A 72,089-nucleotide genomic window follows, 5' to 3' on the forward strand; every position below is an offset into this window, starting at 1 on the left:
TTCTTGACTTGATAAAATGATTAATCAACCCCCAGAGATGTGATATTTACTTTGGTCGTTTGTCTTGGTGAATATCACAGTTCTGGGGTTGATAAATCATTTTCCCTTATTCTGACCCGATTTATACTTTTCCCAATCGATTGATTATATAAAGATTCTACCACTGCGTCAAGTGTGATGCAAAATTTATCTACTCGAGACAGTTACATTTTCATATTTAAAACGAGAGGCTTGTCCTTAATAAAAAAAAATTGAACGTTGTACATATTGTGCAATATTCCAGATTGCGTGTTTTACAATTTATTCGTGCATTCCTGCATTAACTTTGAATGTCTCACCATATTAAATGTCACATTGTCCTCTTTGTCAATTTATATACACATCTCCGCATCTCTGTACCCCCGCATAGACACAAAATAAATTGTCGCTACGCTACCACATATTAATGTTCAAAAACTGTCTGAAGAACAGATAAGAAACTTACAAAACTGTCAATGGGAAGGCTCCAGTGTATTTGAGTTACTAAGTCAATCTAAAGGACTCAAAATATAATTTTATGTATAGTAATATCCTGGACATACCAAAGGCTGAACTATTACTTACGGAAAGAAATCATTTAGATGTGCAGCTGCTTCACTCTTGAATAGATTTCCAAACCATTTCCGGACTGTTTCGACAGGCAGTAGGATAGTAAGAAGTTAACCTTTTTATAGAAAAAAATGAACGTGGATGTGTCTTTATACATCCCGTTTGAAAAGAATACAAATTAAGTTATGTTTCAATTTGTTTATTATATTTAAAGTGCCTCATACTTTTATTTTTTTAGTGCTAAGTAATGAATTTCTTTGTTTATTGATATCAAATTTTAATCATGTTTTTTTTTAATCTATATTTAATTTTCTTAGTGCTTATTTCAATTTTTGTAGTAGATAAATTTATCCTTAAAAGTAAAATTTTGCTTTTCAACAATTTTGTTTTTTGTTTTGTTGGCCATCTTATTCACTTTGGAGAAGAATGCTCAAAAAGAGGTATAACATGTATAACAAGAATTATTTTTGACTGCTAAAATTAATCCAAAAAAAATACCAAACAACTCAATCACTTGGTAGATGTATATGGTTACTTGATTTTTATCAAAATAACATGATTTAGGTAATTTGTCAAAATAAAATGATTGAGTTAATACAATGTGTCGCTTCGTTACTTTGTCTCAATTGAATAATCAGGGAATTACTTATTTTTCAAAGAATAAATTTTTTTTGTAAACACTTCTGAATCATTTGTTTTTCTACTAAATGCTTTTGAAAGTTTATAATGTTGTTTGTAAAGCTTTAAAAAAAATATTTTGAAGTGTGTACTTCACAATTATTTTAGCGACGCACCTGCTTTAACATAGTTTTATTATATATGTTTTCTACTTTAACTTTTAACAATGAAGCAGAAACATGCAATTTTGAAGTGAAAATAAAAAACACTTTCAAAATTAAGAAAAAAACTTTGATTTTATCCAGAGCCATGCCAGTAGACTGGTAATATCGTTAAATAGTTGAAGACGAATATTGACCTGCTGATGTTAAAGATACAAATCAGATCATTAGCCCTCCAGAATCTATAAAAAGGGTCAATAAGAAAGTTTTAAAGCTTGAAGAATGTAATTTTTACAGTATCCATAATTGCAAAAAAAAACCAAAAATGATTGAACGTGTTCAACATTTCCAAATTTTGGTTACGAAATAGAGATTTGGAATTCATAAATAAATATAACATGTTACGTAAGATGCCAGAAGTTTGTGACAGGGGCGGATCTAGGACTTTTGAAAAAGGTAGTAATTCCCGATATTTTAAGATATGGAGATGAGTTTAGAAAGGCGATAATTTCGTAAATGATTTTATACTACAAATTCTTATATATTATGATAACATGATATTTTGATTTTTTGGCGACCCCCTGGATTCCGTACTGCAAGAGATAACGACGATGCAATTTAGTGTCTTTTAAGAAGTGAAAATAAATTGGCGAAAACAAATTGAAAGTGGTGAACAAGAATATGTTTTGGGGGAAGGGATGGCAAAAAAAAAAATTGACCCAGTGGAAACCCTTTTACAGCTGAAAACAATATTAAGCGTTTCTTTCTACAGGTATATAAATATACTGACACAATAACTTTGGACTTTGAAAATGTTGGAGAAGTTATATGTGGATCAGAAAAGTATATGTATAACTATGAAAGACCGATGTAGTATTTTTTTTATCTACAAATATAGATATCGAACATGCATTTGTTTATTTGTTGTATTTCAAACTGTACATGATTTCCAAATGAAGGAATCGGAAGAGAAAGCACTGAAATTCATTCTTAAGAAAGGACGAGGATGCTGCTTGGAATCATTCAATTTCCTACATTTATCTGCGGAATGCCTTTAACTAATTGTACAATCTGATAAACTACTTTGCGAAGAAGAAAATGTCTTTGCAATGATGATCTTATGGGCCGAACAGAGGTGGGGAAAACAAAATATATTGACAACAGATCACAACGTAAGACAATCTCTAGGTGACTTATTATATTTTATACGATTCCCCTAAATGGAGCAAAAGTTTGTCATGGACAAAGTTTCATCAAAGAGCATTCTAACCCTTGAGGAAATAGACATGGTCAATCAACATTTCAATGATAAACGGACTGAAATTTTCTCTTCGAAGTGTCGACTATCCAAGATTGTTCGTGTTCAAAGGTGTAAAGTAGATAAAAGTACTGTTTTGAGGTCTAGATGATCATTGTGTCGATTTCCAAACGTCGAATGACGGGGAATTGACTTCCGTTCTTCTGTTTGGATCTGAAACTTTTTCAGGCTCCAGTGAAAAAACAATTAACATCTTACATGCTTGTTCTGTTCTTAGAACCAAACAGACAAAAATAAACTCTATCTTCGGTAAAAAAAATCTAAGAAGTATGGTTAGAACATTCAGTGTTTATAGTTGCACACGATCAATACACTTTACACTTACATATGAAAGGGCCAGCTACTTTTAGGGAAAAGGAATATGTTCAGAAAGTTACGAAGCGAGGTGATTTTGTTGTTACATTTTTACGTTCTTTGTAAACTTCAGGTCAAAATACAAATGGAGCTCGGGGACTAGTTTTTCAAGTGTAGTTTAACAGTATTGTAATTTGGTTTCTTAACACTCTATTTTATTATTTCGTAACTTTACGTATCCTGTATACATGTAAGCATGTTATGTATTTGTCTCTCTCTCTGTCCTTAAAGGCATAAAATATGTTTCTTCTTCAATATATTGATATTGTTATTATTCAAAATTACCTTTTGCAATGTTTTATGTTTAGTTTTCTGAGACGTGTTTGAAAAGGTTGTGTGTTTCCTTTTTATTCCGTTGATATGTTACTTTATCCATACTAGTCTTATTACCAATGAATTCTTAAGTTATTCAAATCAAATAAATTGTGTAAACAAGTTTGTATTTCTTTTATAAGCAATGGCATTTCAGTGTGTGTATGTGTGTGTGGGGGAGGGGGTGGTGCACTGACTGCCTAAGAGGCGGCCCGCTCCAGTAATGCTTCAATGATTTCATACCTAATCAACCAAATCATTCCAACAAAGGAGGGGGTAACCCCCTGCCTTTCCCCCTAAATCCGCCTCTGCATTTTACGTAATACATATCTGCACACTTAAACCATACTGTAAATTCAATTATTTAGGTGATTTTTTTATCCAATAATGAAAAAAAAAATGCAATCAGATGTCAGAGTAATCAGAATATGCATTTAAAATTAATCTGCCAAAAAGGTTCGTTATTGTCTGGTTCACACTAAATTATTCTTGTTATTGTAACCGAAACTTAAGACCAATATAAATAATATTAAGCATAAAGAAACCTCTGCCCCCTTTTCTAGGTACCACATTGTATTTTACTCTCTTCTCTTTATTCGCTGCTACCTGGAAATAAATAATGAATTTAGCCTTAGTAGTCGTATTTTGCTATATTCAAACTCTTTTTTTGCTATATTCAAACATTCAGATCAATATGTTTCACTGTAAAAATTGAAAAAGAACTTTTCTTTGTTTTACAAAATAATTATTTTTTAAATGAAATATGTTTTGCTTTGTCATTCATGGGAGCTGTTGATATATCTCTTAATCTCACTTGGGTTTATGCATCACTCCTACAATTCATGTTTACCATAACCATACTTGAATGATGCACAGATTCAATAAACATATAAGTTAAGGTATCGAAATGGAACAAGCACACATGTCTAATACGGAATTCTGCATCCAAGAATAAAAATCATTCAGCCCGAGGTGAATCACTGTTTACAGTAACATATGGTTACAACTCCGAGTTAACCGCAGTTTAGAAGCTAAACATTGCGAGTTTACAGTGCTATCGTCTACTAGCTATGAGAAAGTTCATTCGTTTTACAGAACTTTTCCAAGGAGGAATGGATGCCTTCGTTCAACATTTAAATGGGATCAAGCACTTTAGTAAACACAATTGAGAACGGAAATGGGAAATGTGTCAAAAAGATGACAACTCGACCAAAGAAATGAAAACAACCAAAGGTCACCAATGGGTCTTCAACATAGCAAGCAAATCCCGCAGCCGTAGGCGGGTGTCAGCTGGCCCATAAACAAAAAAGTGTACTTATGCAGTGAAAGTGAACATCACTAAAAACGCCGAAACATATAAAGTATATATGCCGTACCCGACACCTCTAATGAAATCAAATGTATTAAAAAGTCGGCATATGTTAATATGGTGGGTTCAAACGAGCTTTAACATGTTTAATGATGATGTGTAAGAATTTTACATCATTTACAAAATGTATTGGTATGGCATGTTATGCATATACTTGTTAAAAAAACCTTGGATTGAAAAAAGCACACTAGTGTGATAAGATTTATTATTTTTGCCAAACAATTTATTGTTTTGCGGTTGACTTACTTGCTTTTTACACCCATATTCGACAAACGTATGGTTGCCTGGCACATTAACTACAATAAGTGCAAACTATGTTAATTTATGGTTGGCACACTGTTACTGCTGGTTGAAAATATTTTCAATTATCTCAAATACCTCTCATCATTTTCCAAAGGAAATACTAGCTTTGTGATTAGCCAGAAGTTGAAAATAAGTATATAAGGTATCTTTTGTGTCTTGCTTCATCTTTGATTTTGATATATCAGATCACAAACGGTCTGATCTTTAATGAAATGTGCAAAATTCAAGAGTAGTATGTAACTCATGTGAAAGTCTGTTCATGTTGATATAGAAACTCATGTGTTCGATTATATTGACGGCTGTATTTCACTAAAAAAAAACAGATCATTTTTGCTTCATTCATTGTTTTTCAACTTTGCCAAATAAGGGGAGATAATTCAGATATAAGGGAAGATAAATTAGATCAAGTACTATTTATAATAGAATGTGTCGTGAATCTACCTATTTTGTTATGTAGCAAGAAAATGAGTCCGTGACCCCATTTGGTCTTGTTCTTATATTGTTATTATCTGAAAGCATATAATTAGAGCTATATTCTCATACTTTATCTTAACTTTCTATGGTGTAGTTTCCTTTTATCACACAAAACTGGATTTTCCATGCATAATCTATACAAAATCTGACAATTGTTATACACAACCTGTAGCGTTAAAAAAAGCCTGGGGACCAAAATTTTATATCATATTTCTAAAAAAGCATGACATAAACTACCTTTGGACAAATTATTAGAAAAAGATATAGTCTTTAATTCAGACCCCTCATCTCTCCGAATTAAACAAACAATGCTGGAATTGTTTTTTAATGAATGTGAGTAAATGTCAATGGGTAAGGGAACGGACCATTTGTCTAAATGAAGATGGTGTTAACATGTAAAATGGAATCGACACTATCAGACAAAGTTATCTTTTTTCCTGCGTTTATAATTTTTTTTATTTAGGTTTGCACTACTAATTCTTTATTTTTGTTTGATAATGGTTTGCGCATTTTTTCGTTCGATATTTTTCTTTTGGTCATATTATTGCTTGTTCTCTATGACTTGTGATGTTTGATTACGCGCCTTCCTTGGTCCTTTTTTTCTTTTTAATTGATGGCTTCCACTCACTAAATTTTGAAATCAGCTCAACTTAATAAATTATGTAAAGTGTTCTCTGGCAACCGAAGGAGATTTAGCACCAGTATTCCTGATGTCAGCCTTTTTCTAGGCGAAAATGGAATCTAGGTGTTGACATTGAAGTCATAGTTCATAGTACAAGATAAAAGAATAGACATCTTACATTTTCCAATTATGGGTTGTTTGCGTGTGAGAAAGCTTTCACATGTTTGACTTGGATGGATGTTGTCTCAATGGCATTCATACAACAACTTCGTATATCTACCGGTAATGCTTGCTTATTAACCTGATATTCAGGAATAAAAACCAAGGGAAAGAGAATTGCCTTGCTTTCAAAGATGATATAGGACCCTCGTTTCAGAAAGCAGGCGAGGATTACTCTGGCTCAAACTAAATACAGATTTATAAAGCAGTAACAATAATTCTCAGCGACATGTTTATTGTTACATTTGGGTTTGACGTTAGTTTTTCCGTGCACTGTGAGGAGAATTCTGTTCCAAGATCTCTCGTTACTCTTGTTAGCATGTTGTTGTGTGGACAAGTAATAACAACCGGGTACTTATTAGCAGGAAACACTAACGATTGCGTATATGTTAATATTCAACAACTACAAACGAATCCTTAACATTAACTCTCCAAAGATCCGTCATCATCCATCTAAAGAAATCCCTGAAGGTTTCAAAGAAATGATACATTATTTCAAACTTGAATATATATAATATAATATTGTCTACAAAGCAAACTATGGCTACCAGTTGTGAGAATTAAATAACCATTAATCAGTTATCAAATTCATGTCCGCCATTTTGATGATTAAACCGGAAGTGGATAAAATTAAGCTTGCCTCCATATCTAATTTTGTTTAGAATGATCCAAACTAGGTTTCTACCAAATTTTATGCTTTTAACACAAAGTGCACAATTATTCACCTATCTGCTGGACTATAAAGGTTGTTGTGAAAGTATACACATTTTGAACATATCTGTATGCGAAGGTAAACGAAAAAGTCCTTTTTAATCCTTCAGTTAACAGAAAGGAAAGATCCGAGATTGATTTGATGGATAGTTTTGTCCTATCACCACAACAAAGATCGAGCGCTGTAAAAATACTTAGTGTACATATTATTAATATAATTAGTATTAGTAGTAGAAGTTATTGAAGAGAAGATAACATACTTTACTCTTACTATTTCAATATGCAGGTCGAAGGCACAAAAATTCCAGTTGAAGATATAAAGCAATTGAAATCTGGACTTCATGTCGTCTACGAAAGAGGGTGTGGAAAGTCCAATATATATGGTCATCATGCTATCGTCGGTGACGTTGACCAAGGAAAAGGCAAATACACAGCTTATGAGCAATCACCAAATATGAATGGGTCACAGACAGGGAAGGCTTCAATCAAAGAAAATGAGAAAATATTTCATAAAAATTCATTTATGGATATTTTAGACCATGGAAATACAGGAATATCGCATGTTGAAGCAAAGAAAATGGCTCATTACATTTGTTACCGTGCTAGAGATGGATTCCTAAATAAAGCGTACAACTTAATTTTTAATAATTGCGAACACTTTGCCAATTATTTTGTGCAACAGGGAAACACATAAGTCATCAAATACGACATATTTCTAATATTGTGGTAGATAAACTAGTTAAGCTCGGTATTGCATGGGGGTTGCTATTTTATTTTACATAACTGTTAACTATAATGAAAAATAACGATTTTTGTTCATAAAGTAAAACATTATGACAAAGTTTTAAAGTGTATCTAAAGTACGTCTAATATATAATCATATCACTTGAAAAGTATGTTAACACTCCATAAGACATGCGAATCTTCAGAATTGCATTGCTGTTTAGCATGTAAAGGTACATTAACTTTAAATTAAGACGATACAAAAACTAGAGATACAGGATACAACAGATACTGTTAAGTCTGCCTCATATGCCTACATATAGAAATTGACAAAGATTGTCGGTTGAAAACAAAACTTTACGACAAAAGAGATGATTTCAGCTTCCCAATTTTCCATTTCTATGTAGCAACATTCCAGCAGCACCTGCATACGGAGTATATATCTCCCAGTTAATACGATATTCCCGGGATTGTATTTCCTATCATGAATTCCTTGATATAGGGTTGCTGCTCACATGAAAGCTAATAAACCAATAGTTCCAAATGGTGAAGTTGAAATTATCCCTTTGTAAATTTTACGGATTCCATCATGGGTTGGTTGACTTTTATGGAATATTTAATTCACAGATGATATCAGATATGTTCCTTATGTCGTAACTACAATCCCGTTCCTTTTTCACGAATGTGACCTACCGAATTATACTATTTACCGGGTTTGTAATAACATGAGCAACACGAAGGGTGCATCATGTGGAGAAGGATCTGATTACCCTTCCAGAGCACCTTATATCACCCCCAGTTTCTGGTGGGGTTCTTGTTGCTTAGTCTTTAGTTTTCCATGTGGTGTCTTGTGTACTTTTTAATGTCTGTTTGTCGTTTTCTTTTTTAGCCCACATGGCATGGTCAGTTAAATCTATGAGTTTGAATGTCACTCTGGTATTTTTCACCTCTCTCTAAAAATTAAGACGATAAAAAAAAAGTCACAGCGAAAATGTACCGTTTGTCCTGCTATTTTCAAAACATAATAAGTATTCTTCCCCAAGCCAGTCTTTGATCTAGGTTTTTGCAAAATAAACAGACGTGGTATACAATATATCACTTTTGTGTAAAAAGAAGGCAAATGAATGTCAAAATAAATGATGATAGATCTTATAATGTGTTTTCAGAAAATAAATTAGTAAAAAAAGGGAAAAAGTGCGGTAGTAGAAATCATGTTGTCATGCTACAAAACAACATTAGTAAATTACTAAACCTATTAATGAAAGCACTATGAGTGCTGTCGGTCAGTTTATTGAAAAACAAGAATATAGTGAATGGAGTGTCCTGAATCTCTGACACAGATTGTTAACAATAAAATAATATTTAGATGAATAATATGAGAACATATATACTTTTTATCTCAAAATGTTAATCACCAGTAGTAAAATTATTTTTGGGTTAACGGTTACTGATTTCTTAAAACTTAACATTTTCAAAAAGACAATGAAATAAACTTTACAATGAAACAAAGAAGTGCTTGTAAATTTAATACTTAACTTTACAATTCAAATTTCGGTTAATTTCATGAAAATTTAAGACACATCAAACTCCAGTCTTAAGAAGTCAAGACCCAAGGGACTCGCGCTATATTTCATTTGCCAAAGTTTTATTGTCCCAAACAAGAATATATATGGTTTAAATAGGGGTGGGGATCACAACCATTTACAAGATATTAAGAACATTCTCAAATTACAAGTGGTGGGGGGTTACCCAGGGGACTCACCCTCATTTAAATAGTTTAATGGTACTGTGATCATAACTGAAGACCAGGTGTGTTTATCACTTGCTGTTTTCAAGTTATACAGTAAGTGGACAAGAGTAAATTCCAACTCAAAATAATGCTCTATCATTTCAACTTAAATCAATATTTTCCCTAAAAAATATTGCCTAGATACAACATCACATATTTCAAATAAATATACCAATAAAGTTAATAAAAATCACTTCTTTGCTATATATATATATATATATGCAGTTTTTAGTTTAAGTTTTATAGAGTTTTAAAAATGTATAAAAAAATAACTTTCCTGTTTTTAGACCTGCCAATCAGGTTCTGGTTTTTACCCATTCAAATGGAATCTACCATTTACGATTTGTTAACAATGAAGTGTCAGGGTCTTTAAACACAAAGTGGCGACTTATGTCACATTTTTTTCACAGGAAAATGTGAGCAGTTGCATTAAAAATCATCTTGATTGAAGATATCCTCGTTTTGCAAGAGTGCCTTAAGTAGGAAAACATATGTTCATCAATCTTTTGACCTGAAACTTTTATTTACTACTGCAGACATAGACAACAACACTTGAAGAAGATCCAAAATAAAGTATTGTTCTTTGATTGGTAAAGAAGATGTTGATTAGGCAGGAAAAAGAAGATCAATGGTGTACATTAAGTTTTTGTCTAAATGAGAAATTTCACCAAGGTTCTAACTTATTGATATCTTTGACTTTTTCTGCAGGTTCATCTTCTATTGGCTTTCCTAACCATGTCCAGGTATTATCCTCCTTTGAATAGTGCTTACCACATGGCATATTAACATTCATATACAGATTTAATTTTTCATCAACTTGTTCAAAGAAGCCTGCTTTGTAACTGGAGTTATTCATGCCCTTGGTTATACCAGAACAAAAGTAGTTGAAATTCAATGCTAACCACAAAGCAACTATGGTCGGAATACACAGTTTTTCATCTTGAATGTAAGGCATCTGAGAACTTTCAATAAGTACATCATTTTTACAATCATAGTAGTATATAACTAACATCTCTTTTGATATACCAATGCTTGGAATTAAATGGTTTACAAACTCAGGATGCAGTTTTTGTTGCAGAAATGAAAATACAATGGACTGTGCTATCATTTGCTCCTTATTAGATTTCAAATCTGTATTTTCAATTTTTACTTCTATTAAAGAACGGTTTCCTGACCCACCAGGTGAATCTGGTTCAATGGTTGCTATATTTATGCCAATCATGCCAATCATGAGATCAACAAAACCATGCCAAACTTCAGGACAACCTGTAAAACAAAACTTGAAAAGCAATCTATAACAAACACCACCTATACTAACTTCCTTTAAGGTAGCACAATACAAAGATTTCATAACTCCAACAACTCCCAAGTTTTAAAATGCTGTAACTTTCTTAATATTGCTTGAAAATTTATAAATGTGGTAGTTATGGATAGCTAACAGATTACTCTCTCAAATTAATGCAATGTTAGTAGTATGCTACAATTATGTAATCAATTATAATGTTAACTGTGCCTTAAATATTTTTCATGAAATTTCCACTTTCAATTGAAATTAGCTTCTGCATAGGTATCCCTAGAGGGCTGATTTTGTTATATGTTGTTCCTATGGCCATTATCTACAAAAGGTGTCTCAGATTTCAGATAGAATGTATAGAACAAATTTTACACATATTCAAACATTATCTTCTTTTATGTGGTTAGGATGTTTACACTAATTAGTGATTAATGAGAGAATGGCATACCATAGGGACATTTTGAGACACCCTTTTGAAGCCCATAATGTGTTGATTAAGATTACGTTACAATTTTCAGTATAGTTAAAGAGATGACAGAGCTAAATTCATTCAAGTGAACTGACCGATAATTTGCCACTAATTACATAATAATTGCATAATAAAAATATTGCATTCATTTAAAAGATTAATCTTTTATCTATCTATATATACCTCTTTTATTAATGTTTATGCATTCTAAAGAAAGTTACAGCATTTTAAAGGTTAGTGATTGTAGGGAAAAAATCTTTGTATTGTGACACCTTAAATTCTCCTATTTGTTTAACTAGTAGCATTTTTAAAAGCATTATGTTGTAATGCAAAACATTGCATATAAATAGTAAGCAAATCATATAAAAAGTTAACTTGCAGAAACATCATCAACTGCTTGAGGAATGTTTGTTGTCATTTGGTGAAGGTATAATTCCTTGGCTTGGAAATAAAACCATTTTTTTACAGTTTACATATACATATGTATCTATATATTTTGTGAAAAAAAACCAAGAACTTCAGTACACGTTTAAAAAGAATATATATATGTGCATGAATGCAGCAAAAAAATTGTGATGTAAATTTGACCAGGATATCAATGAGCATATGGGGGAATCATCATTAGTTTCATAAATGAAATGCAAAGGGGTTCGAAAGTTGAAGAGAAGAAATTCTTTTCTTCATAAGCACATGACAAGCCTCCAGGTAGCAGAAAATACAAAAATATTCTAAATATTTCAAAAGTAATAGCAATGCACAGGAACCATTTTGTCTCAAATAATTATACTACTTTCTGACTAATAGTTCTACACATGAAGCAACAAGGTTGTCTACCTTCTGAAATTTCTTAGGTAATGAGCTAAAGCTGCTGCCTCATTATCCATATAGGCTCACTTTCTGCAACAGAAGTCACAGATGAAAAAAAAACAATGAAACATGTGTGCACTCTATATCAGGTAATCAACATCGGGTTAACAAAATGTTAGTTACACCATGACATAAATGCACTGCTTTAAAAATGTGCTCTGCCGAGTTAGCTGGATACGAAAAAAATATTGAACTTTGTGGTAAAATTTCAGAGCATTCAAAAAATTATTTCACAAGTTATTGTCCAAAAACTAGAAAAATGTTTGATTTGGGCCCCTTATTGCTATAAACAGTTGGAACCATCACCTCCAAAAGCAATCACAACCTTCCTTCTGTGGTATTGAACCTTTTGGTTAAATTTCATAGGGATCCATAAGAAACCAATATGTCTTCCGACCACAATATGATAGCAATATACAAACGCATTTTTAAAAAAAATATTATTGAGGTATTACATTGTACATGTAAATGTATCACTTAACTCTAAATAAAATATACGGTTACTAGAATAATCTCCAATACCTATGCTTGTGTCCCCATAGTCCCCGGTTAAAATTCCGTCACAACCACATGGACATCTTGCATATTTGCTGTACCCCTTGTCAATAAGATAATATGATGAAACAGACAGTTTTGAAAACAGGTGATGAGCTAAAACAACTGCCCATTCTGCCTCTGTCAACTTCCGGTCTTCCTCTGCAATAGCCTTTTCAGCAGCTGAAAATAAAAGAAATGAATTTCAGTGTACATTAGTATGCATCACACAGTTCTTTCTAAAATTAATATTGCAAATGAATCAGCTGAATGCTAGTTATTGTACAATCTTGTCATATTCTATAATATTTTAAAAGATATCTCAGAAGTAATCACCTAAGGGAGCAATCATTAAACCCCCTGAAGTTAATTGGTTTTCCCTTATGACTAAAATAACAACAGGAAATGGCTTTTCAAGATGCCCACAAAGAGTACACTTTCAGACGCAGGTAAACATATTTTCAGGGTCTTAAACCAAGAATTGGTGTAAACTAGGAACTCATAATTGTTTTGCTTTCGGTAGAAAACAAATGTGATAGCTATTCAAAATATTCACAATTTAAGTCTTCTTCAAAAAAAAGGAGCAATAAATGTAAATAATGTTATGTATTTGTCTTGTAAATTATATCTAATATTAAATTCAGTATGTTTATAATAATATTCTATAGAAAACTCAGTCTATTGTTACATCATTCTATTAATAACTTTATATAAATACAAGTTTGTTGTAGACAAACCTGTGAATCATTTATTTTTTATACTTTGTAGTAAATTTTATATGAACAAATAGTTGTGGTCATGCATGACGCTCAAACCCTATACAAGGCTGACGGCCTGAGTTTACTGTATCTTTCATGTAATGGATTAATTGGGATACTAAGGATTCATCATTGGATGTTTGGAAATTTTTGGATATATACATATTTAGTGATATCACTTCTTGGACTTATAAACACAAGCTTAATTGAAAATAAAAGTACATCTTGGAATATAGCATCTTGGAAGAAAGGAATATTAATTATTCAAGTACATTCTTTTGATATTCAGGCCAGTCCTTACAATGTACATTATTCATAACTTGATAAATATTTGTTGTAAATTGTTTCGTTTTAAAATAAATATTAGAAATTAATCAGATTGTCTTTCTGTAGTATATTATTATAAAAACTTCACATACATGTAGCAGAAATTGGGGGCTTGTCTGGGATCACAAATATTTCACTTAGAATAAACAAAGTGATCAAAGTTTAAATTAATTGTTTAATATCACAACCATGAGTTTTTTCATATCACAACCATGAGTTTTTTTCATATCACAACTAGTATGACTATAAGTTTATCTGCAAAGAACTTTATGGAGAATCCAAATAGGGAATTGCTGGTGGCACTGAAAAAGTCTGAATTGTTAGCGTTAGGCAAACATTTAGAATAAGAAGTTAAATGTTCAATGTTGAAATTTGAAGTTCGAAACATAAAAGTTACAAATTTGGTAGAGGAGGATATTATGGATCAGGATGCTTTGGAACTAATTAAAATTTTCTGGGTTGATGCTTTAAAATCAAAAGAAATTGAAATGCAAATGCAAATGCTTCAAATGCAAATGAAACTAGAGGCTCATGAGAGCCTGGATCGCTCACCTGGCTTTGATAAGCTTATTTGAACATTTGTATGTTTTACCCATAGAGTCCTATGTTAAACAATGTCCCCCTGCTGACAGTCATCCATCTTCGCTAGCCAAGGATTACGATCCGGTGCCCCTCCTCTTCACCCTTGGCAGATTGAGTCAGAATTTATGAAAATTGCGTTGTGCCTTCTAGCGGATGATCGAAGTCATGCCTTCTCTGACTACATCATTACTGATCACTGAGAGCAATTGTATTTTTTGTGGCTTTAGATGTAACTATATTTAACAATCATGTCAGAGTAGTCCGGGAATATCGAAAATATCTCAATGTTCAATAAACTAATTAAAAATGGTAAAAGTGTCTCTTAAAAGTGAAATTCTATGTTGTGGGATAGGGATTCCTGGCACAATCAACACATGCTCGTTGCTGATAGATCTTGACATAATGAACATTTTTAACCCATGTCAGATTTGCTCTAAATGCTTTAGTTTTTGAGATATAAGCCAAAAACTGCATTTTACCCCTATCATGCCTATGTTCTATTTTTAGCCATGCTGGCCATTTTTTTTGATGAAATGGAAAATAAAACACAAACTTTATTCTAGATACCCTAAGGAGCATTCAGCTTAAATTTGGTTGTAATTGGTTCAGTAGTTTCAGAGGAGATGATCTTTGAAATAGTTGATGACGACGACGGATGACGACGACGGACGCCAAGTGATAGCAAAGGCTCACATGTCCTTTTAGGAAAGGTGAGCTAAAAATGAGGTCAAGGTCAGATGATTATTGCCAGACAGACATGCACAGTTTACAGTTACAAACATTCCATACACCAAATATAATTGACTGGATGCCAATAGTATATGAGAAATAGACCAAAACACAAACAAGAGGCTCTCAAGAGCCTGAATCGCTCACCTTAAATTATTTGCTTAAATCTTTCATCAATGATTATTTTGGCTTTTCAATATAAATAAATATTCTTGAATCTGGTAATATCTTCTTCAAAAGCAAAAAAATGCATTTTACCCCTATATTCTATTTTAGCCATACAGGCTATGTTTCTTGATGTACAAGGAAATAAATATAAAATTTATACTAGATACTCTGAAACTCATTCAGCCTGAGTTTGGCTGAAATTTATTCAGCAGTTTCAAGGGAGAGGATTTTTTAAAGTAAGCTAACAAGTAAACAAATTGAGTAAAATATATTCAAAGGGCAATAACTCCTTAAAAGGTCAATGACAATTTTGGTATTATTGACTTATTTGTATATCTTACTTTGCTGAACAGTTTTGCTGTTAACAGTTTCTCTTTATCTATAATAATATTCAAGATAATGACCAAAAACTGCAAAATTTCCTTAAAATTACCAATTAAGTGGCAGCAACCCAACAATGGGTTGTTTGATTCCTCTGAAAATTTCAGGGCTGATAGATCTTGAACTAATGAACAAATTCACCTAAGTCAGATTTGCTCTAAATGCTTTAGTTTTTGAGATATAAGCAAAAAACTGCATTTTACCCAATGTTCTACTTTTAGCCATGACAGCCATCTTTTTTAAGGAAACAGAAAATAAAACACCAACTTTATTCTAGACACCCTAATGATCATTCACCTTAAGTTTTGTTGAAATTGGTTCAGTAGATTCAGAGGAGAAGATTTCTAAAAGTTAGCAAACATGATGAACAAATTGTGTAAAATTGTCATTAAAGGACAATAACTCCTTAAGAGGTCAATTGACAAATTTGGTATTATTGACTTATTTGTAGATCTTACTTTGCTGAACATTTTTGCTTTTTACAGTTTCTCTGTATCTATAATAATATTCAAGATAATGACCAAAAACTGTAAAATTTCCTTAAAATTACCTATTAAGTGGCAGCAACCCAACAATATATAGATCTTGATCTGATGAACAAATTCACCTAATCAGATTTGCTCTAAAAACTGCATTTTACCCCTATGTTCTATTTTTAGCCATAGCGGCCATGTTTTTTGACGAAATGGAAAATAAACACAAACTTTATTCTAGATACCCTAAGGATCATTCAGCTAAAGTTTGGTTGAAATTGGTTCAGTAGTTTCAGAGAAGAAGATCTTTGAAATAGTTTACGACGACGACGGACGCAAACGGACGCCAATTGATGGCAAAATCTCACATTTCCTTTTAGGAAAGGTGAGCTAAAAATTAACTTTGACCACTGAACCATCAAAATGAGGTTAAGGTCAGATGACACCTGTCAGTTGGAAATGTACACCTTACAATCATTCCATACACTAAATATAATTGACTGAATACTAATAGTATCTGCTTAAAAGACCAAAGCACAAAAATTTAACTTTGACCACTGAACCATGAAAATGAGGTTAAGGTCAGATGACACCTGCCAGCTGGACATGTACAGCTTACAATCATTCCACACACCAAACATAGAAGACCTATATTGCTTATAGTTTTTGAGATATGGACTAAACCCTGTAAACTTAACCTTGTTCACTGATCCATGAAATGAGGTTGAGGTCATGTAAAAACTGACTGACAGACATGTTTAGTTTTTGAAATACAAGCAAAAAACTGCATTTTAACCTATGTTCTATTTTTAGCCATGGCGGCCATGTCTTTTTACCTGCTATTCGTTCAGTAGTTTCAGAGAAGAAAATTTTTGAAAGTGAACAAATATGATGAACAAATTGTGTAAAATTGTCTTTAAAGGCCAATAACTCCTTAAGGGTTAAATTTACAATTTTGGTTATTATAAATAACTTATTTGTAGATCTTACTTTGCTGAACATTTTTATTTTTGCTAATTACAGTTTATCTTTATCTATAATGATATTCAACAAAATAACCAAAAACTGCAAAATTTGCTTAAAATTATCAATTAATTGGCAGCAACCCCACAATGGGTTGTTCGATTCGTCTAAAAATTTCAGGGCTGATAGATCTTGACCTATTGAACAACTTTACCTCCTGTCAGATTTGCTCTAAATGCTTTAGTTTTTGAGATATAACCCAAAAACTGCATTTTACCCCTATGTTCTATTTTTAGCCATGGCGGCCATGTTTTTTGACGAAACAGTAAATAAAACACAAACTTTAATCTAGATACCCCAAGGATCATTCAGCTGCAGTTTGGTTGGAATTGGTTCAGTAGTTTCAGAGGAGAAGATCTTTTAACTAGTTTACACTGGACGGACAGACGGACGGACGACGACGACGACGGAGGAAGCCAAGTGATGGCAAAAGCTCACATTTCCTTTTAGGAAAGGAGAGCTAAAAATGTATATAATATATTGCAAAAATACAGGTAAATCTCAGGTTAATTTTAATTAACCTTAAATGTTATAAAAACATCTATTGTTATTTGCATGTGGGAATAGAAGGAATACTGATTTGTAAAAAGTGGGAATAGAGGGAAGACACTGTAGGATGCAAATCTGTATATTTGATTTAACCCTGAATTAACAAATAGGAAACTAATTAAGGTCTGTTTTTATTTCAACAAGTGTGGACACAGACCAGCATGGATAGTATCCAGCATTCTGAGAGAATTGCATGGCAATACAATTAGTCCCCTACCAGTTAAAATTCGTTGTTCCCAAAAATAAAATTTGAACTTGATGTATAAATTGTCATGTTAAAACTATATACATTGTATGCCAAATTTCAAATAAATATATATATTGGAAGTCAAGCACGACTAAAAAAAAATGCAGAAAATTGATTAATTGTGTGATTTTTCTAGGTCTAAGGATCACAATAACTGCCAAATATCATCAGATTAGAAAAAATATTAAAAATGATGGTAAAACTATAAACAATATATCAAATCGAAATCTTTAATTACGACAAAAAAATAGTGGAAAATGTATTTCTGCATGAATTTTTTAAGTCCAAGGACCATAACTCTGCAAAAAAATCATCAGACCGGAACACAATTCACACAAGATCTGTAACTTACTAGGGTTTAACCATATGCAAAATTTCAAGTCAATATCTTAAAGCATTTAAAAACAAAATGTGGAAAACTAATTATTTGAGTGAATTTTCTAAGTCCAGGACCATTACTCTGCAAAAAATCATCAGACTTGAACAAAATTCAAACTTGATCGATAACTTGTTATGGTTAAACTATATGGCAAATATGAAGTCAATTCCTTAAAGCATGACAAAACAAAGTGCGGAAAACAGATTACTTATGTGATTTTTCTAAGTCCAAGGGCCATAACTCTGCAAAAAATCATCCGACCCGAACAAAATTAGAACTTGATCTGTAACTTGTCATGAATATACTATATACCAAATTTATATCAAAGCAATATCTTCAAGCATGACAAAAAAGTGTTGAAAGCCAGATTTGCCGGACAGACGGACTGACGGACGGACAGACGGTACGACAGACAGACAGAGTGCAAACCTAAAGTCCCCTTCAACTTAGTTGGTAGGGGACTAATTACCAATTGTGTGTACATACAGCTGTCCCTCAGGGCAATGTGATAAAAGATACACTGGACTTGTGAAAATTTATCTGATTAGCACAAACAAAAATTGTGACAAATTAATGTCATTAAAAATAACGAATGTTGGTATATTTTATAAATTATTTAGAAACTAAGGTTTCAACTCCCTCAGGCAAAGTTGGCTTTAGATGAATTTGGCTATATATTTTAGGTATTTTTGACATACAGCTCTTCAACGGTTTCGGTACTTATACATCTTCGGATTTCAAATGTTTGGCTTTGAGCGTTCCTGATGAAGGTATATCCAGAAAAGCACTTCGGACGCAAGAAATTAATAACGTGTTGTTTTCAATATTTTATAAGGACATGTAAAATTCAATGATTTTAATGCTTATATTTTGACTTCTTTTAACAACTTATATTGACTGATGACTTTATCTACATGTATCTTCCAGAGAGTGCACCCTGTAATGAATATAAAGTCTGTAATATGTGCTTCTAACCTTTATTTATAAACATCATTCAAAATAGGTTATTTAGAAATTCATTGTAATCAGATGTAATCATGATTACTTTGCCAATGTAATCATTAATTTTATTACATAATGATTTTAATTAATTAAATTCATTGGATGAAATGTTGTCACATGACATTCTGTAAATTTTGATATTGTTTGATTAAACCCCTTATATTGACTTGCTTTCACTTTTACCTTCCATTGCAATATGTTTGACGTCACAATCAATTTGACTAAAAGTCATATTGACTTGCTTTTACTATTATTATCTAATAAAACATGTACAGTCTTTTATATCGGCCGCTATGAGTTTCAATAGACCTAAACATTTAATATTGAACCTCCGCCTGCGGCTTCGCTCAATATTAATGTTTAGGTCTATTTAAACTCACATCGTCCTCTACAAAATACTATAATTGTAAATAATCAAATACTTTAAGAAATGGTGTAATCGTTAATCTAATTTAATTGTCAAATTGACAAAGTAATTGTAATCTAATCAAGTATATTGAAAGTATAAATCAGACCCATTTCTGATTATAATATTCAAGATAATAACCTACAACAAAAACAGCAAAATTTCCTTAAAATTCCCTCTTCAGTGGCAGCAATCCAATAATGGATTGTCCAATTGGTCTGAAAATTTCAGGGATGATAAATCTTGACCTATTGAACATTTTTACATCATGTCAGATTTGCTCTAAATGCTTTAGCTTTTGAGATACATGTATTGGCCAAAATCTGCATTTGAACACCATGTCCTATTTATAGCTATGGGGGCCATGTTTGGGAGTAATTGGCCCATTAGTTTCAGGAGAAGATCTTTGAAATAGTTTATGACAAACAGACAACGACAGACAACCGATATTTTTTTGTCTTAAAATTTCAGGGCTGATAGATCTTGACCTAATGAACATTTTTACCCCATGTCAGATTTGCTCTAAATGATTTAGTTTTTGAGATATAAGCCAAAAACTGCATTTTACCCCAATGTTCTATTTTTAGCCATGGCGGCCATGTTTTTTGAGAAAATGGAAAATAAAACACAAACTTTATTCTAGATACCCTAAGGATCATTCAGCTAAAGTTTGGTTGTAATTGGTTCAGTAGTTTCAGAGAAGAAGATCTTTGAAATAGTTTACGACGACGACGACGGACGCCAAGTAATGGCAAAAGCTCACATTTCCTTTTAGGAAAGGTGAGCTAAAAATAAAATGACACAAGATATTATTATAAAATCTGTAGAACTGTGAAACTTTAAAAAAACATCAAATGTTGCACTCCTGACAATTCACAGGGCCTATATGCATATTGCAATCATTGAATAATCATTACTTCCTGGATTCATTTGGGGTATTTTTTATGTAGGTTTGTTTGAGTTAGTATTTGCTGTTAGGAAAAATAGAAATAATCCAGTATTAATTTTTTAATCAAGATCCTTGACTCCTGACAAGGCACCATTTAATTTCAACTAAAAAATCTACATGAAACCATCATTGCAATACTTAATCATATACATCTAAACAAGGCCAATATATGCAAGATATTGACAAAATAACATTTAACAGTGCATATTAAAAATTGAAATTTTGCTGGCTATTTAAAAATTTATGATTTTTAAAAGTGTCACAAATCAGTGTTGCACTCCTGACAATTTTAGCATCTATTTTATCAAAAACTTTTTTATTTTCAAAGATATTCACAAAATATTTTGCACAATTAAACTTCATACCTTTACACATATTTTGAAACATACCAATTAAAAAATATTCAAAAGGCTTTGTTGTAGGGCACTGAAAGTGCAGCTTCCCTGCCAGTACCATTTTATTTTTAAACAGCCCATACATTTTGTACAAAAATGATAACCTATGAAATGGAAATCGAAGAAAAATGCTATTTCTACTTTCAAATAATTGCATTTTGCAAATAGAACAATCAATAGTTGTTTATTGCCTACTTAAGTGTAGTGTAATACTTGTGTCAGGAGTGCAACAAATGTTGCTAAAACAAGACTCTATTGTAAATATCAAATATTCTATTACTATTTGACCGATTGACAAAATTTTTGCAGTTAAACATTCCTGATTCATACTTTTAAAAAAAAATACATTTTTACTTTATCTGGATTTCAATTTTTTAGCAGTATAAAAACTTATAGAAGCAACATGAGAATTTTAAGTCTTAGAAAATGCTAAAAAAATATTTATTTCAAGAGAAGTACATTTTTAAATCATTTTCAAGGCAAGATTATGAAGATTTATGTTGCTGTTATCTTTTGGGAATAAAAACACATTTAATTAATGAGTTTAAATTGGAGAAAACAGCTATGTAATTATATGTGTGTTCTAATGATTTTTGTGTGCATTGGCATTCAACAAAATGATCTAAAAAAATATGTTTCAATTTTCAATTCCAGCTGGATTTAGTAACTAGAACATATATGCAATGAAATGTGATAAATAACAAGAGGCTCTCAAGAGCCTGAATCGCTCACCTTATTTTTTTTGCTTAAATCTTTCATCAATGATTATTTTGGCTTTTCAATTTATTTAAATGTTTTTCGAATCGTCCTATTTTCTTCAAAAGCAAAAAAAAAAATTTCATTTTCTCCTTTGTTCTATTTTAGCCATAGGAGCTATGTTTCTTGACATACAAGGAAATAAAATATAAAATTTATACTGATACTCTGAAACTCATTCAGCCTAAGTTTGGCTGAAATTGATACAGCAGTTTCAAAGGAGAAGATTTTTTAACTCATTCGACCCCAAGAGATTTTTGGAAAATCAAGCATTTTCAAAAATTTGCAAACTTATGCAAATTATATGCAAATTAGTTGAACCCTGATGCTGCAACTGATGCTGATATGTAAAACTAAGTATTGATTTTTGGGGGCGAACGGCATGGGAGGGAGGGGGTGGGAGTTGGTATATTTTCTGGCTGTATTGAAGCCACCCCAGCTGAAAAATGGTAATTCTCAGCCTATTTTCCGATTTTGAAATGACCTTGAGAGGTGAACATGGACACAAATGTGTTTTTTGGTCATTCAACTATTACCTTGTAGTAACTGCTAACCATCCATGCTGATTGGAAGTAAATTTGACTTGATTGTCTTGCTGGGGAATCATTATTGACAAGCCAGGTCTGCCAAAATGTCAATTTTTACACATTTCTGACTAAACAGTGCCCTAATTTTTACAGAACAGCTTTGTTGGGGCTATTTGCTACCTCTTTGTGTTCCTCAACTACCCATGCATGTATTAAGGGTAATAGTTAATACCTGTGGCCAATACCATTCACTGGGTGGTCATCAAAAGACACCCACCCCACCTGATTTTGGCTACTTTTTACAGTTTTCCGATTTTTGACTCCTAGGAGGGCATTAAAGTTGTCATATTTTTTTAACAACACATCTGAAAACAGTTAATGGACTATTAATTACAAGATTGAACACCCTGCCATCAACACAGTTCAGCAGGGTCATTTCCTGATAAATTATGGAGGGCCATATTGACCATAACTGAATGACTGTTGCCATCACGACTTCAGGCAGGATTGGGGGCTAAAGGGTTAATTATTGTATCAATTTTTTTTTAATTTCACTGCTGTGGCCGTTTATGAGTGTTTTGGGGTGTAAAACTGCCCAAAACACACTTTTAAGGTTATAAATCGGAAAATTTTATTTTTTATAATAACTCATTCGACCCCGAGAGATTTTTGGAAAATCAAGCATTTTCAAAAATTTGCAAACTTATGCAAATTATATGCAAATAAGTTGAACCCTGATGCTGCAACTGATGCTGATCTGTAAAACTAAGTATTGAGTTTTGGGGGCGGACGGCATGGGAGGGGGAGGGGGGGGCGGGGTGGGAGGTGGTATATTTTCTGGCTTTATTGAAGCCACCCCAGCTGAAAAATGGTCATTTTCAGCCTATTTTCCGATTTTGAAATGACCTTGAGAGGTGAACATGGACACAAATGTGTTTTTTGGTCATTCAACTATTACCTTGTAGTAACTGCTAACCATCCATGCTGATTGAAAGTAAATTTGACTTGATTGTCTTGCTGGGGAATCATTATTGACAAGCCAGGTCTGCCAAAATGTCAATTTTTACACATTTCTGACTAAACAGTGCCCTAATTTTTACAGAACAGCTTTGTTGGGGCTATTTGCTACCTCTTTGTGTTCCTCAACTACCCATGCATGTATTAAGGGTAATAGTTAATACCTGTGGCCAATACCATTCACTGGGTGGTCATCAAAAGACACCCACCCCCACCTGATTTTGGCTACTTTTTACAGTTTTCCGATTTTTGACTCCTAGGAGGGCATTAAAGTTGTCATATTTTTTTAACAACACATCTGAAAACAGTTAATGGACTATGAATTACAAGATTGAACACCCTGCCATCAACACAGTTCAGCAGGGTCATTTCCTGATAAATTATGGAGGGCCATATTGACCATAACTGAATGACTGTTGCCATCACGACTACAGGCGGGATTGGGGGCTAAAGGGTTAAAGTAAGTCAACATGATGAACAAATTCTGAAAAATGTCTTTAAAGAGCAATTACTCCTTAAGGGGTCAATTGACAATTTTGGTCATATTGACTTATTTGTAGATCTTACTTTGCTTAACATTTTTGCTGTTTACAGTTTATCTGTATCTATAATAATATTTAAGATAATAACCAAAAACTGCAAAATTTCTTTAAAATCATCAATTCAGGGGCAATAACTGAAAAACCAGTTACCCAATTCCGCTAAAAATTTCAAGACAGGTAGACCTTGACCTAATTAATACTTACTTCTTGTCTTATTTGCTCTAAATGCTGGAGTTTTTGAGATATAAGCCAAAAACTGCATTTTACCCTGTGTTCTATTTTTAGCCATGACGGCCATGCTTTTTGACGAAATAAAAAATAAAACACAAACTTATATACCCTACTGATCATTCAGTTGAAGTTTGGTTGAATTTGGTTGAGTAGTTTCAGAGGAGAAGATTTTTTAAGTTAGCAAATATGATGAACAAATTGTGAAAAATTGACATTAAAGGACAATAACTCCTTAAGGGGTCAATTGACAATTTTGGTCATATTAACTTATTTGTAGATTTTACTTTGCTGATCATTTTTGCTGTTTACAGTTTTTCTTTATCTATAATAATATTTAAGATAATGACCAAAAACTGCAAAATTTCCTTAAAATTACCAATTAAGTGGCAGCAACCCAACAATGGGTTGTTTGATTCATCTGAAAATTTCAGGGCTGATAGATCTTGACCTAATGAACATTTTTACCCCCATGTCAGATTTGCTCTAAATGCTTTAGTTTTTGAGATATAAGCCCAAAACTGCATTTTACCCCTATGTTCTATTTTTAGCCATGGCGGCCATGTTTTTTGACAAAATGGAAAATAAAACACAAACTTTATTTTAAATACCCTAAGGATCATTCAGCTAAAGTTTGGTTGTAATTGGTTCACTAGTTTCTGAGGAGAAGATCTTTGAAATAGTTTACGACGACGACAGACGACGACCGACGCCAAGTGATGGCAAAAGCTCACATTTCCTTTTAGGAAAGGTGAGCTAATAATATTTCTATCACCTCATTTTTGTAATAAACTACTTTAAATTCTCATATTACGTCTTCAAACTTGAGGTGGTCATCGAAAACCGCTGTGATTTGAAAATTAAAACAAAAATTTCTTTCTTAACTTCTCCAAAACCTATGCTGAATTTAAAATATGTATTGAGGCATGACTTGGACTACATCATATCAAATTTGTGCCACTTCGAATTTCGGGAGACGGAAATGTGCCACTTCGATGTGTCAAATTTCTGACGAAGCGTTCCCGATAGGTAAATTACGAGTAATCTCCCTTTGTTGACAGTACAATCTTTGTCAAAATTTTGATAAAACTTTGATTATTGTCATGTTTTAAGCACACTACCGGCTACGTGATGTGATATAATATAAATAAATCCATATTGGTAATGTTATATCTTTATCACATTATTTGTTGGCTTTTAATTCTTTTTTTTTTTACATTCCCCCCTTTTTTTAACAAATTTTATGATTTTCAACAACAAAACAACATGGATGGGACTCATTCTCAATTTTCTACTGTAAACATTGACTGATATGATAATTTTCAACAACAAATAAAAAGATTAAAGTAATTTCCTTAACTTTGTCATAATCATTTTCTGAATAAAGTCAGTTTATGATATCAAAAAGTTCATAAATTAATCATGAACTCTTTTAAAAATCATTGAATTTAAAAAAATATGTGAAACTTTAACTTCTCACTCAGCTCAGAGTTTGATATTAAAGGTGTAAAAAAAAGAAGTTTGAGAAAAAATGAACTCAAAATTAAAAATTGCATTTTTTAAAAATCATTTGCAGAAAAAGATGATAACTTTTGACAAATAAAAAAAAAATCCTTATAGATTTATAAAATTTAATCGTTCAGGTTACTGAAATAGTGCAGCTATTATATTTGAATGATTGCAAATAAAGTATATTATACAAAAGCTGATTAATATTAGGTCACAAATTTTAAAACAAGTAAAAATTTAAAATAATTTACACTTATCATTTGTTAATTAAATCTTATATGTATATGCAAATTGTTTTTTATGCATATGACATTACATGTGATGTGAAATACATTCCATGTGATGTGAAATGCAACTTACTACATGTTTTTACACTAATATTAAACAAGAGGCTCTCAAGAGCCTGAATCGCTCACCTGGTAAACAATGACCTTTAAACTAAATTAATATATTAATGTTTGTTGTAAATTGAGCTAAAACATATTAAGAAGTTTAATCATGGTTATTCAACATTCTCATCATCAGCATTCAACTAAGGATATCATGTTTACTTTAAAAAACAAATATTGTTGAAATCTGAGCAAGTGTAAACATTGGCCGGAAAATGGCAGCCATTTAAAAAATGGCCACTTCATCATCACCATCCAACTCAGGATACCATGTTTACTATATTAACCAAATATCATTCAAATCCGAGCAATTGTGAAAATTGGCGGGAAAATGGCTGCCCAAAACAAATTTTCACCATCACCATTCAACTCAGGATACCATGTTTAGCTTTCATAGTAGCTTTCATCTTCATTTTCTTCTATTATTCAGGAAAAAATAGCAAAAACAGCATTTTGACCCCTATGTTCTATTTTTATTAATGGCGGACATGTTTTTCGACAAATCAAAAATCCAAGCATAAACTTTTTGCAGGATACCCTAATGTACAACCTTACCAAGTTTCATTTGATTTTGAAAAGTTGTTTCAGAGAAGAAGATTTTTGAAATAATAATATCAAAAATGGCCAAAAATGTCAAACAAGAGGCTCTCAAGAGCCTGAATCGCTCACCTTAAATTATTTGCTTAAGGGGGTACCCAACACCTAAGAAAGATAACTCTTCCCATAATCTGTTTTATGATCTGTTTCACTGAAGCGTTTTTAAATCATATTGCAATATGCAAGAATTTTGAGACCCAGATCAACTGATTTTCGAGTGATATCCACGCCATCTTGAAATTATAATGTATCACACATGCATTCTGATTGGTTGCCTTTTGATGTGGCCGAGATACAGCAACAGCCATTGGCTAGATTAAGAAAAAGAATTGTGGATTTTCTCGTGCGAGGAGAAGCATCAAATGCCGGAAAAAATAATATGTGTATTTATAGTCCCGATCAACAGTTGGTAAATCGTGTACGCATTTAAATGATTATGATGCATATATATGAATTGCTAAAATTCAATATTTAAATAAATATTGTTAATACACGACCCTTTGCTTTGTTAATCAGCAATATACACGATTTATTTCAAGATTCAATGTTTATAAAATTGTATCTGTATGAGATATAAATAGAATAAACATATATATATGGAACGCAAACATAGGTGAACTATCAAAATTTTTTATGGAACGCCAAATAAACTTATAGGTATTACGTTTACCTGATAAATTCGAACTTTGCGAATACAGATGTCATTAGTCCAAATGAATATGAGTGAGATATAAATAGAAGTGTTATATATACTGAATACGTTTTCTCTGGTCTGATAAATATTGAATGAATTTCATATGCAACCTTTATGTAATTTCGTGTTTAACTGATATCAATTTAGACTCGTATTTTGTTTAAATTTAAATTTGTACGGGTGCTCTGTCATATTGATAAAGATAATCTTAAAAGTACCCCCCCCCCCCCCCCCTAAAAGATAACAATTATAGATTACACGCATTAAATGACTCTGAAATGAAATAAATAATCAATATTCTCTGTAAAAATATATAAACATAAAAACACACTAGAACACGTAATTTATGATACTACGAAGCATTTACTACCTTTTTAGAAAGGTAAAACTTGTGAAGTTGTTGTTTTTGAGGATCACATGTTGCCAAGGGCAAACTGCTTCAGACGTAAACAGTGGACTGCTTTTCGTGAATACCATAATGCAGATCGAAAGCTATATATATCGATCTTCATTTTGGTAGCTTGTGAAACAGTTCACACATTATTTTTCGGATAAAGACATACAAAAACTTGTTTGTAAACAACAGCCTCAGGGTGAAAAGTCCAAAAGAGATGAAGGTCAGTGTTTTTACATGGTCTCTAGTTATTTTTAACAACTGTGCACTTTAGATCAACAGGGTGAATGTGTCTTTTAAACCCTTGCAGCATGGCAAGCTTAAATAACTTCTGAGCAAAAACTGTTGCTCAGTGTCAGTGACACCCCCCCCCCCCCCAACAAAAAAAACAACAACAACATAAAAAAGGCCAGGCTGACCCATTATGGACAAAAACATGCCTCTTACTAATTGTGTAGATACTTGCAACTTATGAATTTAATAGTGTTTTAACCATGGCATGTGACAGTTCATGTTTACATTAAGGTTCAGGGCATTTTTTTTTGGACAGGGTCATGAAGATTTTTTATCATTTAGTTGCTGCACTGCAGGTTGATGAGTTATTGATTTTATTTGCTTCCATTAATACCTGTTCACATCCCACATATTTGCACATTAAATCCTGCCCACTGTTTTAGGCTTATAAAATGTGATTGCTTTTTATTTTAATACATTTAAAATATAAAAAAGAAATTGTGGTTGATTGCCAATGAGACAAGTCTTTACAAGAGATGGTGACCAAATGACACAGAAATTAACAACTATAGGTCACCATATGGATTTCAACAATGAGCAAAGCCCATATCGCATAGTCAGCTATTAAAGGCCCTGACAAAGACAAATGTAAAACAATTTCAAGCGAGAAAACTAATGGCCTAATTATTGTACAAATAAATTAAAGTAAAACTACTAAGTAACACAGCAACAAATGACAACCACTGAATGAAATGCTCCTGATGTGGTACAGGCACATCCCCATAGAAAAAGATGACAAATTCCAGTGGAATTCCACTGGAAAGCCACTGGCAAAATCAGTGGATTAACCACTGGATTCCAGTGGAATTCCAGTGGAATCCAGCGGTAAAAAATGTCTGGCATTCCACTGATCTACTGGAATTCCACTGATTTACCAGTGGTAACTCCAGTGGAATGCAACAAGTTCCAGTGGAATTCCAGTGGTATTTTCTCTGGCATTCCACTGATCTACTGGAATCTTCACTGGTAAATCAGTGGAATTTCAGTAGATTCCACTGGAATTATCACTGGTAAATCAGTGGAATTCCAGTAGATTCCACTGGAATTATCACTGGTCAATCAGTGGAATTCCAGTAGATCAGTGGAATGCCAGACAATTTCTCTCCAGTGGAATTCCAATAAAAAATTGTTGTATTGAATAATTTGCGGTCACAGTACTTGTTTTGGAAATTAGGGTTTCAGTAAATCATGCATTAGCTAACTCACAGTTTAACAAAAACAACCATAAATCTTTGTGGTATGATCATTCTTTAATCTTCACTATAAAAAATTCATTTCTACTGAAAGTACAAATATAATGAAGCAATTATAATATCCACACTATAAAAATTATACTGCATGAAAATTCCAATTTAAATAAAAAACTAAAAAGTTATGAGACATAGGATCAGCTTTTTCTTCAGAAAATTTGTTCAGATGGGGATATAATCACAAGCCCGCCTTGTTCTTAAATTGTATTAAAGAATACACCATTTTTGAAGGGGCATTAATTGAGAGGGATCTCCGTCATCCCTTGCTCTGAAGAAAACCCCTGAGGATGCCCCTATTGTTTTCTACACCTCTGAAACCGCTTGGCCAATTGGAACCAAACTTGGTCACAAAAGTCTTTGAGCGGTCCCATTTCAAAATTGTATCCGTCATGTCCACACATGATCCAAGATGGATGCCATTTTGGGAAAATGTATTCAAAGATCTCCTCTTCTGAATCTACTGTACCAGTTGGAACCAAACTTGGTGACAATGGTCCTTAGGTGGTTTTCTTTAAAAATTGTATCCGACATGTCCACACCTGATCCATTATGGCCACCAGCAGGGAAAATAGTTTAACATTGGACCCTAAGGGAAAAGATTGCTCATTTTGTTCCAATTTGTCAAAAAACATGGACGGTTGCTGCTGTTGGGTATCCAACAGGTTACCAGGTGTGCGGCTCCAGGCTCCAGGGAGCCTCTGGTTTTAGGCCTTATATATATTGTTTGTTCAATTATTACACGTTAATTTTGTATTTTTTTATTTTGTAATTAGAAATGTACATATGTCATTTGGGATCTATGCATTGTATCAGTATTTATGTTTATAATTCATATAGATTTACTTAAATTATATAAATTTAAAAAGGGCATGTTGTTTGTTATATATTATATTGTTTGTTCAATTATAACTTAATTATATGTACATTTAAAATAAGATTTTTTTTTTCCTTTTGATAGTCCCCCTGCGAAATGATTATGAATAATTCATGAATGTTCATGGATGATTCATGAATGATTCATGAACACAAATCATGAATTGTTCATAAAAGATTCATTAACAGTTAATGAACTAGACATGAACTACAAATGGACATGCATGTTCATGAACCAGTGAATAATGAACTATTCATGAACAGAAAGTGTTCATGAACTCTTTGGTTCATTACAGTTCATGAACAAAAATAGTTCTTGAACTTTTATTATTCATGAATTGTTCATGATTTTATAGTTCATGAACACGCTTGTCCATTTGTAGTTCATGTCCTGTTCATGTATAGTTCATGAATTTTTTATGAATGATTCATGAATTTGTTCATGAAATATACCAGTCCATGAATCATTCATGAACACATGAACTACTGTGTTCATGAACTGTTCATCAGTAATTTAATTCATGAACATTGTTTGTCCACTTGTAGTTCATGAACTGTTCATCTAAAGTTCATGAAATTATTAAAAAGGATTTTCTTGAATATTCATTTTTGTGTTATTATCATAAGTAAACTTCTCTTCCTGTCTGTAATTGAAATTGCTGGACTTCCAACTAGAAATGCTACATAACATCTTGGTGAAGTTGTTCTGCTTGAAATTCTTCCCAGTTGAACAGATCTTTTAATCAATAAATGCATCTAAGTTTCCCCCTGCAAAATCAAAAATCACTCCACAAAGAATCAAAAGTCCTTGATATTTGTTTTAAATAAACACTCAAGATTAAACAGTTTCTAACAGGTATAATACAATGTAATAATTTAATTTAATAATTGTTGTTTTTATTAAAATATCAATAGAGTAAGATTAATAACATGAATACTACTTGCCTTTTCATGACATTTCAAATAATGTACCCCCCCCCTTTCCCCTTTTAATTTGCCCACACACAATCATAAGAATGGCTGAAGCATGAATTATGTTTACCTTGAAATAAAATATATTGTACAAATCTATCAGTTATTCCTGAATGGAAAACATTAAACCAACACTGTAAAATGTAAAGGTTACTTTCACTTTCTGGTGTTTTATATTTATTATAATTAATCAATAATTATTATAATGCTTCAACAAATAGTTATTCAGCAAAAAAAAATAATCAAAAATATATATAATTTACTTATCTGATAACAAATCTGCTTTATTTTGACAGCTATATTACTTCATCTTCATTTGTATTGTAAGCGTCAAAACCACCATTTTGCTGACGTAATTATGACGTTTTTCTATTCCCAGTCACTTGTAATCATTTGTCTGCATTGCAATCTTTTGTCAAAGTCATTGAAGCGTTTTACAATAGGTAAACGTAATTCATTAAATATGATAATTATTGACACCGGTCTGCAATGTTTGGGAAAGAATGAATTGTCATTAATCTGGGCTTTGTTTCCAAGTTCCTCTATGTGCCGTATGATGGTTAAGAAAGGCACATGTTTGAACTTGGAGAGACAATCAGAAATTACATCTTTAGAAGAAAGAAATTAAGTTTACCATTGTCATGATTGTAAAAACGAAACATGAGAAACATCTCCAGCTCAAAGTAAGTTACAAAACTTCAAAGTTAGTCCCAAATTTTGTATGACTCTCAAATGCTCAAAATGTAACACTCTTCTGGTGTAGTATGAAAAAAAAAAGAAAAAGGTGCTGAGCTAATTTCTGTTGTTCAATGAAAAGGAAATATTTTTTATGGACATACTTTTGCTTATAATTACTTAAGCTTACACTACATTTGTAAACACATTTGTATCACATGTATTGAAGTAATATGAGGCTCTACCTGCATGCTGTGAAAGGGAACTAATCAAATCTGTATGATTTTTTTAATTTTGCCTCTGCCATAGCGGAGGGGGCAATACGTTTTACCCTTGTCCCTCTGTATAGATGTACATGTACGTCCCAAAGTTGGTTTCAATTCTTTAAACTTTTGGGGAGTCGCAGCACAGCAAAAGTGAGTATATCAGTGGTTGTCGTTTGTTTATGTGTTATTTGTTTTTCGTTCATTTTTTCACATAAATAAGGCCGTTAGTTTTCTCGTTTGAATTGTTTTACATTGTCTTATCGGGGCCTTTTACAGCTGACTATGCAGTATGGGCTCAATGCTCATTGTTGAAGGCCGTACGGTGACCTATAAATGTTGATGTTTGTGTCATTTTGGTCTTTTGTGGATAGTTGTCTCATTGGCAATCATACCACATCTTCTTTTTTATATATTTATATTTTTAATGCTTTTTGATAAACAAACATGTACATGTATTTACACTTTTGCTATTCAACTGAATTTTGTCTCAAAATGATCTCAAGATCTGTAAATGAATAACCTGGAGGTCATGCTAAAAGCACTTTAATTGTGATGTCATAATACAATGTATAGATGTTTATGAGAACTTGTATGACAGTCAAATTTATGAATTTATTTATGAACTTAATGAATTCATTTATTCATTAAAAGTTCATAAAATGTTCATGAACATGTGTTATGAACAATTTATGAACATTATGAACTGATTCACAGTTCATTAAAGTTCAGAAAATATTCATGAACTGCATTTTATGAACTATTCATGAACTTAATTCATGAACAAACTTAATGAACTCATTATGAACAGTCATGCATTGTTCATGAACATTCATAAACAGTTCATGGTGGTTCATCATCAGTTCATGAATTTCATCTCGCAGGGGTCCAGTGGTATTCCACTGATTTTTTTTCCCACTGGTATTCCACTGATTTTTTTTCCACTGGTATAATTTATTCAAAATTCCAGTGGAATGCATCTTTCCACTGGAATTTCAATGGTAACTCCACTGGAATACCACTGGAATAAGTCATTCCAGTGTTGTCCAGTGGTATACCACTGGATTCCAATGGTATACCACTGGTTTCCACTGGAATACCAGTGATATTTTCTATGGGGATACATACACCATGTGGCAGTGTTAAACATGTTAGTGGTATCCAGACCCTCCCCCTATCCTGGGACAGTGGTGTAACAGTACAACATAGGAACTTAGGCATGTTCATTTCTAGATGTATATACATGTAAATATGTAAAAAGACAATTTATATTATTTGCTGCCATGCACAAAATATGTCATACAATATGTACATGTATACATGGTATATATATAGATATGGATTTGCCTATATATACATGTACACGTATCTTGTTGATTGATTAAGATTTTGAATTCATAAATTTATACTTTGGCCTAAAAAAAATAAAAAATTATGTGTTTGGTTACTTTGCTATTTTTTTAATCAGGGTGAAAAAGTTCCCTTTCTATTAAAAATATTTTCCAGCTTGGTCATGTCCTTTTAGAGTTTAACCATTTGAATAAAGCTTTTTTAACATGTTGAACACTAATGAATTATATGATAACTCTAGTATGCATGTAATGATTTCCTTGAAATTTATATTTATCATGTTATTGTTGGCAGGGGCAGATCCACCCATTTTATAAGGGGGTCTAAATAATATTTGTCTCGATATAAATGCATTCATCGTCCAAAAAAAAGGGGGGGGGATCCAACTGCCTTTGCTGTCAATTACTCCAGTTACAAGTGTAAGAGATATATAAATTCATTTTTTTTTCTTGAAACATGTATCTAATTAGGACAGTTCACATGGGCTAATAACCGGCATTAGCATTTTCATAAATTTGTATTTATGATCTTCACATATATATATTAAGTACAAAATGGCTCATATTTACTTTTCACTACCTGTTGAACCTATTGTGTTTCATAGACAAATTTGTACTCTGTCCAGTCCAAAACCTCAGGTAAGCCTTAACAAAAGCATTTATTGCCTTGTGATTTTTCTTTCAAATAAATAATTATATAATGTTGGACAACCAAAAATATACTAGTATAATTGCATTGTAGTGTTCTCTCACCTAAACACAGGCTTGGAATTCAATATTTTCTGTAATAAAAGAATTATTCAGCAAACTTGAGGCCCCAGGGGGCAAAAAAAAGGGATAAATCACCTACCCCTGGGTAAAGTTAACCTGTTTATGGTTATGATTTTATCATTATAATGATCTCTTCTATGATAAACTATAAAAGTACTTAGAAGCAAAGCCAAATGAAGATTAAGATAGTCAGTTCTTTACTTTTATTAATGCATTTGTACATAAAACTGATGACTTCATAAACATAACTGCCTGATCTGAACACTTTAAACTGAAATATAAGTGTAACAGGTACCTTTGCAGGATTTTTGAAAGAGGATCAAATTGTAATGCAGAAATTTTTTTGGACTTTTTTTGCTAAAAACATAAAATAATTGTAAAATGCACTCATGTAATGTGTTTTTGTTTTTAAAGAGGGGGGGGGGGGCGTCCACCCATTACCGCCTTAAATGGACCCAAGTTTGATATACATGGTACATGTAAAAAATCACCAGGGCACACCTTCTCATAATGATACATCAACATGCCACAGATGTAAGGTCTATGTCAACAGACCAAAATTTATGGCCTGGTGGTGTTTCTTGCGAAAAAATACAATAAGTTGACCTTGAGGTCAAATTCAAGGTCACATTCAGGTCATCAGGGTACAAGACACTTAAACTCAATATCTAAGACCTGGTTCAAAAGATGAAAAAAATTATGGCCCATATGTACTATCTGAGTGGAACTTGCTCTTATTTATTGAGGGTGGAGGTATATTTAAAAATTGAATAAAAAAAAATCTGTAGGTTCAATTGTTTAAAATTTTTGCAAGAATAATAGACTTATATAGCACAACAAATGATTAGTTTTTTACAAAAAATAAACGACACATTTTTTTTTAATTGATATTTTTTTTCCTAAATATTTGACCAATCATAGTAATTTTTGGTCCCTAAGTCTCAGACCCCCCTATTTATCCTAGACTAAAATTTAAATTCAAAATAAAAAAAATACAAAAAAAACAGTACCAATCAATTAAAAATTGTCCTAGTTATCACTTTTAACTATGCTATTGTCAATTTAGGATAAATTAAAAAAAATAATAACATATATACCCCTATACCCATATTTCTGGAACTTCCAAATTTTGCTGAAATTTGCATGTAGCCCATGCCATATTTGGGTAACCATAACTTTTTTTCCGTTGGTTCAAATCTCTTAAAATTTTTACATAATGTTCAACTAGGAGTAATCTATCAATGATATAAAAAGAATTAAAATTAAACAACAGCTTTTTTTTGGGGTATAGTGTAGGGTACCCCCTTAAATCTTTCATCAATGATTATTTTGGCTTTTCAATTTATATAAATATTCTTGAATCTGGTCATATCTTCTTCAAAAGCAAATAATTGCATTTTACCCCTATGTTCTATTTTAGCCAAACAATGTACAAGGAAATATAAAATTTATACTAAATTTATACTCTGAAACTCATTCAGCCTGAGTTTGGCTGAAATTTATGCCGCAGTTTCAAAGGAGAAGTTTTTTTTTTAAGTAAGCTTACAAGTAAAAGAAATTGAGTTAAATATCTTCAAAGGGCAATAACTCCTTAAAAGGTCAATTGACAATTTTGGTATTATTGACTTATTTGTAGATCTTACTTTGCTTAACAATTCTGCTGCTTACAGTTTCTCTTTATCTATAATAATATTCAAGATAACGACCAAAAACTGCAAAATTTCCTTAAAATTACCAATTAAGTGGCAGCAACCCAACAATGGGTTGTTTGATACCTCTGAAAATTTCAGGGCTGATAGATCTTGACCTTAAGAACAAATTCACCTATATCAGTTTTGCTCTAAATGCTTAATGTTTTGAGATATAAGCCAAAAACTGCATTTTACCCCCATGTTATATTTTTAGCCATGACGGCCATCTTTTTGTAGGAAACAGAAAATAAAACAAAAACTTTATTCAAGACACCCTAATGATCATTTACCTTAAGTTTGGTTGAAATTGGTTCAATAGTTTCAGAGAAGAAGATTTTTTAAAGTTAGCAAATATGATGAACAAATTGTGTAAATTTGTAATTAAAGGACAATAACTCCTTAAGGGGTCAATTGACAATTTTGGTCATATTTACTTATTTGTAGATCTTACTTTGCTAAACATTTTTGCTGTTTACAGTTTCTCTTTATCTATAATAATATTCAAGATAATGACCAAAAACTGCAAAATTTCCTTAAAATAACCAATTAAGTGGCAGCAACCCAACAATGGGTTGTTTGATTCCTTTGAAAATTTCAGGGCTGATAGATCTTGACCTGATGAACAAATTCATCCCATGTCAGATTTGCTCTAAATGCTTTAGTTTTTGAGATATAAGCCAAAAACTGCATTTTACCCCTATGTTCTATTTTAAGCCATGGTGGCCGTGTTTTTTGATGAAACAGAAAATAAAACATAAACTTTAAATCAAGATACCCTAAGGATCATTCAGCTTAAGTTTGGTTGGAATTGGTTCAGTAGTTTCAGAGGAGAAGATCTTTGAAATAGTTTACACTGGACAGACAGACAGACGGACGGACGACGACAACGACAGACGCCAAGTGATGGCAAAAGCTCACATTTCCTTTTAGGAAAGGTGAGCTAAAAAGGGCACTAACTCAATTATCAGTTAACAGATTTTCAGGAAAATCTGCACTGAGGTAGCTCTCATTATGGTAAACACTTTCAACCTGACAGAATTTGCCTTAACCTAAGGATTTTTGAGATATTTGGGAAAACTGTTGTTTGACCCCTATGTTCTATTTTTAGTAATGGCGGCCATGTTTTTCGATGGATCAAAAATCGAAGCACACACTTTGTGCAGGATACCCTAAGGAACAATCATGCTAAGTTTCATTCAATTCCATTTAGTAGTTTCAGAGAAGAAGATGTTTAAAAAATTGTTAACGACGACAGACGACAACGGACCCCAAGTGATGAGAAAAGCTCACATTTCCTTTTAGGAAAGGTGAGCTAAAAAAAGATGATTAACAGGTAATATGAGTGAAATGTTAGAAAAGAAAACTTTAGAATCAAATTCATTGAAATCTATTTTGTTGAAAAATTATAATTTTGCCGAATGTATTCAGATGCTAAAAAATATTTTCTGGCTTGATCTGCAGCAAGTATGATGTGAAAACAAAATATCTTGCTTTGGATTGACTAAACAAGAGTGGACACACTGAAATGTCTCGCCTGTTCTAGTGTTCATAATATAATTTATGTTGAAAGTATAAAAAAGCATTGTATACCACAAGCATTACATTAAATTAACTGTACTTGAAATGAAGGTGAGATAAACCCTTTCAGACATAAATGTAGTTCATACACTCATTCCATACAACAAATCTAGTTTACCTATTGCTAAAAGTATCTCCGAATAAATCTCATAAAAAAAATAACCTTGACCAATGAACCATGAAAATTAGGTCAAGATCAACTAACATCTACTAAACAGACATGTACACACCTTACAATTATTCCCTACACCAAATATAGTTCTACTATCCCTATAGTATCTGAAAAAAGACCAAATCATTGATGATTTTACATTCACCAATGAACCATGAAAATGAGGTCAAGGTCAGATGATTATTGCGAAATAGACTTGTACACCCTAAAAACATTCTATTTACCAAATATAATCAACTTGATGCTTATAGTATCTGAGAAATAGACCAAATTGCAAAATTTAACTTTGACCAATGAACCATAAAAATGAGGTCAAGGTCAGATGATTATTGCCAGACAGACATGTACACCTTACAAACATTCCATACACCAAATACAATTGACTGGATGCTAATAGTATCTGAGAAATAGACCAAAACACAAAAATTTAACTTTGACCACTGAACCATGAAAATGAGGTCAAGGTCAGATGACACCTGTCAGTTGGACATGTACACCTTACAATCATTCCATACACCAAATATAATTGACTAAATGCTAATAGTATCTGCAAAATAGACCAAAACACAAAAATTTAACTTTGACCACTGAACCATGAAAATGAGGTCAAGGTCAGATGACACCTGCCAGTTGGACATGTACACCTTACAATCATTCCACACACCAAATATACAAGACCTATTGCTTATAGTTTCTGAGATATGGACTTAACCCTGTAAACTTAACCTTGTTCACTGATCCATGAAATGAGGTCGAGGTCAAGTGAAAACTGACTGACAGACATGAGAACCTTGCAAGGTACGCACACACCAAATATAGTTATCCTATTACTTATAATAAGTGAGAAATTAACATTGCAAAAATTTTTAACTTTTTTTTCAAGTAGTCACTGAACCATGAAAATGAGGTCAATTAGGCCAATGGTCATATGACAGACGGACAGTTCGTAACATGAGGCATCTATATACAAAGTATGAAGTATCCAGGTCTTCTACCTTCTGAAATATTAAGCTTTTAGTCAAGAGCTAATGCCGCCATCGCCTTCGCCTTAACACTATCCCTAAGTCTCGCTTTTTGGGACAAAAGTCGCAGGCGAGACAAAAAAAAATCTTGCTTGGTTTGCATGGTTAAAAAAAACCTGTCTTGATATAAAATCCCCTGCCACCCCCCCCCCCCCCCCCCCCCCGAAAATCAAATGATTCGTGCTTACATTTGAACAATCTTCATTTTTAGATTCTTTTGTAAAATTAACTGGCTCGTACATTTTTAGATTCTTTTTAATTTAAGGGCCATATAAAAGTACAAGTTCTAAGATATATTTAAAATGTCTTACCTTTGCTTCAATTTTTTTCAAGGAGAATAAATCCACAATATAAACTCCCTGCTGAACAATTGCCATAATATTTCAAAAAAAACTGTGATGACATACACTTATATTTTAAAATCTTGCATGTGTACTGATACACACTTGTGACTTCAGAACATCAACTTGTTGACATCAATGTGGGAGACTAAAAACTACAATGTCATAGAATGTCTTTCCTATGGAATTCTGTTTATTAAGGGGTTTCTAAAGGGTCTATATAGCGGGAGACATCTGATATTTAATCAGATTTGAAATATTTTCTTTGACGCAAACAAAAAAATGTTCTTCGCCGAGCGCAGCTTGATACGACCGCAGAGGTCCAATCCTGATCAGTTTGGGCAAATAAGGACACAATATTCAAGCTTGATAGAGGCTGAATTTGGATTTTAATTAAATATTTGACACATGATAGTTTTCTGTCACAGAATAAATGTAGTTAAAGAACTTGAAATTGGTTAAATGATTTGAATTTATTTTCAATTGAAGATTTCATGCTGTTGTGCAATACAATTTGCTGTTGCGCAATACACTGTGCTGTTGTGCAATACTTAGTAAATATGTTTAGACAAAGAAATAGCAAAAAAATTGTGAGAAATCCTAAAATTGAAACCCCCCCCCCCCCCTAAAAAATTTGACCCCATAAATTTTTTTCCAAAAAAATACAACATCAAGTTCATATACAATATTTATATATTGCAAACATGTAACCAACTTTTCACATCCAGCAACAACCTTAAAACTGACCAGAATATACATTAAACAAGTCTTTATCTTTGAATATGAAACAGATTAAGTTAATCAGAATCTTTAAGTGTTCTGCAGAGAAAACTTTATAACTTGACTGTATGTCCATAGATAAACACCACTAAACAATTACTTTGACAGTTCTTTAGAGTTCATTTAGATAAGATAAGATAAGATTTTATTGATATAAAAATCCAAATCTGGATTGTCATCAACACATACACAAAGAACAAACAAACAGTAATCATTACAATCAATTATATGTATATAAAATGGCAATTAAATTTTCTTTCTTATCTATCTATTTGACTGAGGAGGCTGCTAAGATAATAAGTGTCCTGATTAAAGTCAATACACAAAATTATATCAAATTTATCCTTTTAACACCTCTGGTAAATTTCCAATATATTTAAAATTTAAATATTGATTAGATTTACTATATTAAAGAACACCAATCCCTTTTGAAGTATTCCAATATCCAAGGATTCAATTTTAGTTGATACAAAACATTTAGTATAATTTTGGACCACAATTTGGACCAACTTGAAAAGTCAACCCACAATTAAAAATCTAAGTACATGTTAAGATTTAGCGTATCAAAGAACAACTAGGACTCAATTTTTGCTGAAATCATACAACTTTTAATTTTGGACCGCAATTTGGACCAACTTGAAAACTGGACCAATAATAAAAACTCTAAGTACATGTTCAGATTCAGCATATCAAACAACTCCAAGAATTCAATTTTTGTTAAAATCAAACTTAGTTTAATGTTGGACCCTTTGGACTTTAATGTAGACCAATTTGAAAACAGGACCAAAAATAAAGAATCTACATACACAGTTAGATTTGGCATATCAAAGAACCCCAATTATTCAATTTTTGATGAAATCAAACAAAATTTAATTTTGGACCATGATTTGGACCAACTTGAAAACCGGGTCAATAATCAAAAATCTATGTACATTTTTAGATTCAGCATATCAAAGAACCCCAAGGATTCAATTTTTGTTAAAATCAAACTAAGTTTAATTTTGGACCCTTTGGTGCTTAATGTAGACCAATTTGAAAACGGGACCAAAAATAAAGAATCTACATACACAGTTAGATTCGGCATATCAAAGAACCCCAATTATTCAATTTTTGATGAAATCAAACAAAGTTTAGTTTTGGACTCTTTGGGCCCCTTATTCCCAAACTGTTGAGACGAAAACTCCCAAAATCAATCCCAACCTTCCTTTTATGGTCAAAATCCTTGTGTTTAAATTCCTTGATTTCTATTCACTTATACTAAAATTATTGCGCAAAAACAAAGAATAATGCTTATTTGGGCCCTTTTTGGCCCCTAATTCCTAAACAGTTAGAACCAAAACTCCCAAAATCAATCCCAACCTGCCTTTTGTGGTCATAAACCTTGTGTCAAAATTTCATAGATTTCTATTTACTTAAACTAAAGTTATAATGCGAAAACCAAGAAAATGCTTATTTGGGGCCTTTTTGGCCCCTAATTCCTAAACTGTTGGGACCAAAACTTACAAAATCAATCCCAACCTGCCTTCGATGGTCATAAACCTTGTGTTTAAATTTCATAGATTTCTATTTACTTAAACTAAAGTTATAGTGCGAAAACCAAAAGTATTCGGACGATGACGACGCCAACGCCAATGTGATACCAATATACGACCAAAAAATTAAAATTTTGGCGGTCGTATAACAAAAAAAATGAAAAAAATCCAATTTTACCGCCAAATATTTTTTTCTGTGAAATTAACGTAATATCAGAATGGCGGGCTTATCCATGCGATTCATTGTTGTCTTATGAAAGTAGCAACAACGGACGTTTCTAAGGACTTGCTTTCCGACTGTATTACATTCTGCAAAATCTAATCAGTTCCCCAATGAAGTGAATTTAACAACGTATGTCAATCAAATACGGCACAGGGCCTGTTCAACTGTATAACGATTTATACAATTCTGCTTGCTGACAAAAAATTAATTTCAAAATCTCATTCAATGGTTCATTCTTTCGATTCACTTGTAATTCACATTCAATGGTCCATTCCTTCGATTCACGATTGTTTTAGCTTCAGCTGCTGAAAACATGTTAAAGATAATACCGAATTTGCAAGTTGAAAATAGTTCAACAGTATGACGTACAATTTATACAATTCTGAGTTCTGACAAAAGATTCATTTCAAAATCCCATTCAATCTTTCGATTCACGATTGTATTAGCTTTTTTGCTTTTGATTGATCAGCTGTGTGTTACAGTTAATCCCGATTTTGATTGGTTAATCAGTTTAGAAGAATTTTACCATGAACGGGTTAAAAATTATTTGATTATTTGATTAAAATCGTACTTTGGGGCTATTTTTATGATCATGATTCAGTAATCGGGATAAAGGTTCAAAATCGTGTAGGGCATGCATTATAATGAAAGTTGTCAGGTAACCGTAAATATGATATATATGATCTGTTTGACCTGCACTAGATATATTGTAAAGTACGGAACAGATACGGTAAATGAGGGAACATGATCCGTGCAACCACATAAGGAGACAGCCAGCATGAACGCTGCCTTTTCCCAAAAACTGCATTTGACCCTATGTTCTTTTTTTAGACATGGCAGCCATGTTTTTTGATGAACAAAACTTTAGATATAGTTCATAAACTCAATAACATAAGGAACATTCAGTTAAAAACAGTCAGAGCTCAGACATAAATAAGTCTGAATCTGCTTTTAACACATAGAGGTCTAAATTTGTAAGTTTTAAGATTTGTCTCCCTTTAATGCAAGACAAAATACGACTTTAATAAGTCAAATATTGTTAATCAAGAAATAATTGACCAGAATAAAAAATTGCAAATATGGACTCCTTGAAGTCGATAAGTTTCCAAAATTGGTTAACTTCAAGACCCACGCATATTTATAAAAAGGTCATGCAACTAAATGAAATAATGACATCATTGACTGACAATGCTTTGTCTTCTAAAGAAAAATATGAATGAGTCTAAAAAATCAGAGATAATGTTAATTAACCTTGCAATGCAACTACCTGGAACCACACTTAATGAGGTAAAACATCTGTGTTTAGTAATGATGTTCAATTAGATATATAATTAAATATAGATAGCTCAAGTCCTTGTGAACTCTCAGACAAGACCATGAAGTTTTTGCTGTCATAGGTGGTGTACCAAGTAAGATAGTCTTTTCATCAACATAAATAGACCTAAACAAGTCTGTCATTTTTTACTTAGATAAGTCTTAATGAATACATGTTTTGACTTCTTTATGTCAAAAGCAGATTGAGACTTATTTATGTCTGAGCTCTGACTGTTATTAAAAGTTTCAAAGTATTTTGCCAAATAATAAATTTCAGAGCAGAAAATTTTTAAATGTTAGCAAATTGTGTTAAATTGTCTTTTATAAAGGGCAATAACTCTTTAAGAGATCAATTGACAATTTTGGTCATTTAACTTTTTTGTAGATCTATCTGACTTTGCTGAACATTCTTGCCATTTACACTTTCTCTCTATCTATCATAATATTCAAGATAATAATCTAAAACTGCAAAATTTCCTTAAAATTACCATTTTAGTGGCAGCAACCCAGCAATGAATTGTCCAATTATTTCTGAAAATTTCAGGGGTGATAGATCTTGACCTAATGAACATTTAAACTCATGTCAGATTTGCTCTAAATGCTTATAGTTTCTGAGATATGGGCCAAAATCTGCATTTGCCCCTATGTTCTATTTATAGCCATGGCAGCCATGTTTGTCGACGGATCAAAATTTTGGATACAATTTATACACAAAATACCCTAAGGAACATTAAGTTTATATTTCAAAGTATTTGGCCCAGTAGTTTCAGAGCAGAAGATTTTTGAATGTTAGCAAATATGACAAAATTGTGTAAAATTGTTTTAAAAGGGCAATAACTCCTTAAGGGGTCAATTGACAATTTTGGTTATTATAAATAACATATTTGTAGATCTTACTTTGCTTAACATTTTTGCTATTTACATTTTCTTTCTATCTATTATAATATTCAAGAAAATAACCTAAAACTGCAAAATTTCCTTAAAATTACCATTTTAGTGGCAGCAACCAGAGGATCCAGAACTTTTCATAAGGGGGGCCATTAACTGACCTAAGAGGGGCCTGCTCCAGTCATGCTTCAGTGATTCCCTATATAATCAACCAAATTTTTCCCATGAAAGGGGGGGGACGGGCCCCCCAGGCCCCCCCTATGGCAATCCAACAATGGATTGTCCAATTTGTCTGAAAATTTCAGGGGTCATAGATCTTGACCTATTGAACATTTTTACCCCGTCTAAATGCTATAGTTTTTGAGATAAAATATAAGCAAAAATATGCATTTGACCCCTATGTTCTAGCTATGGCCGCCATGTTTGTCAATGGAACAAAACAACGGACATAATTTATAAACTAGATACCATAAGGACCATTAAGTTAAAGTTTAGAGGTATTTTTCCCAGTAGTTTCAGAGGAGAAGATCTTTGAAATAGTTTACGACGACGACGGACAATGGACTACACGAATGCATAAGCTCACATGGCCCTTTGGGTGAGGGCTATTCCAGAAAAAAATGTATGGGGGGGTTGGAAGGCACTTTATATGAATAATACATGGGTGATGGGTATCAGGACACCTTTTCACACTCTAATGCACTATGATTGTCAATTACAATTGTCTGGGTGGTGGGTGCTGACAAAAAGTGCCTTCCAACACCCCCATACATTTTTTTCTGGAATAGCCCTGAGCTGAAACTGTCAGGACCAAAATTTCTAAATTGAATTACACTTGAATATTAAGGAAATAGCTGCAAAAGTCAGAAAACAGGTCAGAATAATGAGAAATTTGGATTTAAATAGATGAATTTTCTATGGGACATATTAGAACAAGATGACGGCTTGAAATGCACCAAAGTCACGTGATATCATACATATTTGGATATGTTATAGGTGCAATATCATATGAGGTTTTTTTTTGGCTTACAATGTATTATTGGAGAAATTACATGTCAATATGTTCCGGAATTCAAAATGTTGGCTTCCTTAGTTAAAACAGAAAGGGAGATAAAGAATTTTACACATCATGTCATCCAATCAAAATCATTGCATAAGAAAAATAAATATAACACGAACAAACCCAGGATGAACAGAACCCATGGGCAAACAAACCTACTACGAACAGAACCTAGGGTGAACATGTATATTAGAGCGATTCCATCTTTTTGTTACTTTTTTTGTTAACTTTGGTATACTGCTATTATCTGCAGGGTTCCAGGGGTGCGCACCCCCCTTTATTTTGGCTGATCAATGCATTTGTATCGGGACATATGTTTTGCACCCCCCACCCCTTTTGAAAATTCCTCCATCCACCCCCCGATGTCCTTGATGTTTCAAAACTTACTGTTTTTAAACAAGAAATATCAAAGTTTTTTCTAGAAAACAAATTTGTTTCGTGAAATTGTGAACAGCTTAAAACAAGAATGTGTCCATAGTACACGGATGCCCCACTTGCACTATCATTTTCTATGTTCAGTGGACCGTGAAATTGGGGTCAAAACTCTAATTTGGCATTAAAATTAGAAAGATCATATCATAGGGAACATGTGTACTAAGTTTCAAGTTGATTGGACTTCCAACTTCATCAAAAACTACCTTGACCAAAATCTTTAACCTGACACGGGACAGACGGACGAACTGACGGCCGCACAGACCAGAAAACATAATGCCCCTCTACTATCGTAGGTGGGGCATAAAAATAAAAATCATATGCTATGCTCCTATTTAATACAGTGTATTTTGATGGTCTTAAGGACCAGTTCATGATCAGATCAGATTTAAGGAAGAATAGCTATAAAATTCATTGACATACATTGTACTCAGGCATGTTTGGGTATATCTCTTCCAGCTGTAGATGCATATGACAGGAATATTCATATTAATTGTGAATTTATGGTCATACATGTATGATTGAGGGACAGTAACCGGTCCTCGTAACCATAAAATTTTATGCAAAAGTCAGCACACTTTCACACAACTTTCATTGTTATGCCCCACCTATGATAGTCTGTCTTGTGTCAGGTTAAAGTTTTTGGTCAAGGTAGTTTTGAATGAAGTTGGTCCAATCAACTTGACACTTATTACACATGTTTCCTATGATCATGATATACGATCTTTCTAATACGAGACTTCACGGTTAATGACGCCATATTGGATAGGGGGCAGATTTTCTGGCTGGAGGGGGAAATGGTATGAAACTACGGGAAAAGCTATGTGTGTTTCCAAGCAACTGTTCAGTTTCCATGATGTTTTCCCCTATTTTTCATACCGTTTTCACCCCCAGTATGAAAATTTGCCCCCTATCCAATATGGCGTCATTAACCGTGAGGTCCCGTATTTTAATGCCAAATTAGAGTTTTGACCCCAATTTTATGGTCCACTGGTTTACAAAATGATTTAAAGTCCGAGGGTGTTTTCCATTATGCGGTTTGTACCGGGTTTGAACCATTTACTGCGGACTATTTTGGTTCTTCTAGTTCGTCTCAACAGACAATCCAATTGAACCAAACCTAGGGTTCGTGTTCCATTTCCGGTTCGACTGGTACAGTCGGTAGGAACCTCATAATGGAAAGCAGCCCGAGATTATGGTGTTTAGTATAACTTTTGGTAACTGCTTCAGTGTTCTCCCCAAGGCCTTAAAGCACCGCGGCCCCGCGGTGCTATATTTCTGGGCCGCGGTGCTATTGGTCTTGCCGCGGTGCTATAATTTTTGACCGAGGTGCTATATTTTTCCGGACATTGTATTCGAAAAAGCGTTAAATCGGTAGGATTTTATCCGCGGTCTAAAATTCCGGGCGTTATTTGAGCTGCACAACAGGTGATCGATGAAACTTGTTGATTGGATTTAATCACTTGATTATCGCTTGTAACAGAATTCCTTTGTGTTTTAATTGATTTTGGATTAATTTATGACTGGAGATTATAATTTTATGGCTTCACTCACCTCCCAAGCATTGACCAGTGACACCGGCAAATTTACCTTTGTACACAAACAGTGCCGACAGTTGTACACACCACGGGGAAGTGATACAATTACATAACCTTGTTGGATTAAGATGAATTATTGTTGGATTAAGAATATATTTTAAGGATCATACATATTTTGATTCTTTATGAAGCACGTGGTCAAAGCTTCACTTGACATAAATATGATACGATACCGAAAATGGGGAATCAAAACTCATAATGACTGGAGCCCAGCGGAAAAACCAACTAAAATTGTAAAATAAAGGGCGCGATAAGCCCCACACCAACATCCCTTGTTATTTAGAATTGTTATTAACTTTGTATCTATAGACAGTGATTGACAGAAGACCAATCCCTGGTTAATTATTACCCAAGATAAGAAAGGTATCCATCCCTTCCTTCTTAGTTTTAATATAAATCTTTCAAGTATTTTTTTAAATTATTACCCAAGATGAAAAAGGTATCCTTTCCTTCCTTTCTTAGTTTTAATATAAACCTTTCCAGTGCCTTTCCAGTATTTTTTTTATTGAAATTAAATAATAATAAAACTTCTTGTGAAATGAAATAATTTTATTTACTGGTTATTTATTTGCTTTAAATTGACTTTATGAAATTGTTTTAACTTTAGTTCTTAAGCCTAAATGTTTTATATAGAAAGTAAAGAATAATTAGCCTTTAATCAGTGAGCACTTGCAAATTTGAAAACAATAGTAACTTTCCTTTATAGTGCTTGTCATATGTTATGTACATGTATTTTATCTTGTTTTATTATTCTTGAATAAATAATATTAAATCTTTATTGCTTTTCAATTATTTAATCAGAATATGTCAAACTTAGAACAGGGTTAAGAAGAAAACAATTAAAAGAATGCAAAAACTAACCTTTCATAAGGGTATAACCATATTATGAATAAAACACCATAAAAAACTATGCGACGCGTCACAAAAGTCAACACGTTTATAGAACTTGTCACACGCTACCATGGTGCTATCCAAAAATCCTGGGGAGAACACTGCGCTTTTATCAGTTTATGCTAAAAGAATATTTTCAACAGATGTTCCTGAAAAAAAATATTTGATAAAAACAAAGAATTTCATATAGTAACTGGTCTTGGACCAGTAATGCCCATAGAATATTTTTATAAATCTTACCGCCAGTTTCTTCTGAAAGAAAATACAAAAGCTTTGATAATGCAATTTTTGCACCTTTTCTTTGAGGAAGGCAAGTCTCACTTTTTGGTTTCAGAAAACTACACAACAATTCTTCTCCGTAACAAAAGATACTGGACATGGAAAACAACATAACATGCTTTGGGCTCAATGTAGATGATGATGAAGAAGCTTCATCAGTGCACTTATATCGTTCTGTTTGGCAAAAAGCTTTTGAGAAGTTTTTTGGAGCCATTCCATTACAATGGGAAATTTTAAGCATACATAAAGAGAACTCGTTTCTTTTCTTTAAAGCCGAGACACTGTTGTTAAGTAACGCCATCAATGGTTCGTTCGAGTGGAATTCAACAAAAACAGGATCGTCTATTTGATCTGTTGATTTGCGACGTTTTTTGGCTCCAGAGCAGGACGGCACGTCAGAATCCATTGCTTCCAGTAAATCAGGGGAGATAAAGGGGTCCCGGTAAAGTGCAGATGGCAGTTAGGTCCGCTGCTGTATGCCCTGAGGTAATCGGTGCCCTCAGGTAATCGTGGCAATAGTGCCCATTTGCGTAGTAATAACATGATCTAAAAATAGAAAAAACTAAAAATACATCATTGTACTTTCTATTTCGACTGGGAGTATATGTGCGAAAAATAGGAGAAAACAGGAACACATACAATTTTTTACAATAAGTTACGACAAATAATTCACGAAAAAAATTCAAATATTTGGTTTATTTGTGATCATTGCAACGTGAACAGATATTTATTTAGTGAAACGTAAATGACTTAAAATAATTAAAAAGAAAACACTTTTTGAATGGCGATTTAAACTTTTATAATAATAGTTGTCAAAAACTGGTTTCATAGAGATTTATGTAAATAAATGTATATACAATTATTTAAACTAACTATTAAAGAATAAAAGTTATCCACACATGCCTAAGGCAGCAAACATTTGATTTTCGGGGGGGGGGGAGGGGGGGGGTATGGATTTTTTTCCTTCGGCGAAAGACAATATTTTTTGGAGACAGGTCGAGTCGAAAACATTTTTTTCTTTCATTTCAATTTTAGCATTACATATAGTGGCAGAACAATTAGAAGCAAACTTAAAAAAAAAACCATAGCCCCCCCCCCCCCGCCACCCCCTCCCCCCTGAAAATGAAATGATTGCTGCCTAAGTTTCGTGAATGTCCAGTTGAAACTTTGACTATCATTGTGTTTGGTAATATATGACACTTACATATGGACAGATTACGCATATATTGATTTTGGTTACTTCTTTTAAAGTAACATAAGTAGAAAATGATAACATTTAATAGATAGGTTATTAAAATCAGTCCATCTTGTTCGACTACATGAGGGGCAGTGGCGGATTCATTCCTTTTTTTTTAAAGGGGGAGTCCCCAATCCAGGACACAAGGAGGGGGTTCCAACTATATGTTCCCATTCAAATGCATTGATCTCCAAAAAAAAGGGTTCCTATCCCCAGAACACCCCTGGACCCGCCACTGAGCTGTTACAAAAAATATCGCTATAAACTGTCACGGCATTATTTGAATTTAAGTGTATGCATCTTGCACTGTAAGATTAGCATTAACACTAATGCAAAATTGTTAAATAATTAACACTTTCGTTGGTTTTTTCTTATCTTTGTTTGAAATGTATTTTATTTAAAGCTTCTTTGTGTACCATTCTTTGTTTATTCGAAAGGGGTAGTAGATACAAATATATATATATACAATTAAAATAGAAGAACCTAGATGACGATATGTATGCGTTCAATAATGATACATATAAAAAAGAAGCTGTGGTATAAATCCCAATGAGACAACTGTCCGCAAAAGGACACAGAAATTAACAACTGTAGGTCACCGTACGGCCTTCAACAATGAGCAAAGTCCATATCGCATTGTCATCTATAAAAGGTTCAGAAATAACTATGAAATCCAATTGAAACGAGAAAACTAACGGCCTTAATTATATAAAACAAATGAACAAAAACAAATAGTAAAAAAACGACAACCACTAAATTACAGGCTCCTGACTTGGGGCAGGCACATACGTTTTTTTTCTCCTCATTAAAGTTGTACAAACAATCGATAAGTGAAAAGTATTCTATCAATTATAACAAAGTATATTAAGCAAAGCATACATTTATAGATCCGTATTTTACTCGATTGGCTTTAAAATACTAGTAGTTAATAATATATGACACTAACATATGGACAGACTACGCATATATTGATTTTGGTTACTTCTTTTAAAGTAACATATATAAGTAGAAAATGATAACATTTAATAGATAGGTTATTGAAAATCAGTCCATCTTGTCCGACTGCATGAGGGGCAGTGACGGATCCATCCATTTAAAAAAAGGGGGGTTCCCAATTCAGCACACAAGGAGGGGGTTCCAACTATATGTTTCCATTCAAATGCATTGATCTAAAAACAAAAAAGGTGCCTATACTCAGAACACCCCTGGACCCGCCACTGTCCATTGTTCAACTACTAAATTGTCTGTTTTACTTACTAGTACACTTGGTACAATAAAAAACCTGATAATAAATTGTTCAAATAAGGCCCTTGAAAATAGTGGAATTAATTACTTTTGGAGTGTCAAAAAATTGCATGCATATAATGGTGATTTTAAATCTGTTCAAAGTTTAGATTTTTCTACTCTATATACCACTTTGCCTCATATTCTTATTCAGAAAAAATTCACATCCCTAATTAACTGGGCATTTAAAAAGTCGGAATGCGAGTTCATATGTTCAAACTCTTTGCGATCATTTTTTAGTAGCAATAAACAAAAGAACTATGTCAATTGGACATGCTTTGATACTATTTATGCGCTTGAATTTTTATTTGATAACATTTTTGTTCGCTTTAAAGATTCCGTATATCGTCAAGTTATTGGAATTCCAATGGGGACTAACTGTGAACCAATTATTGAGGACCAGTTTTTGTATTGTTATGAGTTACAATTTATGACTTGAATTAGCAAAGACCCATCAAAACAATATTTGATACAAAAATTTAACAATACTTTTAGATATTTGGATGATATATTGGCTCTCAATAATAACGACTTCCGTATGTATAATAAAGAAATTTATCCTGTAGAACTTACTTTAATTAAAGCTAATGATAACAATGACCACTGCCCTTTCCTCGATCTTGATATCTATATCATAAACGAGAAGATTAATACAAAAATTGTTGATAAGAGAGATGTTTTTTCATTTCCTATTGTTAATTATTCATTTGAAGATGGTGACATTCCCTTGTCATCATCTTATGGTGTTTATATATCTCAACTTGTACGATTCTCTCGTGTATGTAACAACGTATTAGATTTTAGCGAGAGAAATTTATGTATTACTAAAAAATTATTACACCAGGGTTTTCGATATCACAAACTGGTCAAAACATTTACTAAATTTTATCATCGGTATAAGGAAATAATTCGTAAATTTAACTCAACATGCAGACATCTTATACGTTCGGGTATTTCACATCCAATTTTTTATGGGAATATTCTATATAAAGAACAAAAATGTCAGTATTCTCCTCAGAAACTAACAAAACCTTTAAATAGACTTATTAAAAAGGGATATAGTTACGATACTGTTGTCAGGTCATTAAAGATTGCATATTTTGGCTTTAATATTGATTCACTGATAGAGTCTTTGAATCGGAACTAAACACATCTATTTCTAAAAAAACAGTTGTTGGCATGACACGGGTTATGTTCTTCTCATATATTTTATGATAGTATGATACTAAACCCCTAACGGGAGGGATTGTGCCTGATATTCATATGATGAACACATAATCTTTCAATCAGTTTAATTGAGGTCTGGAGCTGGCATGTAAGTTAACTGCTAGTAGTCTGTTGTTATTTATGTACTATTGTCATTTTATTTATTTTCTTTTGTTACATCTTTTGACATCAGACTCGGACTTCTCTTGAACTGAATTATAATGTGTGTATTGTTATGCTTTTACTTTTCTACACTGGCTAGATGTATAAGGGGAGGGTTGAGATCTCATAAACATGTTTAACCCCGCCGCAATTTTGCGCATGTCCCAAGTCAGGAGCCTCTGGCCTTTGTTAGGCTTGTATGATTTTAAATTTTAGTTTCTTGTGTATAATTCGGAGTTAAGTATGACGTCAATTATCACTGAACTATTATGCATATTTTTAGGGGCCAGCTGAAGGACACTTACAGCTGCGGAAATTCTCGCTACATTGGAGACCCATTGGTTGCCTTCGACTGTTGTCTGCTCTATGGTCGGGTGGTTGTCGCTTTGACATATTCACCATTTCCTTTCTCTATTTTAATAACTATGTTTCTGATCTAATTTTGTATTCTATAAACGGCATTTATATATTTACACTACAAATCTACAACTCTCAGTCTATGGCTACACGTGCTGATCTTATCTATATTCATGCATAATATTCATTAGCTGTGTATGAGTATCAAAATCGTATCATACGCGATGATGACCAGCCAGTACATACTAAAATGATTTTATTCACCATTATTAAAAAAGAGAAACATTGCAGTACGAACAGTAATCTATTTGTTTTTTCATTTGACATTACTTTGAAAGTAACGTAGTTACAAGCACATGTTATACAGTATATAACTGCTTTTTTAGAATGTTAATTGTCTTAATCAATCTTATTTGAAAGATGTTGGATATTTTCAAGGAAAAACCTCACATCTCCAGTGGACTTTTGTACATGGTCAGATAACCTTAGGTCATCTCTAAATTACTGTGTATTTCCTGTATCTCAGATCATATCTATGATTTCTCACATGGTGAGGCTACCTCAGGTCACCTCTGTATGATTGAACATTGTGAGGTTACCTAATATTACCTCTGTATTGCTGTACATGGTGAGGTTACTCTGTATTACTGCACATACTCGTATTACCGTATAGCGGGTTATTTTCGCGGGTGTAAAATTTCGCGATTTTCATTGAAAAGGGTATACGAAAAATTTTGGCGGTTATTATTTTGGCGGATTCAACATTTTTAGCATTACCTTTGCATGTACATTTTTAAATTGGCGGAATTTATTTTGGCGATTTTGTTCTATCCACGAAAATTTACACCCCGCGAAATTAACCCGCTATACGGTACCACATTTTGTATAAACTTTACAAAACACTATTTTTTTACTTTTCCTCAGCGCACTTCTGCATTTCTATACATGGTCAAGTGCACATGTTAACTAATGTCATTTCTTAACTACTGTATATAAAAATGTAACCTCAGAATACCCCTGTATGTTAGAATATGGTGAGGTTACCTAAGGTCACAACTTCATGGTCATTGTACCAGCTGCATGTTACCACAGATAAACTTTGCAAAACGCTAATTTTCTACAAACCTCAGGTGACCACAATTGAAAGTTCATAACTCCCTTCGTCAGCTTAGTCCGTCCAGATAACATCTATGTTCTTTTTTTCACGGACAGGCTACCTCAGGTCATCTGTAAATTACTGTACATGACCAGGTTACCTCAGGTCATCTGTAAATTACTGTACATGACAAGGTTACCTCAGGTCATATGTAAATTGCTATACATGACCAGGTTACCTCAGGGAACCACTGTACTACTGTGCATGGTAAGGTTACCTCAGGGAACCATGGTACTACTGTGCATGATGATCGGGTTACTTCAAGGAACCATTGTTCTACTGTGCATGGTCTGGTTACCTCAGGGATCCATTGTACTACTGTGCATGGTCATGTTACCGAGGGAACCATTGCACTACTGTGCATGGTCAGGTTACCTCAGGGAACCACTGTACTACTGTGTATGGTCAGGTTCCCTCAGGGAACCATTGTACTACTGTGCATTGTCATGTTACCTCAATGAATCTTTGTACTACTGTGCATGGTCAGGTTTCCCCAGGGAACCATTGTACTATTGACATGGTCAGGTTACTTTAGGGAACCATTGTACTACTGTGCATGGTCAGGTTACCTCAGGGAACCATTGTACAACTGTGCCTGGTCATGTTACCTCAGGGAACCATTGTACTACTGTGCATGTTAAGTTGCCTCAGGGAATCATTGTACTACTGTGTATGGTCAGGTTACCTCAGGAAACCATTGTACTACTGTGCATGTTCAGGTTCCTCAGGGAACCACTGTGCAACTGTTCACGGTCAGGTTACCTCAGGGAACCATTGTACTTCTGTGTATGGCTATGTTACCTTAGGGAATCATTGTTCTACTGTACATGGTCATGGTACCTCAGGGAACCATTGTAATGTTGTGTATTGTGAATTTACCTCAGGGAACCATAGTACTACTGTGCATAGTCAGGTTACCTCAGGGAAAAATTGTACTACTGTGCATAGTCAGGTTACCTCAGGGAACCATTGTACTACTGTGCATTGTCATGTTACCTCAGGGAACCTTTGTACTACTGTGCATGGTCAGGTTTCCCCAGGGAACCATTGTACTATTGACATGGTCAGGTTACTTTAGGGAACCATTGTACTACTGTGCATGGTCATGTTACCGAGGGAACCATTGCACTACTGTGCATGGTCAGGTTACCTCAGGGAACCACTGTACTACTGTGTATGGTCAGGTTCCCTCAGGGAACCATTGTACTACTGTGCATTGTCATGTTACCTCAGGGAATCTTTGTACTACTGTGCATGGTCAGGTTTCCCCAGGGAACCATTGTACTATTGACATGGTCAGGTTACTTTAGAGAACCATTGTACTACTGTGCATGGTCAGGTTACCTCAGGGAACCATTGTACTTCTGTGTATGGCTATGTTACCTTAGGGAATCATTGTTCTACTGTACATGGTCATGGTACCTCAGGGAACCATTGTACTGTTGTGTATTGTGAGTTTACCTCAGGGAACCATAGTACTACTGTGCATAGTCAGGTTACCTCAGGGAACCATTGTACTACTGTGCATTGTCATGTTACCTCAGGGAACCTTTGTACTACTGTGCATGGTCAGGTTTCCCCAGGGAACCATTGTACTATTGACATGGTCAGGTTACTTTAGGGAACCATTGTACTACTGTGCATGGTCATGTTACCGAGGGAACCATTGCACTACTGTGCCTGGTCATGTTACCTCAGGGAACCATTGTACTACTATGCATGGTAAGTTGCCTCAGGGAATCATTGTACTACTGTGTATGGTCAGGTTACCTCAGGAAACCATTGTACTACTGTGCATGTTCAGGTTACTCAGGGAACCACTGTGCAACTGTTCATGGTCAGGTTACCTCAGGGAACCATTGTACTTCTGTGTATGGCTATGTTACCTTAGGGAATCATTGTTCTACTGTACATGGTCATGGTACCTCAGGGAACCATTGTACTGTTGTGTATTGTGAGTTTACCTCAGGGAACCATAGTACTACTGTGCATAGTCAGGTTACCTCAGGGAACAATTGTACTACTGTGCATAGTCAGGTTACCTCAGGGAACCATTGTACTACTGTGCATGGTCATGTTACCGAGGGAACCATTGCACTACTGTGCATGGTCAGGTTACCTCAGGGAACCACTGTACTACTGTGCATAGTCAGGTTACCTCAGGGAAAAATTGTACTACTGTGCATAATCAGGTTACCTCAGGGAACCATTGTACTACTGTGCATTGTCATGTTACCTCAGGGAACCTTTGTACTACTGTGCATGGTCAGGTTTCCCCAGGGAACCATTGTACTATTGACATGGTCAGGTTACTTTAGGGAACCATTGTACTACTGTGCATGGCCATGTTCCCGAGGGAACCATTGCACTACTGTGCATGGTCAGGTTACCTCAGGGAACCACTGTACTACTGTGTATGGTCAGGTTCCCTCAGGGAACAATTGTACTACTGTGCATTGTCATGTTACCTCAGGGAACCTTTGTACTACTGTGCATGGTCAGGTTTCCCCAGGGAACCATTGTACTATTGACATGGTCAGGTTACTTTAGGGAACCATTGTACTACTGTGCATGGTCATTGTTACCGAGGGAACCATTGCACTACTGTGCATGGTCAGGTTACCTCAAGGAACCACTGTACTACTGTGTATGGTCAGGTTCCCTCAGGGAACCATTGTACTACTGTGCATGGTCAGGTTACCTCAGGGAACCATTGTACAACTGTGCCTGGTCATGTTACCTCAGGGAACCATTGTACTACTGTGCATGGTAAGTTGCCTCAGGGAATCATTGTACTACTGTGTATGGTCAGGTTACCTCAGGAAACCATTGTACTACTGTGCATGTTCAGGTTACTCAGGAAACCACTGTGCAACTGTTCATGGTCAGGTTACCTCAGAGAACCATTGTACTTCTGTGTATGGCTATGTTACCTTAGGGAATCATTGTTCTACTGTACATGGTCATGGTACCTCAGGGAACCATTGTACTGTTGTGTATTGTGAGTTTACCTCAGGGAACCATAGTACTACTGTGCATAGTCAGGTTACCTCAGGGAAAAATTGTACTACTGTGCATAGTCAGGTTACCTCAGGGAACAATTGTACTACTGTACATGTTTAAGTTACCCCAGGAAACCATTGTAATACTGTGCATTGTTAGGTTACTCAGGGAACCATTGTACAACTATGCATGGTCAGGTAACCTCAGGAAAACATTGTACTACTGTGCATTGCCAGGTTACTTCAGGGAACCATTGTACTTCTGTGCATTGTCATGTCTCCTCAGGGAACCACTCTACTACTGTGCATGGTCAGGTTACCTCAGGGGATCATTGTACTACTGTGATGGTAAGGTACCTCAGGGGATCATTGTACTACTCTGCATTGTCAGGTTTCCTCAGGAAATCATTGTTCTACTGTGCATGGTTATTTAACCTCAGGAAACCATTGTAATACTATGCATTGTCAGGTTACTCAGGGAACCACTGTTCAACTATGCATTGTCAGGTTACTCAGGGAACCACTGTTCAACTATGCATGGTCAGGTAACCTCAGGAAAGCATTGTACTACTGTGCATTGCCAGGTTACCTCAGGGAACCATTGTACTACTGTGCATGGTAAGTTTATCTCAGGGAACCATTGTACTACTGTGCAAGGTCAGGTTACCTCAGGGAACCATTGTACTACTGTGCATTGTCAGGTTTCCTCAGGGAACCACTGTACAACTGGGCATGGTCAAGTAACCCCAGGGAACCATTATACTAATCTGCAGGGAACCATTGTACTGTGTATATTCAGGTTACTTAAGTGAACCATTGTACTACTGTGCATTGTAGGTAACCTCAGAGAATCATTATACTACTGTGCATGGTCATGTTACACCAGGTTACCACAATACAACTGGGCATTCTCAGGTAACCTCAGGGAACCATTGTACTACTGTCCAGGGAACCATTGTACTATTGTGCATGTTCAAGTCTCCTCAGGGAAACGTTGTTCTACTGTGCATGGTCATGGTACCTCAGGGAACCATTGTACTGTTGTGTATTGTGAGTTCACCTCAAGGAATCAATGTACTACTGTGCATGGTCAGGTTACCTCAGGGAACCAATGCACTACTGTGCATTGTCAGGTTTCTTTAGGAAACCATTGTACTACTCTGCATGGTAGGTAACCTCAGGGAATCATTGTACTACCCTGCATGGTCAGATAACTTCAGTGAACAATTGTACTACTGTGCATGGTAAGTAATTAGGGAATCATTGCACTACCATGCATGGTCGGGTTACTTCAGAGAATCATTGCACTACTGTGCATGATCAGATTACTTCAGGGAACCATTGAACTACTGTACATGGTCATGTTATAATTGGGGTTACCTGAGGTAACCCTGTCATGAATGAATACTTCGAAGATACTTTGCTAGTCTTTACACTAATTGTAATAGACTAACTTATTCATTTTGAATGTAGAAATTCATTGAAGTTATATTGTTTATGAGATATATATGTAAAGGTGATCTCAAATAACTTCAGTTAAGTGAGTTATATTTGCAATTATATTTGGGGTTACCTCAAGTACCCCTGTTATGAAAGAATGCTTATTAGATAGTTTGCTAGTGTAAACATTTATGTTGTAATCAAACAATTTCTTTATTTTACATGTAGGACTTCACAGATGTAAATTGCGTACGCGATATTTAGAAAATGCGATCTGTCTTAACTCGATTTAAATGGATTATACTTGTAGCTATTTTATGGGTTACCTGAGGTAACCCTGTCATGACAGAATACTTAGTAGATACTTTGTTAGATTATGTATTTATGGTGTAATAAACCAACTTCTTCATTTTCAATGTAGGAATTCATTGAAGTTATATTGTTTATGTGATGTAAATGTAAAGGTGATCTGAATTAACTTGAGTTAAATTTGTTGTAATTGCTGTTATTGCTTGGGTTAACCCTGTTATGAAAAAAATATTAGTAGATACTATGCTAGTGTATACATTTGTATTTTAATCACACAATTTCTTAATTTAAAAATGTAGGACTTCATAGATTTGTATTTTTTATTTGATGTTATTGGTATGGTTACCCGAGGTTATCCTGTCATGTAAGAATACTTTGTAGATAGTTTTCCAGAATATACATTTAAGTTGTAATAAACGATTTACTTTTTTTATCAATTTGAACTTCATAGATGTGTATTGTTTATATGATATTTAGGAAAGGCAACTTAAGTTAACTTTATATGAATTGATTATATTTACTGTTATTTTTGGGGTTACCTGAGGTAACCCTGTTATGAAAGAATACTTCGTACATACTTTTCTGGTATATGCATTGATGTTGTAATTACACAATTTCTTAATTTAAAATGTAGGACTTCATAGATTTGTATTGATTATGCGATATATAGATATATGTTACCTGAGTAAACTTGAGTTAAAAGGATTGTATTTGTTGTTATTATTAGGTTACCTGAGGTAACCCTGTCTCAGGTAAATCTGTCTCAGGTAACCCTGTAATGAATGAATTCTTCGTAGATACTTTGCTAGTGTTTACATTAATTGTAATAAACAAACTTCTTTATTTCCAATGTAGTACTTCATGAAAGTTGTATTGCTTATGTGATGTACATGTAAAGGTGAACTCAGTTAACTTCAGTTAAGTGGGTTATATTTGTAATTATGTCTGGGGTTACCTCAGGTACCCATGACATGAAGAATGCTTTTTAGAAAGTTTGCTATTGTAAACATTTATATTTCTTTGTTTTAAATGAAGGACTTCATAGATGTTTATTGTTTATGTGATATACCGGAAAGGCGACTTAAGTTAACTTGATATGAATGAATAATACTTGTTGCTATTTTATGGGTTACCTGAGGTAACCCTGTCATGACAGAATACTTAGTAGATACTTTGCTAGTATATGCATTTATGGTGTAATAAACCAACTTCTTCGTTTTTAATGTAGAAATTCATTGAAGTTATAATGTTTATGTGATGTATATGTAAAGATGATCTGAATTCACTTGAGTTAAATAGGTTGTATTTGTTGTTATTGTATTGGTTACCTCAGGTAACCCTGCTATGAAAGAATTCTTAGTAGATACTTTGCTAGTGTATACATTTGTATTGTAATTCCACAATTTTTGAATTTGAAATGTAGGACTTCATAGATTTGTATTGTTTATGTGATGCATATATATTTAAAGGTGACCTCAGTGAACTTGAGTTAGATGGGTTATCTTTGTTGTTATTGTTATGGTTACCTAAGGTAACCCTGTAATGAATGAATCCTTCGTAGACACTTTGCTAGTGTTTACATTAATTGTAATAAACAATGCAAACTTCTTTATTTTAAATGTAGGACTTCATGAAAGTTGTATTGTTTATGTGATGCACATGTAAAGGTGACCTCAGTTAACATCAGTTAAGTGGGTTATATTTGTAATTATGTCTGGGGTTACCTCAGGTACCCATGATATGAAGAATGCTTTTGAGATAGTTTGCTAGTGTAAACATTTATGTTGTTATCGGACAATTTTTTTTATTTTAAATGTAGGACTTCATAGATGTGTATTGTTTATGTGATTTTTCTGAAAGGCGACTTAAGTTAACTTGATATGAATGGATAATACTTGTTTCTATTTCAAGGGTTACCTGAGTTAACCCTGTCATGACAGAATTTTTAGTAGATACTTTGCTAGTATATCCATTTATGGTGTAATAAACCAACTTCTTCTTTTTAAATGTAGGAATTCATTAAAGTAATATTGTTTATATGATGTATATGTAAAGATGATTTGAATTAACTTGAGTAAATAGGTTGTATTGTTGTTATTGTATTGGTTACCTCAGGTAACCCTGCTATGAAAAAATTCTTAGTAGATACTTTGCTAGTGTATACCTTTGTATTGTAATTCCCCAATTTTTGAATTTGAAATGTAGGACTTCATAGATTTGTATTGTTTATGTGATGTATATATATTAAAAGGTGACCTCAGTGAACTTGAGTTAGATGGGTTAACTTTGTTGTTATTGTTATGGTTACCTGAGGTAACCCTGTAATGAATGAATCCTTCGTAGACACTTTGCTAGTGTTTACATTAATTGTAATAAACAAACTTCTTTATTTTAAATGTAGAACGTCATGAAAGTTGTATTGTTTATGTGATGCGCATGTAAAGGTGACCTCAGTTTACTTCAGTTAAGTGGGTTATATTTGTAATTATGTCTGGGGTTACCTCAGGTACCCATGTTATGAAGAATGCTTTTGAGATAGTTTGCTAGTGTAAACATTTATGTTGTAATCGGACAATTTCTTTATTTTAAATGTAGGACTTCATAGATGGGTATTGTTTATGTGATTTTTCTGAAAGGCGACTTAAGTTAACTTGATATGAATGGATAATACTTGTTTCTATTTCATGGGTTACCTGAGGTAACCTGTCATGACAGAATATTTAGTAGAATCGTTGCTAGTATATCCATTTATGGTATAATATATCAACTTCTTCATTTTTAATGTAGGAATTCATTAAAGTTATATTGTTTATGTGATGTATATGTAAAGGTTAGCTGAATTAACTTGAGTTAAATAGGTTGTTTTTGTTGTTTTGTATTAGTTACCTCAGGTAACCCTGCTATGAATTATTAGTATATACTTTGTAAGTGTATACATTTATATTTTAAATACACAATTTCTAAATTTAAAAATGTAGGACTTCATAAATTTGTATGGTTTATGTGATGCATATATATTTAAAGGTGATACCTGAGTTTACTTGAGTTATATTGGTTGTATTTTTTGTTATTATTGGGTTACTTGATGTAACCCTGTAATGAATGAATTCTTTGTAGATACTTTGCTATTGTTTACATTAATTGTAATAAACAAACTTCTTTATTTCAAATGTCGGACTTCATGAAAGTTGTATTGTTTATGTGATGTATATATATAAAGGTGACCTCAGTTAACTTGAGTTAGATGGGTTATCTTTGTTATTATTGTTATGGTTACCTGAGGTAACCCTGTAATGAATGAATCCTTCGTAGACACTTTGCTAGTGTTTACATTAAATGTAATAAACAAACTTCTTTATTTTAAATGTAGGACTTCATGAAAGTTGTATTTTTTATGTGATGCACATGTAAAGGTGACCTCAGTTAACTTCAGTTATGTGGGTTATATTTGTAATTATGTCTGGGGTTACCTCAGGTACCCATGTTATGAAGAATGCTTTTTAGATAGTTTGCTAGTGTACACATTTATGTTGTAATCAAACAATTTCTTTATTTGAAATGTAGGACTTCATAGATGGGTATTGTTTATGTGATATATTGGAAAGGCGACTTAAGTTAACTTGATATGAATGGATAATACTTGTTTCTATTTTATGAGTTACCTGAGGTAACCGTGCATGACAGAATATTTAGTAGATACTTTGCTAGTATATGCATTAATGGTGTAATAAACCAACCTCTTGATTTTTAATGTAGGAATTCTTTGAAGTTATATTTTTTATGTGATGTATATGTAAAGGTGATCTGAATTAATTTGATTTAATAGGTTGTATTTGCTGTTATTGTTTAAGTTACCTCAGGTAACCCTGCTATGAAAGAATTCTTAGTTGATACTTTGCTAGTGTATACATTCATATTGTAATTCCACAATTTTTGAATTTGAAATGTAGGACTTCATAGATTTGTATTGGTTATGTGATGTATATATATTTAAAGGTAACCTGAGTGAACTTGAGTTAGATGGGTTATCTTTGTTGTGATTGTTTTGGTTATCTGAGGTAACCCTGTCACGTAAGAATACGTCGTAGATAGTTTTCCAGAGTATACATTTAACTTCTAATAAACCATTTACTATTTCATTTTGGACTTCATAGATAAGTATTGTTTATATGATATTCAGGAAAGGCGACTTTAGTTATCTTAATTTGAATGGATTATATTTGTTGTTATTTTTGAAATAACATGAGGTATCTCTGTTATGAAAGAATACTTCGTAGATAATTTGTTGGTATATGCATTTATTCTGTAATGACACAATTTCTTAATCTAAAATGTAGGACTTCATAGATTTGTATTGTGTATGCGAGGTATATATAAATGTAACCTGAGTTAACTTGAGTTGAATGGGTTGTATTTATTGTAATTATTGGGGTTACCTCATGTAACCCTGTCATGAATTAATACTTCGTAGATACTTTGGTAGTGTTTACATTTATTGTAATAAACAAACTTCTTTATTTTAAATGTAGGACTTCATGAAAGTTGTATTGTTTATTTGATGTACATGTAAAGGTGATCTCAGTTTACTTCAGTTAAGTTAAGTGGGTTATATTTGTAATTCTGTCTTGGGTTACCTCAGGTACCCATGTTATATAGAATGCTTATTAGATGGTTTGCTAGTGAAAACATTTATGTTTTAATCAAACAATTTCTTTATTTTACATGTAGGCCTCATAGATGTGTATTATTTATGTGATATATCGGAAAAGCGACTTTAGTTAACTTGATATCAATGGATAATACTTGTTGCTATTTTATGGGTTACCTGAGGTAACCCTGTCATAACAAAATACTTAGTAGATACTTTGCTAGTATATGCATTTATGCTGTAACAAACCATTTTCTGCTTTTGTTATGTAGGAATTCATTGAAATTATATTGTTTATGTGATGTATATGTAAAGGTGATCGGAATTAACTTGAGTTAAATAGGTTGTATTTGCTGTTATTGTTTGGGTTACCGCAGGTTACCCTGTTGTGAAAGAATTTTTAGTACATACTTTGCTAGTGTATACATTTATATTTTAATAATACAATTTCTTAATTTAGAATGTAGGACTTCATAGATTTGTATTGTTTATGTGATGTATATATAAAGTTACCTCAGTTGACTTGAGTTTAATGGTTGTATTTGTTGTTATAATTGGGGTTACCTCAGGTAACCCTGTCATGAATGAATACTTCAGATCATTAATTGAACTTTTATAAAAAAAAAAAAGTTTATAATTTTACCAGCCATCCCCACCCTACACGTACATACGAAATAAATGATCGGTGAATACAATAATAAAATCATTTGGGAAGTTTGTTGACATCTTTGGTATTTGGTCACATTAAAATTTGGTATTAAGATCTATCTAAATAAGAACTATATTTTCGTGCGTATTTAATCAATGGCGCATTACCACGATTACCTCAGGGCACCGATTATCTCAGGGCATACAGCAGCGGACCTAACTGCCACCTGCCGGTAAAGTGAGAAACGGAACAGAAACGAAACAGAGCGAAACGAAACGAAACATGGCGAAACGAAACGAAACACGGCGAAACGAAACGAAACAGAGCGAAACGAAACGAAACGGAACGGAACATGGCGAAACGAAACGAAACACAACGAAACGGAACAAAATCTGTATTTTGAGGAACGACCCATAAAAAATCAATGCTAGTATAGAGAGCCCTTTTGATCTAAATCATCTAATTGTTTGCTCAAAAATCGTTAAAACGAACAATCACGCCCTGTTTCTTAGAGCCTGGATCTGTCTCCGATCTCCGATTTTTTACAAGAGATCGGATTTAATCTGAATGTGTGCATATCTTGCCATAGGCGGATTCCGAGGGGGGGTCCCCCCTTTTTCATGGGAAAAAATTCGGTGATTAGATAATCACGGAAGCATGACTGGAGTGTGCCCGCCTTCTGTTAGTCAGCCCCCCCCCTTTTATGAAAAGTTCTGGATCCGCCACGTACTGCGGCTTGCTGACTACGAAAACAACGCATTCCGTACCAGTCAAGTTCTATCTGTGCTTTATAGTCTCGAACATTGTTATAGTTAATAACAGTATGATTAATATCATTGTATATGCAATAATCTGTAATAGGTCATTTGTTGTTAATGCATTTAGTGCCAATTAATTTAAGGTATTTGTATTCATGAATGAAACATTTACATGTATGTATCGCAAGTGAAATAACCATGTAGCCAAAATACTTCAATGGTATGGATGGATGGATGGATGGTTGTTTAACGTCCAGTGGCAAGTCAGATGCATATTCAGGACGAGAACATGATAATGATAAATGAATATTAACCCCGCTTTGTACTAGACCGACACGCTAAGCCGGATTTTTAACGTGCTAGCTCACAAGGTAACAGTTCGCAGGAAGACATGTCACCTTACCCGGACACATTATTCTGACTCCGGGCCGACCAGTCTTTGCTCTAACTCCTTAATGCCGCGTGCTTGGCGGAGAAGCAGCAAATACCAATTTTCAAGTCTTTGGTGTGACCCGGCCGAGGGTCGAACCCACGACCTACCGCACTCGAGGCGAGCACGCTAACCATTACACCACCGAGGCGGTCCCAATGGTATGGACACTTTGACATATACCTTAAGGTCGGTATCTATATAGAAGGATCTGAATGTTCAGGATGGATGCATTCACCAGGGTGGAGTTATATGTTGCTATAACATGGTCAAATCTGACCTTGGACGTTGATTAAGGGGGCTGACCATGTTGCAACCTGAAGTCTCCTTTGAAAGTACATGTGACCTTTAAAATGTTTAAACCAAGAATCAAATCAGTTTATAATTTAAATAGTTTGCTTACAAGTGACCTAGTGACCCGAGGAAATTTTTAATTGTGACCTTGTGACATAATAAAAGTTGTAACTGGAGCACACCTTTTCTCCTTTTATTCATACAATATTTCATGTTCGACTCTTCATTTTCTACGTTCTCTTTTAAATAATAATCAAATGTACCAGGCTTATAGCTTTTTACTACGCCAGACACGCGTTTCGTCTATACAAGACTCATCAGTATCGCTCGAATTAAAATAATTGTAAGGCCAAATAGAGTAGAAAGTTGAAGAGCATTGAGGATCCAAAGTTCCAAAAAGTTAGGCCAAATACGGCTAAGGTAACTCACCGAAGTTTGTGTTTTTGGTAATCGCAGTTTATCTTGACAGACGTGTGTTACTATGATCTACTATAACTAGTATCTACAACATTTTCAAAAGACAAGTTACGAAGTACATGCGGGATCTCCATAAAGTTGAGGTCAAGTGGAACGGTAGCAAATACTTAAAAGGTTAATTTGAATTGAAATTGAAACGAGATTGTATCTGGTTTGCAACAAGATAAAAGAAGGAAAATGTCATGGACTGCCATAATAAAAAAAAATCTCTTAAACTTAAAAAAAAGAAGTAGAAACGAATAAAAAAACAAGTATGATCCAGAGGACAGTATGACTCGATTTATATTTCAAAAAAACATGTCATAATGAACATGTGTATAGTTTCGAGTTGACGTGAACACAACTCCATACAGTCTAGTCAAAATAGACCAAAAATGAGGCTAACCTCAAAAAAATTGCAACAGAATTGTTTTGGCCATTTTTCAATTCTGAAAGGCTTTCTTTGTAACATACTAAAAGTCTACAAAGTTATTCTGATGGGAAAATGGATTTTTGGGGTGAAAAATAGCAAAATTTATCAAAAATAGTGGAAAACTGGGAAAAGCTAATAGAATATTTGTTTTTGAAGATAATCATTTCAAATCAAAAATTCAACAACACTTTATAAAGCTTTTATGAAATGAAATAATAAAAAAAAAGATATTTTTTTAAAAAAACATGAGATTTTAGGTGAAAACATCAGATTTTTGTGAAAATTGTGATGAAAATAATGTGAATTGACTTCAAAACAGACAAGAAAAATGTAAACATGGTAACAGAAGTGTATTGGTTATTTCCAAAAAGGACAAACACTTTATCTAAATCATTTTAAAATTAAACAGCAATATCTAATTTGGGTAAATGCTGACTTTGGGTAAAATATAGCAAAATTAGTCAAAAATCGTTAAAAACTGGGAAAAACTCCCATAAGTTTTTTTGTTGTTCTAAATCGTTCCAAATTTCAACTAAGGCAAATATAAATTTAATGTTGATTAGATCAAACAATAATCAATTAAAAACAAAAAAGAAAAAAGTGATTTTGGGTGAAAAAAGGCAAAATTTGCTAAAAATCGTTAAAAACTGGAAAAATTTGATATTGATCATATTTTTTGAAATTCAATTTTGTCAACACTAGAAATCAATCTATCTAATTTATATGAAATGATATAATGTGTTAAAATTATATTCTTTTTACCAACAAGAGATTTTACACGAAAAGATAAAAGATGTGTGAACCATCAAGAGAGGGTAAAAAGGCTAATTCATGCAAGATGATACCCATGCAAATGGTGGGTCATTTTTTCTAAGTTAAATGATCATCAATGGAATATTCGGTGTTAGTACCGAAGAAGACTAAGATCCGGCTTTGCAATTGTCGTAGCCTAAAATTACCAAAGGACTTCCAGAATATGACCAGAAAACAGAGATCCATACACTTAAACACAAGTTATTGTCTGGAAACTAGAACAATGCTAGTTTTGGGCCCCTTTTGGGCCACTTATTTCAAAACGATTGGGACCATCATCCTAAATATCAATTCCAACTTTCCTTTGTGGTATTGGATCTTCTGTAAAAATTTCATAAAGATCTTTTTACCTAAACTTAACATAGGCGTGCCACCCCCCCCCCTTTTCGTGCGAAAAATTTGGTTGATTATATATAATTAATCACTGAGGCATGACTGGAGCGGGCCCCCCTTAGGTCAGTCAGCGCCCCCCCCCCTTTATGAAAAGTTCTGGATCGGCCACTGGTTACTGTCCGGAAACCAATTAGTCCAAATAATCATGACGTCTTGAAAGGCTTTTTTATAAAAAAAAAAATTATAAAAAAGCCTTGCAAAACGTCATAATTATTTGGACTAGAAACCAATGTGACTTTGTACGATGACGACGCCGCAGACGACATCATACCATTATACCGTATCCCCAAAAAAATTTTGCAGCCGTATAAAGACCTCGTAAACTCTCATTCAAAGACAAAAGACGAAATGAAAAAAAATCCGTTCCTCAAAATACAGATTGTGTTCCGTTTCGTTGTGTTTCGTTTCTCAGTTTACTTGTTTCGTTTCGTTTCACTCTGTTTCGTTTCGTTTCGCCGTGTTTCGTTTCGTTTCGTCATGTTTCGTTTCGTTTCGCTCTGTTTCGTTTCTGTTCCGTTTCTCACTTTACCGGGACCCATCATTTATGTTGTACATTACAACAACAAATATGTGGATTGTACATTTACAACAAAAAGTGCATTGTACATTTACAACAAAAAAGTGCATTAATTGCACATTAAAAATAAAAATGTACATTGTACATTAACAACAAAAAGTAAATTATACACTTACAATAAACAAATGAGAAATTAAGATAGTTGATTGGAAGATTTGCTGTGATAATTAGATATGAATGTTGCTAAGGCCAAATAAACTAGTATGTTTGGTTCCAGTCACATCTAAAAAAAGTTAGGGTAGGTAAGTAGGGATTTTTTTTAGTTTGAGTCTATAGGAGCAACAATCTGACTTTGAACATAATTGCTTAATATAATATGACAAAACAATTTTTAGGGTAGGCTATTATTAAGACTAAATAGTAGGGGATGTAAGGTAACTGGAACACACACATATTTTTAATTGGCCTAATGAGTCAATGTAAAACTTCAAACAAATACCAAAAAAAACTGAAAAAGATAACAGATGAATGAACTCTTTTTCACATGTTTTATTGTTTTTTTTAACAAATTTTACATTGCAATAAAATTATGCAATAAATACTTTATTTTTGCTTAGATGAAATTAATACTGATTAAATTTTATGCACTTTCAGAGTGGAGAAAGATATCTGATACTGGAAATCATATATGATACTTAAGAAGGAAAATGAAATATGCATGTCCAAATGGTTGCAACAACAAAAAATGAAGCGTGTCTGTAAAATAGCTACCAAGCTCTAATAGCTATAGTTAGAAGGAATAACTCAAATGGATAGTTAATCATTGGTAAGCACAGAGTGAACAAAATATAAATTTAATATATACATGTATATGGTAAAATATACATGTATGACTGTTATTTGACAACCATATAACCTACAACAATGAGCCAAACCAAGCACATTAGCATCTATATAAAGACATCAAAAGTGCAGAACAATTCAAAAGAAAACTGATGTCCTGATTGTTTTGTACAAGATAAAAAATACAACCACTGAAGTCATAATATATGAACATTTTGTATGTTATTGCGGTTTCATTACCATTAATTATAAAACAAAACAAAACATTCTGACAACTTGTTTTTGAGAGCTTCACCTTGACTGAATTTCAGTGTTAAACAAAACTCAATTATTGATAACAGTTGTTGAATCTTAAATTATTACTGAGTGAAGATTTCAAATATTGACTCATGTTATAAGGGACATAACTCTCATACAATATGAAAAATATCTGTCATGAAAACATTTTCCATTCAATACAAATTAACATTTTTTTTTATTTTCAGAATTCAACATTAGAAAATTGTTACTCAAGTTTGATTTGTTTCCTTGTTGGCATACCAACAACCTCACCAGCTGATAATCAAGTTGTTCAAGTGATTTTAAACAACAGAACTGTTTGCTTTTCAGGCTACATTTTATGACTCTAAAATTGAATAATTATATACTAATACAGTACTGAAATCTCATAAAAGGGGACTAAGAAAGACTAATTTAACATAGATTTGGTTATTGTTGAATGTATAAACTTGTAATAAATTCAGATTATAAATCATGTTTTGTCATAACTATTTTCACTATAAAAGAAACATCACTGCAGTGTTCTTTCAGGAACCTTTCAACATGATTGATCATGGTATTGATAAATATGCTGCTTTAAAGTGTATTATTATTTTCACAGGATTTATCATGAAAATTTTTTTATTTTTATAACCACTGGATGCTGCATGATATTTGTTGGGAGAGAGAGCATGCCCTTGTATAATTCTTTATTTGTTATAAGTTCAAACATATGCTGCTATTATGTTATCAATCTTATGTCAGAGGTCTCAAGGGTTAAGCTTATACTTGCATGTCCATAGTTGTGGTATACTTGCATGTAAGACAACTATCCAGCAGAGATTAAACGGTATAGATGTAAACACCTTTATTAGCACAATGTGACAGTACAGCTACCAACAATGAGCAAAATCCATTCAGTGTCATGAAATGCATGACATCAGGAAAACATCATGTAACAATGTAAACATGAAAACAAATACATGTATTTTAAAATTTGTACACATGTACTCAGCACATAAAACAGATATGGTAAACCAGCCATAACAGATATATGAATTAAAGGTTCCTGATTTGGATAGGCAGATACAGAATGTGTTCAAAAAGGAGACATATTTGTAATGGATCAGCCCTACTTTTTACTAATACGTGTGTTAATCCACAGTATAAGAATGAACTAAATTATCAAAATTCATTTGGTAAGGGTTTATTTACCATACATGTCAATACTTGGCATAACTATCAAAAAGACAAGACAAAAAGTTTAGATTTTAATAAAGCTTATTTGTCAATTTAAATGGAAATCTGAGCTTCTGCTATCACATGGTGTCTGTTGTCTGTCAATCCATCCGTCTGTACAGTGTAGACTATTTCAAAGATCTTCTCCTCTGAAACTAATTAACAAATTCATCCATACTTCAGCTATATGATATTGCTAAAAAATAGAACATAGAGGCAAAATGCATTTAATATGCAGTGTTTCTTAGGTCAAGGACATATATAGCAGTGGCGGATTCAGGGGGGGGGGGCGTAGAGGGCGTACGCCCCCCCCTTTACTTGCACTTTTTTTTTTATTTTACATGATTTTAGCCCACAAAAGGTCCAAAAAAATATCGCCTCGCTTCGCTACGCGAGATAATTCATATAATTTTCTCTACGCCCCCCCCCCTTTCGAAATTCCTGGATCCGCCCCTGTATAGTGTTACTATAGTATAGGTGGAAAAAGGGTGGGGAGGGGGGCTGGTCTTTTTTAGAAAAAAATCCCGGCCCTGATTTTGGTAAAAAAAATATCTGGCCATGCTTGGATTGAAAAAAATAATCTTGCCCGAATTTTCCCCCCCAAAAAAAGAAATATTCCCAAATAAATGTCCTACATTCAACATATAAGGAAAAAATATTCTAGCCAACATATAAAGCAGGCAAGAAAAATCTATGTCCACATGAAAAGCCCAACTGAACTACTCCGTACTCTTTCACAGGTAACACCTGCCTCATATTATCACTCATTAGGAGTAGAGGTGGTGTATTAAAATTATGTGTATGTAAAATGTTAAGTTTAAAACACTAAAATAACACTTTTTTCTTCAGCGGTCAAAAAAGTGAAAAGTGGGTCCGCCATGTTCGTCATCCGGTATATCAACAGCAAATATTTTTTTCAAAATAACAGATAACAAAGATTTAAATTGCCCCAGAACACCCCTTGCCCCCCCCCCCCCTCTTAAAACTGAACTTTTCCAAAATTTATTGTTAAATAGCGAGCTCCCAAATTGCAAATACTTCGTCCTCTTTCACAGGTAACACCTGCCTCATATTACTCTAGCACAACACTCAGAGGTCGTGCATCACGTAACAAAGAAGCACCACGGACTTTATCAGTAAAATTAATAAATTTAGACAACTTTGAGTTATTTTATGTACAGTAACAGATTAAGATACATCAAAATATTCATTTAAATGAAAAGTTGAAATAAAAAATAATAATAAAAAAAAAACGTTTATATGGACTTCAGTAATTAAGCACCACCAAAAACGGACTAAGCACCACGGGAGGTAGCTTCCCTCCCTTTGGTCCAACAGACGGGTATAGGGGTCTAAAACACTCTTTGGGGTTCTAAGTCGGTTTCTTAGGCTCATTGGTCCACAGGTACCAATGGTCCAATTTTCAAATATAGGGGACTCTTATGGTATATTTCATTAAAGAAAAATATAAGCACCACCAAAAACGGACTTAGCACCACGGGAGGTAGCTTCCCTCCCCTTGGTCCAACAGACGGGTATAGGGGTCTAAAACACTCTTTGGGGTCCTAAGTCGGTTTCTTAGGCTCATTGGTCCACAGACACCAATGGTCCAATTTTCAAATCCAGGGGTCTCTTATAGTATATTTCATTAAAGAAAAATATAAGCACCACCAAAAACGGACTTAGCACCACGGGAGGTAGCTTCCCTCCCCTTGGTCCAACAGACGGGTATAGGGGTCTAAAACACTCTTTGGGGTTCTAAGTCGGTTTCTTAGGCTCATTGGTCAGACACCAATGGTCCAATTTTCAAATCCAGGGGTCTCTTATAGTATATTTCATTAAAGAAAAATATAAGCACCACCAAAAACGAACTTAGCACCACGGGAGGTAGCTTCCCTCCCTTTGGTCCAACAGACGGGTATAGAGGTGTAAAACACTCCTTGGGGTTCTAAGTCGGTTTCTAAGGCTCATTGGTCCACAGGTACCAATGGTCCAATTTTCAAATATAGGGGACTCTTATGGTATATTTCATTAAAGAAAAATATAAGCACCACCAAAAACGGACTTAGCACCACGGGCTGTAGCTTCCCTCCCCTTGGTCCAACAGACGGGTATAGGGGTCTAAAACACTCTTTGGGGTTCTAAGTCGGTTTCTAAGGCTCATTGGTCCACAGGTACCAATGGTCCAATTTTCAAATATAGGGGTCTCTT

General features: G+C 33.5%; 1 protein-coding gene and 1 long non-coding RNA gene across 3 annotated transcripts; one reads left to right on the top strand and one right to left on the bottom strand.

Annotated features, from left to right (window-relative positions):
* Window positions 1-10,063: 10,063 nt before the first annotated feature.
* Window positions 10,064-48,441, bottom strand: LOC143042612 (uncharacterized). Of its 2 annotated transcripts, XM_076215014.1 has the most exons (4): window positions 47,956-48,441; window positions 19,240-19,278; window positions 12,714-12,908; window positions 10,064-10,827 (listed from the first exon to the last, which is right to left on the bottom strand). In XM_076215014.1, the coding sequence occupies exons 1-4, from the start codon at window positions 48,398-48,400 to the stop codon at window positions 10,226-10,228; spliced, it is 1,281 nt and encodes a 426-aa protein (XP_076071129.1). In that variant the 5' UTR covers window positions 48,401-48,441; the 3' UTR covers window positions 10,064-10,225. The 2 variants fall into 2 exon arrangements, with proteins under 2 accessions (XP_076071129.1, XP_076071130.1); XM_076215015.1 differs by lacking the exon at window positions 19,240-19,278.
* Window positions 48,442-67,509: 19,068 nt separating this feature from the next.
* On the top strand, window positions 67,510-69,036 carry LOC143043538 (uncharacterized). The gene is made up of 3 exons (XR_012968449.1): window positions 67,510-67,840; window positions 68,193-68,364; window positions 68,867-69,036. It is a non-coding gene; the product is annotated as an uncharacterized LOC143043538 (long non-coding RNA).
* The last annotated feature ends 3,053 nt before the right edge of the window (window positions 69,037-72,089 follow it).

The sequence above is a fragment of the Mytilus galloprovincialis genome, chromosome 8 (assembly GCF_965363235.1).
Source record: "Mytilus galloprovincialis chromosome 8, xbMytGall1.hap1.1, whole genome shotgun sequence".
Classification (NCBI taxonomy): Eukaryota; Metazoa; Mollusca; class Bivalvia; order Mytilida; family Mytilidae; genus Mytilus; species Mytilus galloprovincialis.

Coding starts and splice junctions, on each gene's coding strand:
- LOC143042612 (XM_076215014.1), bottom strand. CDS start 48,400: ATGGATTCTGACGTGCCGTCCTGCTCTGGAGCCAAAAAACGTCGCAAA. Junction 19,279..47,955: donor TCTTTCAGAAGAAACTGGCG/GTAAGATTTATA, acceptor TATTCATTACAG/GGTGCACTCTCTGGAAGATA. Junction 12,909..19,239: donor ACATGTAGATAAAGTCATCA/GTCAATATAAGT, acceptor TTTTATTTTCAG/CTGCTGAAAAGGCTATTGCA.